Below are 72,089 nucleotides of genomic sequence, written 5' to 3' on the forward strand. Positions count from 1 at the left end.
TACATAGTGCTTTAGAGGAGCGTAGGAATCGTTGTTCTGGGTTTATAGGAACCCAAAACTCTTTCGCCTCTGTTGCCCCCGTTACATCGGTAGTGAACTCCAGAATTGTCTCAGGGATAGAGGCTTCTTCTCCGACCCCTAATAGAAAAAGGGCCCTCGCGCGGAGATCACTTCATCTCGCATGAGTCCTACGGATCTTGCCTATTTGGCGGATAACTATCCCTGGATGAAGAACTTTGAATTAATGTTGGCGGATGCCCATCAACGTCCTGTCTGTCCCCCTAAGGGATTTCTTTTTGTGTACAAAAGCCATGTGGAAAGGGGTTTTCGTCTTCCCCTTCCCCAAGTGATGGGAGAAATCCTTGATTACTTTGGAATCACCATCAGCCAATTGCATCCGAACGGCTGGTTGGATGTAGCTCTGGATGCTTTTTTGGCATCCAATCTGGGGGTAAATCTTACTCCCCGAGTTTTCCGATCCCTCCATAAGCCTTCTAAACGGAAAAGCGAATCCTTTATAACTTTCGTTAAGTTTAGGGGCTACTCACCTTTTAGCGATAAAAAGTCTAATGTTCATCTATGGGACGAAAAGTTCTTCTTCGTCAAGCTGAAACATGGCGAATCCTTGGGATTCCCAATGTATTGGAACCACAAACCCCAACACATGGCTGGCGATTTGATTTAATTGACTCCTCTGGAGGAGAATGTGGCGAATCTCATGAGGAGTATCAAGACAGATTTCTGGACCTATGTCGACGCCCTTGAATTCATGATGAGTAAGGTTCCGTTGGTCCTCCGAGTGGGCGCTCAGATCGACTATGTGAATTTTACCCAACTTGATGAAAGTACCTTTATTCTTCCTTGAACTTTGACTATTTTGTTGTCCCCTTGTCAGGGAGTTGTCTAAAGCCAGTCGCGCCCTTTCAGAGAGGCGAAAGAAGATGAAGGAGCTGGAGGCAAAGAAGAATGAGCTGATGGAGAACCCCAGCAAGAAAGACGGGAAACGCCTTTTGGAAGGTGCCCCACTTCCCGTGGGCAAGAGGACTAGGGCGGCTCCTGATGGTGGAGCTAAAATGATGGCTGCTGCTTCAAGGGCGGGAAAGCCCAAGATTGATTGGCTGGGATTTAATCAGGAACAGGTACAGTTCTTCCTTCTTACTCTGCTTTTTGCTATGGGCCTTAATTCATACTTTTTCCATTTTAGGTGACGAAACTAGACTTAGGGAAGTACTGGCTTGCCAAGTATGGAGAGAAGGGAGCCTTTGAGAACGAGTCAGTCATAAATGACTTAGATGAAGCGATTGGTCAACTGGGAAAGGTGCGGGAGAGTCGTACCAAGTACTCCGGATCCGCCCATGCTAAGATGGGAAAAAGGGATCTTCTTACGGTAAGTTTCTCCTCGTTTCATATTTTTGGATGAAAGAGTGATCCTAATTTTGTGGATCTTGTTTTCTAAGTGACCCTTTGCTTTTATCAGGCGTATGCCCATATGTGCGCAATGGAGGCGGATCTTCTCAAAGGTGTTGCCGATAAGGCTACCATCAAGAAGTTGGAGGCTGAAGTGTCGATCATCAGTGCCAATGCTACTGCAGCCATTGCTCTTAATGAGAGTAAGGATGCCAAGATCCAAGAGCTGGAGAAGAAGATAGCCGAGGATGCTAAAGACCACAAGGCCGCTCTGTTGAATATGGAGATTTTGGCTGGTAGCAGTGCCTTTTACTATAGCGAGTGGATCATGGCTTACGTTAGACTCGCCTACCCGAAGATAGATTTCGTAGATCCGGAGTATGTTGTTCCTGAGGCTGAGGATGCTATCAAATATGACAAAATGGCGAATGCTCGTGACTTTATCTATGGTCAAATCCGGAATGAGCTGAGGGGATTGAATGAAGAAGATACAAAGCATGTTGTCAACCTCGAGGCGGATGACCTTAGCGAAGCATCCAAGGAGGTGGGTGATAAGGTTGACGTTGTAGAGATTGATAGCGGAGTTCCTCGGGTGAAGATTATCGACAAGGAGAATGAGGCTCCTCTGAAGGATGCAACTTTAGAGAAAGGTGCAGAGGAGGATGCCGTTGTAAAAACTTAATTTGTCTGGATGTAATTAAGTACAATTTTTGTTTTGAATGAATCCTTTTCCCAGAATTTTACTTATGCATTATATCTTTTAGCAAGTAAGTTTCTAGGATCTGGTTTATGACTTGTTTGATTGTTCAGGGCAGGTGGCCAGCCGTACCCCGAAGTGTGGGCCTTTTTGAAGGCTAGAAGCTTTATTCCCTTTGAGGAAGTTAAGCTGCCCTAGGCGATCGATTTTTTTCCTATCTTTGAGGTAAATCGATCCGCCAGCGGGTCTTTTGATTCTCTTTTGAGGAGAAAATTGAGGGTGTAAAGATCTCATGTTTGAGACATTTTTAACCCGCTTTTGACGGTGGTCAATCATTTTCCTATCTTTGAGGTGGATTGATCCGCCATCGGAATTTTTGTTCTCCTATCTTTAAGGAGAGGGTAGATATGCCGTAACGGCGTTTTCTACGATGGGAATGCTTTTGTTGCCTCCCCTTCTTGAATCTGAAATATTTATATTTCTGCAAAAAAAATACTTAAAAAAGAGAAACTCCGAACAAAAATTTCATTTCATTGAATGGCGATTCGCCTTATTACAGCAACTTGGTCTTTTATGTGAGCCTCGTTAAAACCTTTAATAAGAAAAACCACATGGGATAAAACCTTACTAAAGGAAAAGGAGTACTCAAGACCTTTGATTACATTCTACTCTCTGGGAAAATATTTGCGGAGGTTCTGGATATTCCACGTCTGTGGTAATGTGTTCCCTTCCATGTCCTGAATTTTGAAAGTGGCGGGTCCGATCTTGGCAATTATTTTGTATGGCCCTGTCCATGTGATTCCCAACTTTCCTCTGCCTTCCATGGATTGGATTTTGTATGCTTTCTTGAGCACCAAGTCTCCTTGATTCAGATCCACGAGTTTGGCATTTCTATCGTGATAGGCTGCAACCCTTTGCTTGTAGGCTACGATCCGGACATACGCCTTCTCCCTTTTTTCTTCCAGTCGGTCGAGACTTTCTCTTAATCTTTTCTCTTTCTGGTCTTCACAATAGAGTAGAACCCTGTCACTCGAGATCTGAACTTCTATAGGAATGACAACCTCTACTCCATAGGTGAGGGCGAATGGCGTTTCACCGGTGGCGGTTCGGGGAGTGCGACCATAAGACATTCATCAACTGATCCGCCCACTTCTTGTCATGTTCGCCTAACCTCTTCTTTATGCCTTTCATGATTTTTCTGTTGGTGACTTCAGTCATCCCATTTGATTATGGGTAATATACTGAGGCGAATCTATTCTGGATGCCCTGATTCTGGCAAAATGACATGAACTCTTCACAGTTGAACTGTGTTCCATTATCCGTGATGATTGTGTGGGGGACCCCGAATCTCCCAACAATATTATCTTTCACGAACTCTACCATCCGTTCTGCGCTTATTGTGGAAACAACTCCTGCCTCTACCCATTTTGTAAAATGATCAACAACTACCATTACGTATTTTCTTTGTTTCCTTATGGAGGGAAAAGGACCGACAATGTCGATACCCCATGTGGTGAATGGTCATCCTTCTATGACTAGCTTTTGCAGATGCTTAGCTGTATGGGATTCATTTGCATGAATTTGGCAGTTGTGGCAGGATTCCACCAATTTCTGAGCATCTAGCTCCGCAGTAGGCCAATAGAATCCAGACAGCCTGGATTTCTTGAAAATGGCGGCGGATACTTCGTGGGATCCACATGTGCCCTCGTGTAATTCTCTGATAATCTCTTGTCCCTCTTCTGTTGTGACACACTTCAACCAAGGCTGGCTAAAATATTTTCGGTATAGGTGATCATTTATCATGGAGAAATATGCTGCTTTTCTCACCATCTGCCTAGCTTCTTCTTTGTCTTGAGGAAAAGATCCATCTACAAGATTCTGCTGGATCGGTGATCTCCAGTCGCCTATGGTGGCTGTAAGAAGAGCTATGATTTCTGGGGCGAATGCTGGTCTGGTTTTCACTTTGAATGGGCACTCAAGGTCCGCCATTGATCCTTGCTAGAAGCCAATTTAGCCAGGTGATCTTCTTTTGTATTTGATCCTCGAAGCACATGGATCAACTCCCATTTTGTTTCTTTGCTTTCTAATTGGGTCAATAGCCTCTTGGCCTCTTCCACATATTTGACCAGGGTTTCGTCTTTTACATCGAAGTTTTTGATTACCTGGTTGACCATCAGTTTGGAGTCACTATAGATCACAACCCATTCCGGTGTGATCTCTTTTAACAGGTGTAGCCCGAGTATCAAAGCCTCGTATTCTGTAGCGTTGTTTGTCGCGGGGAACTCTAGCTTCGCAGCATAATGTATCTTGATATACTGAGGGCCCTTGATTACTACGCCTATTCTAGCACCTTCCGCTGATGAAGCTCCATTGGTGTACATCGTCCATTCCTCCAACTTTGGCTGAGGGGGATTAATATCTTCTTCCGTGAATTTGTTCACAAAGTTTGCCAAAACTTGGCTTTTTAAGACGGATCTACCTTCATAGCGGACATCGAATTCACCCAGGCGAATGGCCCATTCCATTAACCTCCCCGATGTTTCTGGCTTCTGTAATACCTTCCTCATTGGTATGTTGGTGTGGACAATGACTGTGTGGGCTTGAAAATAAGGTTTGAGGAGGATGGAGGTGGCGACCACAGCTAGCGCCATCTTATCCAATCTTGAATACCGAGTCTCGGCATCCTTCAAGACTTTGCTAACATAGTAGATTGGATATTGTTGACCCCCTTCTTCTCTGATCATGACAGTGCAAACCTCTTTATCAGTGACAGAAACATACATGTATAAATCTTCACCTTTAAGGGGTCGGCTCATTAAAGGCGGTTCTGTGAGGAAACGCTTGATGCCTTCAAAGGCTAGCTTGCAACCTTCGTTCCATTCAAATGCTTTTTGCTTCTTGATCACTTCGTAGAATGGCTGACATCTCTGAGTAGAGCATGAGATGAATCTCCCAAGAGCTATGATCCGCCCGTTGAGGCGCAAGAGCTATGATCCGCCCGTTGAGGCGTTGCACTTTTCTAACGTTTTGTGGGGCTTTCATGTTCAATGCGGCCTTAATCTTGTCTAGTTTGGGGCCCACTCCCTTCTGACTGATCATGTATCCTAGGAACTTTCCATATGTTGCCCCAAAAGTGCATTTCTCTGGGTTCAGCTTGATATTGTGATGGCGAAGGACTCCTAGAACTTCTTTTATGTCCTCAGCGTGCTTCTCCATTGTGGTGCTTTTGATGATCATGTCATCAACATACACTGAGAAGTTATTGCCATTCCTTTCTTCAAATATCTTGTTCATCATATGCTGGTAGGTTGCCCCAGCGTTCTTAAGCCCAAAAGGCATAACCTTGAAGCAATAGGTTGCCTGATGTGTTACAAAGGAAGTTTTGATCCTGTCAGATGGTTCCATGGGGATCTGATGATAGCTCGACTTCACATCTGTAAAGGAATATATAGCATGTCTCGTTGTTCCGTCAATTAAGATGTCAATGCAAGGCAAGGGGTAGTTGTCCTTGGGACACGCCTTGTTAAGGTCTGTAAAATCGATGCACATTCAATACGATCCACCAGCTTTCTTAACCAGGACCACATTTGTTAGCCATTGTGTATAGATGACTTCCTCAATGGCGTCTGCCTTTTTCAGTTTAGATATCTCCTCCTCGATTGCCTTCTGTCTCTCTAGACCGTGATTCCTTCTTTTTTGGGCCACAAGAACCGCATCTTCGGCGATATTCAGTTTGTGGGTGATTAAATCCGGGCTGACCCCTGTAAGGGTCTCATCCTTCTATGCAAACACGTCTTTTGATTCAAGGAGGACTTTCATGACATTATCCTTGATCTCTGTTCTCAATCCTTTGGCGATCCGTACTTGCTTCCCATCCGCAATATGGAACATCTCCGTGTCTCCCAGGGCGGAAGTAACGAGTTCATCCTCTTCCTCGTCCTTAGATTGAGGGCGGATTGACAAAGATGCGGAGTATGTTTCTTGAGCTACTTTCTGATTTTCGCTGATCATCACTCCTCCCTTGGCCGTAGGGATGTACATTGCCAAGTGGTGTATTGATATTAGAGCCGCCACTTCTGAGATAAAGGGCGTCCTAGGATGATGTTGTACGCCAATTGTCCATCCATGATAGAAAACTCGAGATCACCGGTCCATGTTTGATCCTCATCTGCCAATTCATATTCCAAGGTCACTTGTCCCTTCGTTTGGATCGTATGGCCCGTTACTCCCAAGATGTCCACAATGGTGGTCTCTATCTGGATTGGGTCGACTTTAAGTTTGGCGAAAGCTCCTCTAGTTGTATAGATATTTTTAAACAAATCTCTACAATGATTTTTATTTGAAGTCTTATAAATTTCTGAACTTACTGAGAATTTTTAATTCTCAACTGAGATTTTAAAATTCTCTATAGAACTAGGGAGGACCGTTGCAAAGCATTCCTTGCCAATGGGCAAGACGTGTCGCGATCGATATTCCAATTTCTCGACCATGACACGCATAATTTTCAATAAGATATCTTTTGTTCTATGAAAATTAATTTATTTAGTTTTCATGTTTTTAATTTTTAGTTTTTCTTATCTTTCGTTCATAATTTTTATTTTTATTTTTATTTATTTTTAGTTTAATTTATTTTTATTTTTATTTTCATTTTTTTTTTAAATTTTTACTTCTGGTTTTTGTGTACAAATAAGTTTTGTAAAATAAAAATAAAATTTAGTCATGTTTTGAAATCTATTTTCATAAAGTTTTAAGTGTTTTTTTTTTTTTTGAAAAATATGTATTTAGAAATCTCTGTTGAGATTCCAGAAATCTCAGTTGAGATTGTCCATATTTTAGAACTAGGGAATTCTCAGTAGAAGATTTCGGAAATCTCAGTTGAGGTTTTTAGTATTTTAAACATTTTGATATACCTGTAAGAGATTACAGACATCTCATTTCAAAAATTCTGTAAGTTAAATCCAAAAGGTATCTGTTTGACATCTTTTATTCTTAACAGACACCACCTTTCACTTATGAAACCTATATATTCCTGTAGGTTCAGAATTATTCCATTCCATTTCATCTTTCAGATTTCTGAATTTCTTTCTTCAATTCTAAAATCCTACAGACACAATCTTATTCACAAACATGACCAAATCTCTGAAAAATGTTAGGAAAAATATTTCTGCTCATAGCAAGCATATAGATATCTCTTCACGCTAATGACCATGGTTTCCAATCTACAATCATGATGAGGGGAAACGTTATTTGCAGTTTAGATATGCACAATTCTGTGGCATGCTATATCTGGATGAGTTCCTAAACGAAGAACTCGGAATAAGCAATGACATGAATCGCTATCTGACAAATTTGGGATGGACCAAGTTTGCTTCCATGAAGTTTCCTATTATTGGAAACTGGGTACTAGAGTTTCTGTCTACCGTTCGTTTCGTCAATAAGAGGCGTGTTCGTCTCAGTTTTCGATGTGAGGGTAAGATGTTCACTTTTGGATATCCTGAACTTCATAATTGGTTTGGTTTTCCGCCACGGGACACCACTCCACATCATCCTGGCAGAGATATGACTTCTACATATATCTAGAGAATGTTGATAGGATTTTGCTCTTTGTTTTTGTCTTTTTGCTGAGTCTTCTGAATCTTTTGTGCTCAACTTGTGCAGATTTTTGTTTCTTGACTAAGTGTGAGGTGCCCACCAAATTTTGTTTATAATTATAATTTTGACTAAGTGTGAGGTGGGCACTCAAATGCATGTTCCTAAGCGTCATTGTTGTCTTTAATCCACACTTGGAATTGTTGACAAACGAAGCTAGTCTAGTACTTAGACCCGCTCGTTTTATGAAAATTCACCACCTTTGATTCGAAAAGATCCGGGATGAGTAGATAACCCATCATGCTTTGTTCAATTGTTTAATAGATTATGAAGTCTTTCAACCTGGACTTGAAGAACGTTTTGAAACCTGTACCACCATTTTTACCCCAATTTATGGAAAGTTTTTGAGCCGAATTGCATGAACAAAAACATTACGCTTTGTTCTATTTTTCTGAGTGTTGTCCAATTCTAGTTTCGAATTCTAGAACTTGCCATGTTATTCATTTCGAGACCACATTGATGGATCCAAGTACTAACCATGATAAGGGCAGTAGGTTTTCTTGTTTTCAGCCAACTTTGAACCCTTAGTCTTGCTCAAGACTAACAAAATAACAGTACCAGCCCCTAGTTAGCCACATTTGAGCCTTTTCCCCATTCTTGACACATCCCTGTTCAAGTCCCTTGGCCAGGGGTATGCTAGCCACTAGAGTCTGTACATTTTCTTCATTTGTCCTAATGTTTAGTTGTTGTTTCAAGCAATTTCTTATTCAAATTACCCACGGTTACATATGGTTGTGCTTCAAAGTGTCTTAATGGTTATCAGCTTGAAAAGTATCAGCTTTCCTATTCTAGTTTGCAGTAAAATTTCTCAAAAAAAAAACAAAAAAAATCTTTTGTTAAACTTATTCATTTCAGTATGTCTACAGTTGTTAAGTTGTCTTGAAGTTCATCCTAAAGTTTAAGGATTGTGAGTCGTTTGTAAATAGTTGTGTCTTGATTTCCATTTTGGCCACTTTCAGAATAAAATCTACATTTTATTACTCTCGGTTTCCCTTCCTTCATTTTCTATCCAAACCTTAACCCTAGCCTACATTACACCCTGTTTTAAGCCCCTTTGATTTAGTACCTTGGATTCATACTAAGTGGTGGAGATTTGATATATTGGCAAGCTTATAGTAATTCTATTCTAGGGTTGTGATTTGAGCGATTCCCAAAAATAAATCATTGCCCAAACACTTGAGCGACATGAGAGAAATCCGGCGAGGGTGGTACATTTTTCAAACTGTTTTTCGATAAGGGTTGACTACTTTATTCCTTGTCATACATGAAGCAAGCATGCTTAGGATAACAAAAGTCCCTTTCTACTTGATTTGATGGTTTGTGATCTTCATAACGCTAGGGGGGATTGGAAAGATTAGTAAGTGCGTCCCATTTGAAAAGGGGAATATTGACTTACACATAGACATGCTTAGGGACAAGCATTTGGCAAGTGTGAGGTAATTTGATAAGTGTCCAAAATGGCCAGTTTATTATGTTCTTTTTGTGAATATTCCATCCTTATTTGTGTCATTTTGGGACCTTTTTACTTGTTTTGTTGCATAAGTGCTTTCAGGGATCAAATTGGAGAAAAGAAGGCTTGGAAGGCTGTTTTGGACCTTTTTCACTCGAAGTTCAAACTTTGCGGACGCAACTGGTCTAGTCTTGCCCAAGACTAAGAGGGTCGACTTATTCAAACCGCCAAGTCAGCAGAATTAGAAACCAACTTATCTTTGCAGTTTCAACAACATATTTTGAACGAAGGAAATCCCTGAAATCAAGGGAGGAATTCAGAAGATTGGGGATTTTTGAGTTAACATTATAAAAGAAATCCACCATTGTTTTGAGGGGATACTTTTGATTTGACAATTTATTTTCCTCGTTAGGGTTTTTAGAAGTTTTTAGCACAATTTCTCATTTCTCTTACGTTCATCATTTTTACCTTTGTAAGCTATCATAGCCGATTCATGACTATGCGTAGCTAATTTCCTCATTCGATTAAGGGATTAATCAAAGGCTACCATTATTTCCAATTGTGAGATCGTTGTTCTTAATTTAAGTCATCTAATTTAGTTTGATCTGTTTACACTTTTATCAATCTATAAAATCAGACCTTCAATGGAAGTTTAGGCTGCAGTTCGGCCGGGTTTCACCCTTTTCATTCGTTGAAACAACGTTAGGTTATATGATTCGTAATCATCTAAAATCCTAACTATAATCAAGCGTATGAATGTGTAATTTGGTTTGAATCGGAATCGCTAAGAATCCGGTTAACTTAGATTGGGTCCTTCTAACCCCTAATGCTTTCGACAGATTAAATTCTAAGCGATAAGCTAGAACTGTCTGCCGAATAGGAGCTTATCTTTAGGCGCTCTAGGATTAGCTTTACAACTAAGGAAGGATTAGGTCGGGAATGAGTAAGGAACGACTATAACCAATCCAGATCACGATAATTAAGATGTTTTCTCACTTTCAGTGATCAATAGGAAATAATTGATATGCCTGCAGATATCCCTTGATCGGAGTTTTCTCATATTGCTACAAGATTTAATTTCCATTTAATTTTACAGTATTTCATTCCAAGATAACTACCAAACAATCAATTCCCCCCCCCCTGGGTAATGGGCTAAGTGCGCCCCCACCGAGATCTTCGACGACACATATTTCGAGCGGTTCTCGCCCCAATTTACATTTACTAGATTTAGTCATAATATGAAAAATAATCGGTATTAATCCTTAGGGTACGATCTTTGCTTACCATTTCTACAAATTAGTAGTCGGTTCGTAATAATAATTTATTTGCTGGATTCGACACCCATCAAATTTTGGCGCCGTTGTCGGGGATTAATCTAACTTGATTTTATTTCGTATATGACCAGGTCTGAATCTTCTAAACAACTCCTTTTCGAATCAGAAATAGAGTTATTGGTAAGAAAGATCCGTAAAGAAGTAAGGCTACAAAAATCACGAGCCATTGGAATTCATAGTTCCAGCGAGGAAGAAGAGGAATTTTCAGGCGAAGGACGTGAGATACCCGGAATTGAAACTGAAACAATGGCGACCCTCAGACAACTACATGCCCCTCAAGCTGATCAGCAGCCTCTATGTGTAACATATCCAAATCTGGACACAACATTCGAACTTAAATCGGGACTGATTCACTATTTACCCAAGTTCCACGGGATGGAGAGTGAAAATCCACACAATCATCTGAAAGAATTCCACGCTGTCTGTTCAGGTATGAGCCCACAAGGGATTACTGAGAAACAAGTTAAATTGAGAGCTTTTCCTTTCTCTTTGCAGGATGCCGCCAAAGATTGGTTTCTCAATCTACCATCCGGATCCATCACGACATGGGTGGAAATGACCCAAGTGTTTCTGGAAAAATATTTCCCAGCCTCACGAGCAGCAATGATCCGTAGAGAAATCAGTGGTATCAAACAAAAGGACATAGAAACGCTCCATGATTATTGGGAGAGATTTAAAAGACTTTGTGCAAGCTGCCCCCAACACGGTATAACTGAACATTCTCTCATTCAATATTTTTATGAGGGAATGCTGAGCATGGAAAGAAGAATGGTAGATGCTGCTAGTGGGGGAAACCTCATAGATAAAACTCCAGCGGCAGCTAAAGAACTGATCCGGAGCATGGCAGCGACATCACAACAATTCGGAAAACAATAAGAAGGCTCGAGGAAAGCATATGAGGTAAATACTTCAGCAATTGAAGAAAAACTTAATTCTCTGACCTCTCTTGTTCAAAATTTGGTTTTAGGAGCAGCCGTACAGGTAAAGGCATACGAGATCTGCGCGATGGCCGGACATGCTACGGACGAGTGCCCTAAGCTGCAAGAGGACGCTCTGGAACAGATTAATGCTGCTCTCGGGTATCAAGGACAGTCTCAGCGGAGGTATGATCCATACTCAAACACGTACAATCCCGGATTGCGTGATCACCCGAACCTGAGTTATAAATAGCAAAACAATGTCCTCCAGCCGAATCCCCCACAACAGTACCACCGGCCTCAACAATACAGACCCCCTCAGTTCGATCCTAACCCAGGTATGACATCTAATTCTAATGATCAATTTGTCATTGCTAACTTGGTTAAATTTCAGGAAGAACAAAGCAAGGTTAACGCCAGTCTTCAAGCGAACCTACAAAACTTAGAGAAACAGATGGGTCAAATTGCAACCTCGCTGAGTGCAATTCAGACACAGGGAAAGCTGCCTTCACAAACTGAAACAAACCCCAGACAGCACGCAAGTGCAGTCACATTGCGCAGTGGGAAAGACTTGGTCTTGCCCAAGACTAAACCACCCTGCGTCCAGCAGCAAGCCGCTGCGAAAGAAAACGAAGTGACTGGAAAAGAGACTGATAGCTCCATGAATGACAGACCTCCAGAAAAAGGAATTGAGGACCAGGACCCACCTCTGGTGATCAGACCACCGTTTCCTAGTCGTCTAGCCAAATCAAAGAGAGAAAAGGAAGAAAGGGACATCTTCGAAACCTTTCGAAAGGTGGAGGTAAACATCCCTTTACTTGATGCAATTAAGCAAATACCTTGATATGCAAAGTTTTTAAAATAATTAAGTGTAAATAAGACTAAGCTAGCTGGACATGAGAAGGTAGTTGTAGGAGAAAATGTCTCTGCCGTTTTACAAAGAAAAATCCCCCAAAAATGCAAAGATAAGGGTATGTTTGCTATTTCGTGTTTAATCGGTAATACCAGTATCAAGAGAGCAATGTGCAATTTAGGCGCATCAATTAATGTCATGCCTATGTCTATTTACTCTGCTTTAAATGTTGGTCCACTGACAGAAACAGGTGTAGTGATACAACTTGCAAATAGGGCTTTGGTTTATCCAAAGGGTGTTTTGGAGGATGTTTTAGTACAGGTCAATGATTTAGTTTTTCCAGCCGATTTTTATGTGTTAGATATGCAAAATGACGATAATACCTTGGAATCTTCTGAGATATTGCTTGGAAGACCGTTTCTAACCACGGTAAGAACAAAAATCGACGTCTATAAGGGCGTACTGACCATGGAATTTGACGGTAAGGTTGTCTAATTTAATGTGTATAATGCCATAAAATACCCAACTGATGTATCGTCTATGTGTGGAATTGACATAATTGAACCTGTGAACCGAAATGTGTTTAATATGAGTGGAAAAGATAAGTTGCAAGTAGCGCTAAGCGAAAGCCTGACCGCGGACAGCGAATACATGGAGGAAAGCATAAAAGAAATTGTCGAAGCCTTGGAAAAATCTGACCAGCAGGTAGGAAATGTTATTCATGTTCAGAAAATTAAAGCTAATCAGCGCCCTTTACCATCTATTGTGCAGGCACCTCAATTGGAGTTAAAAGAACTGCCCAAACACCTGAAATATGCCTATTTGGGGGCTGAAGAGACGTTGCCGTTAATAATTTCGAACGAGCTAAGTCCAGACAAACAAGGACAATTGATTGAAGTGTTACGACAACATAAAAAGGCTATAGGGTGGACAATAGCTGATATGGAAGGTCTGAGCCCGTCGACGTGCATGCATAATATTCATCTTGAAGAAGGAGCAACACCAAAACGTGATGCTCAACGGCGACTGAACCCACCCATGATGGAAGTGGTGAAGAAAGAAGTCCAAAAGATGTTAGATGCAAACGTAATATTTACAATTTCGGACAGCAAATGGGTAAGCCCGGTCCATATGGTGCCAAAGAAAACAGGGATTACAGTAGTTCAAAATGAGAAGGGAGAGATGGTCCCGACTCGTGTTCAAAACGGATGGCGTGTCTGTATCGACTACAGGAAACTAAATGCCTCTATGAGAAAAGATCACTTCCCGCTCCCCTTTATTGATCAGATGTTGGAGAGGTTGGCCGGTAAGAAATTTTATTACAACATGGATGGTTATTCGGGTTTCTACCAAATTCCGGTGGCACCCGAAGATTAGGAAAAAACGACGTTCACATGTCCCTTCGATACATTTGCCTACCGACGAATGCCGTTCGGATTATGCAACGCACCGGCAACGTTCCAACGATGTATGGTAAGTATCTTTTCTGATTATGTCGAGCAAATTATCGAGGTATTTATGGATGATTTCACTGTTTACGGTGATTCTTTTAATGAATGCTTAATTAACCTTGGTAATATACTAAAACGATGCTTAAAGTTTAATCTAGTCCTGAATTATGAGCAGTGTCATTTTATGGTGAATCAAAGTATAATTCTAGGACATGTGGTTTCAGTTAGGGGCATTGAGGTAGATAGAGCAAACATAGATGTAATTCAGTCTTTACCTTACCCCGGAAGTGTCCGGGAAGTCCATTCTTTTCTTGGCCATGTAGGTTTTTACCGGCGTTTCATTAAAGACTTCTCCAAGATAACACAGCCCATGTGCAAATTGCTGCAAAAAGAGGTCGCATTTGAGTTCGATCAGACTTGTAAGGATGCATTTGATAAATTGAAAGAAAAGCTAGTGTCAGCGCCTATCATCCAACCACCAAATTGGAATTACCCCTTCGAGATTATGTGCGACGCTAGCAACTACGCAGTCGGCGCTGTTCTCGGACAGCAGATGGATAAGCTACCTCACGTTATCTATTATGCATCAAGAACACTTGACAGTGCACAAAGCAACTATTCGACCATCGAAAGAGAACTTTTAGCTATTGTCTTTGCTTTAGAGAAATTCCGTTCCTATTTACTCGGTACTAAAGTTATTGTGTTTTCTGACCATGTATCGTTGCGGTATCTAATGAAGAAGAAAGACGCGAAACCTCGCCTAATTCGGTGGATACTTCTGCTACGGGAATTCGACCTTGAAATACGCGACAAAAAGGGATCTGAAAACTTGGTGGCAGATCATCTTAGCCGACTTCTCTCATCGGACAATGACAATGGAAAGACAGCGTACAAAACCCCAATTGGGATGTCTCCCTACCGAATGGTTTACGGGAAACCATGTCATCTCCCTGTGGAATTGGAGCATAGGGCATTTTGGGCAGTTAAAAAATGCAACATGGCCTATGATGAAGCAGGCGAAGAGAGGAAATTACAGCTACAGGAGTTGGAGGAGCTTAGAACCGAAGCCTATGAGAGTTCAAGAATCTATAAACAGAAGTCCAAAAACTACCACGACAGCCTACTCACACGAAAGCAGTTCCAAGTCGGGCAAAAAGTCCTTTTGTACCATTCTCGACTCAAGATTTTTGCGGGAAAATTACACACTAAATGGATTGGTCCTTTCGTGGTAAAACGTGTGTTTTTACATGGTGCGGTGGAAATTGAAAGCTTGAAAAATGATAAATGTTTCAAGGTAAATGGGCATCGCCTTAAGCCGTTCTACGAGGGATTCCAAGCCCAGGGGACTGAAGAAGTTTGCCTTGAATTGCCCAATGACTGAATATTGAAGTTCAGTTACGTCTAGCTCTAGACATAAAATAACAACGCTACAGGGAGGCAGCCCTAAGGCTAGTCTTGCCCAAGACTAGTCACTCTTTTCATATGTGTTTTTCTTACTGTTCTTATTCTTCAACTAATTTAACTAACTTCACCCCTCTCCTTGGATGATTTCTGGGTTTCATTTTGTTAATTGCAGGTACAGGTATTGGTTTTTATGGAGTTGGGCTAAGGAAACTAAAGAACATAAGGATAATGGGCCTAAGAAGGGTTAATTTTTAAGTGAAGGGTAAAAGGTTTTTACCTTTACTTCACTCAACCTAAACCTACCCTTTTTAATTTCAAAACCCTTTCCCCCTAAAACCTCTCCCACTTCACCGAAACGCTCAAACACTCAACCCTTTCGTCTCCCTCCCCAAACTCTTCCATGGACGGGTATTTCAGTGACGTCCCCAGGCGGAGCCGCTACCATCAACCTCCATCTCCTCCCCGCCAGTACCGCACAGACGTCGAATCACCTTCACCGCCGACGAACCTTCGCCGATACTCAAGGAAAGAAAAAGGTAAGGCCCCGATGGTAGCCCAAACTCCTCCACCAAAGGAACCCTCTGACAACCAGTCGCCGCCTCCAACAGGTTCGGTGCCACCCTCCCCATACCGGTTCCACTCTCCTTCCGCCTCCGAGATAGCCGCAATGTTAGTGCGGATTCAAGAAACCGGTTCCGCCGATGGCACACCAGAGGCGGACCACCAATCACCACCTCTTGTAAGTTCGTCGCCCTCTCCACCACCAGCGGCCCGCCAATCGCCGCTCTCTACTGGCCCAAGCTCACCCCCACCTACGGCGAGCATCCACTCGCCAATCCCAGCAGGTTCACCGCCCCTCTCACCTATAGCGGAACCCAATTCACCACCATCCTCACCTACGGCGGAACCCCATTCGCCACTCCCTACAGGGCCGGCACTCTCACCTCAGGTATCTGACCACCGCCCTCCACCACCAAAAATTCAGAGGAAGAGAAAACCCCCGCCGTCCAGGAAACCGGCCTTGTCTCGGAAGTCCCAGCGACTTGCCCCTCCTCCAAAGAGGACTATCTCCATTGAACTCTCCGAGTCCAGTTCCACCGACTCTATGGAAACCGATTCCAGCTCGCACAACAACTCTTTCGAGTAAACAGAATTGAAGACCTCCGACACTCACAGTGATCAACCCGAGCAGGCCGCAGCTCCAACTTGCTCCACACGACCAAGGAAAATGATCCGAGCTCGCCTAGAGAAAGGACCACAACGATCCAAACCCGTAGTCGTCGACACCGAGATGACCTTCAACTTGCCAGCGCATCAACAGAGGTACAATTCTTTGAAACTTAAAACTTTTGTTCTGGGTCGTTGGTTGCATGAGCCCACTTTAGTTGCTCTAAATATCAGGTCTGATGTGCATGATTTGATGGATAACATTGGCTGGAAGCCATTTTTACTGTTAAATTATCCTGTTTATAACTGTTTGATGCATGAGTTCTTTAGCACATTCACTGTGGATAAGAAGAAAATGAAGAAATCACAAGCCTCATGCATTCAATTTCAATTGTGTGATAAAATGCATAACCTATCTGTAGCTGAGTTTAATGTAGCTCTGGGCCTATTTGATAAAGAATTTTGCTCCACTGATGCATATTCTAACATGCTTTGTGATTATCCTGCTGAGTTTAATGCCGTGAGCGTCTACTCTGAGTTAACTGGTTTAGCTAACACTGTTTCTAGCCCCTCAAAGTCTAAAGCCAATTTAATTTTGAGTGAACCTTTACGTTTCATGCATCGATTTTTGGTTATTAACTACTCAGCTAGGAATGAGGACCCAACTGTCGTGTCAAAGCAGGAATTATTTTTCCTATGGTGCATGGTAAAATTTTCTGAAATGATGAAAAAGGTAGCTAAATTTCACTTAGGGCATATCATCACTTGCTTAGCTGTTAACCTATGTGAACTAGATGTGGATGAATGCCCTTTGCATGTTGCTTGTCGTATGCTACCTTTTGATTTGAAATTGTTAAAAGCCATAAAGCTAATCCGGACCGAGGAAGGAGGTTCTGTTTCTTTTATCCCTATAGGAGACTTACCCCCCCCCCCCACGAAGGACAGATTCCCAGAAAATTTGCGTCTTCAGCCGCACCTCCTCCAGAACAGGGACAGACTTCAGCTCCCAACCAGCAACCTGATGACCCAGCCGAGCAACTAGCCTCCTTGGCCGCCATTATTGGCACTATGGCAGAGACCATTCAAAAAATTTACCAGAACCAGGCGGCCTACTTCAAGGAGGTTGGATTCACTCCTCCGCATCCCTTCGCTCCTTGATTCAGTTGATTCACTCCTCCACAGGGCAGTTATTCTTACACTTTCTCCTTTCCATTTTCATTACCGCCTTTGGTTCTTTATAATTCCATTCTATACATCGAGACGATGCATGATAATAGTGGGGGAGGGACAATTGAGTCTTACAGGACGGGTTTGCTAATTGTTAGGATTTTGCTCTTTGTTTTTGTCTTTTGCTGAGTCTTGTGAATCTTTTGTGCTCAACTTGTGCAGATTTTTGTTTCTTGACTAAGTGTGAGGTGCCCACCAAATTTTGTTTATAATTATAATTTTGACTAAGTGTGAGGTGGGCACTCAAATGCATGTTCCCAAGCGTCATTGTTGTCTTTAATCCACACTTGGAATTGTTGACAAACGAAGCTAGTCTAGTACTTAGACCCGCTCGTTTTATGAAAATTCACCACCTTTGATTCGAAAAGATCTGGGATGAGTAGATAACCCATCATGCTTTGTTCAATTGTTTAATAGATTATGAAGTCTTTCAACCCGGACTTGAAGAACGTTTTGAAACCTCTACCACCATTTTTACCCCAATTTATGGAAAGTTTTTGAGCTGAATTGCATGAACAATTGAGCCGAATTGCATAAACAAAAACATTACGCTTTGTTCTATTTTTCTGAATGTTGTCCAATTCTAGTTTCGAATTCTAGAACTTGCCATGTTATGCATTTCGAGACCACATTGATGGATCCAAGTACTAACCATGATAAGGGCAGTAGGTTTTCTTGTTTTCAGCCGCCTCAAATAAACTTTGAACCCTTAGTCTTGCTCAAGACTAACAAAATAACAGTACCAGCCCCTAGTTAGCCACATTTGAGCCTTTTCCCCGTTTTTGACACATCCCTGTTCAAGTCCCTTGGCCAAGGGCATGCTAGCCACTAGAGTCTGTACATTTTCTTCATTTGTCCTAATGTTTAGTTGTAGTTTCAAGCAATTTCTTATTCAAATTACCCACGGTTACATATGGTTGTGCTTCAAAGTGTCTTAATGGTTATCAGCTTGAAAAGTATCAGCTTTCCTATTCTAGTTTGCAGTACAATTTCTCAAAAAAGAAAAAAACAAAAAAAAAAATCTTTTGTTAAACTTATTAATTTCAGTATGTCTACAGTTGTTAAGTTGTCTTGAAGTTCATCCTAAAGTTTAAGGATTGTGAGTCGTTTGTAAAATAGTTGTGTCTTGATTTCCATTTTGGCCACTTTCAGAATAAAATCTACATTTTATTACTCTCGGTTTCCCTTCCTTCATTTTCTATCCAAACCTTAACCCTAGCCTACATTACACCCTGTTTTAAGCCCCTTTGATTTAGTACCTTGGATTCATACTAAGTGGTGGAGATTTGATATATTGGCAAGCTTATGGTAATTCTATTCTAGGGTTGTGATTTGAGCGATTCCCAAAAATAAATCATTGCCCAAACACTTGAGCGACATGAGAGAAATCCGGCGAGGGTGGTACATTTTTCAAACTATTTTTCGATAAGGGTTGACTACTTTATTCCTTGTCATACATGAAGCAAGCATGCTTAGGATAACAAAAGTCCCTTTCTACTTGATTTGATGGTTTGTGATCTTCATAACGCTAGGGGGGATTGGAAAGATTAGTAAGTGCGTCTCATTTGAAAAGGGGAATATTGACTTACACATAGACATGCTTAGGGACAAGCATTTGGCAAGTGTGAGGTAATTTGATAAGTGTCCAAAATGGCCAGTTTATTATGTTCTTTTTGTGAATATTCCATCCTTATTTGTGTCATTTTGGGACCTTTTTACTTGTTTTGTTGCATAAGTGCTTTCAGGGATCAAATTGGAGAAAAGAAGGCTTGGAAGGCTGTTTTGGACCTTTTTCACTCGAAGTTCAAACTTTGCGGACGCAACTGGTCTAGTCTTGCCCAAGACTAAGAGGGTCGACTTATTCAAACCGCCAAGTCAGCAGAATCAGAAACCAACTTATCTCTGCAGTTTCAACAGCATATTTTGAACGAAGGAAATCCCTGAAATCAAGGGAGGAATTCAGAAGATTGGGGATTTTTGAGTTAACATTATAAAAGAAATCCACCATTGTTTTGAGGGGATACTTTTGATTTGACAATTTATTTTCCTCGTTAGGGTTTTTAGAAGTTTTTAGCACAATTTCTCATTTCTCTTACGTTCATCATTTTTACCTTTGTAAGCTATCATAGTCGATTCATGACTATGCGTAGCTAATTTCCTCATTCGATTAAGGGATTAATCAAAGGCTACCATTATTTCCAATTGTGAGATCGTTGTTCTTAATTTCAGTCATCTAATTTAGTTTGATCTGTTTACACTTTTATCAATCTATAAAATCAGACCTTCAATGGAAGTTTAGGCTGCAGTTCGGCCGGGTTTCACCCTTTTCATTCGTTGAAACAACGTTAGGTTATAAGATTCGTAATCATCTGAAATCCTAACTATAATCAAGCGTATGAATGTGTAATTTGGTTTGAATCGGAATCGCTAAGAATTCGGTTAACTTAGATTGGGTCCTTCTAACCCCTAATGCTTTCGATAGATTAAATTCTAAGCGCTAAGATAGAACTGTCTGCCGAATAGGAGCTTATCTTTAGGCGCTCTAGGATTAGCTTTACAACTAAGGAAGGATTAGGTCGGGAATGAGTAAGGAACGACTATAACCAATCCAGATCACGATAATTAAGATGTTTTCTCACTTTCAGTGATCAATAGGAAATAATTGATATGCCTACAGATATCCCTTGATTGGAGTTTTCTCATATTGCTACAAGATTTAATTTCCATTTAATTTTACAGTATTTCATTCCAAGATAACTACCAAACAATTAATTCCCCCCCCCAATTTACATTTACTAGATTTAGTCATAATACGAAAAATAATCGGTATTAATCCTTAGGGTACGATCTTTGCTTACCATTTCTACAAATTAGTAGTCGGTTCGTAATAATAATTTATTTGCTGGATTCGACACCCATCAATATGTTGACGAGATTTTAGAATCCTTAAATTTTAATTTTTTTCTAGGATCTTTCTGTGATATCTAATATTCCACCTATGTTTCTAATAATTGTTTCTGGTTTGGTTTAATTTAGTGTTCCTTATTAAGCAAAAATAGTAAAAATAAAAACGAAAGGAGTTATGATATTTAATTTTAATCACTATAGTTTTTTTTTGTGTGCAAGAGATCAGATGGATCATGAGTTATTTGCTTCAACTAAGTGATTTGTATTGGTCGGTCCGAATGACGTTATAAATAAATAATATATATAATTAATTTATAGAGATAAGGTGCAAACATACTTCTTATTTGATTAAGGATTGACTGTGAAGAACAGTCAAGATAGGGGGAGGAAGTCGGACGGTGAGAGAAAGAGAGAGAGAGTTTAATTAGGTTAAGAATAATTGCAGTATTAATTTCCCTTGATTAGGGTTTCTATTGATAGGTGGTATTTATATTACAGATGTATAATCCTATCACACTACTGCAGAGAGTAAGTATAAACCTAATACACTACTAAGAGTAGTAGTACAAGCATAATTTTATAGGTATTTAATTCTAATTATCCAGAAGATAATAGTAGAGATAATACCGAATATTATCTCTAACACCCCCCCGCAAGCCGATGCCTATCTTGAACTAGCAGCCATGAGCGAAGCAAGGCAAACCGTGAGCTAGGTAGCGGCTTAGTTAGAATGTCAGCAACTTGATCAGCTGTGGGAATGAAGCGAACACTGAGAAAGCCATTTGTGACCTGTTCACGCACAAAGTGATAATCCAGTTCAATGTGTTTCGTTTGAGCATGAAACACATGATTTGATGTGAGATAAATAGCACCCACATTGTCACACCAAAGTTGAACCGGTGTAGGAATTTTAAATCCAAGCTCAGTCAGAAGGGATCGAATCCATAGTAACTCGGCAGTGGCATTTGCAACAGCTTTGTATTCACTTTCAGTTGAGGAGCGGGCAATCGTCGGTTGTTTGCGTGTTTTCCAGGAGACAATGCTTTTTCCTATGTAGATGCAAAATGCACCTGTGGACCTTCGATCATCCGGGCACCCACCCCAGTCACTATCGGAGTAACAATGAACGTTCTGAATTGGTTTGGATGACATAGTGATGCCGAATGTTACTGTTCCATGAAGGTATCTGAGAACACGCTTCACACTCTTCCAATGCTCATCCGTAGGGCAATGAAGAAATTGACATAAGCGATTAACAGTGAAGGCAATGTCAGGTCAGGTTAGCAAGAGGTATTGTAGTGCACCGACGATGCTTTGGTATTCATCACCGGAAGGAAGACTTGTGCCAAGAGCTTTAGAGAGAGTCGGTGTAATGGCCATCGGGGTGGAAATGGGCTTGGAATCTACCATTTTGACTCTGTCAAGTATATCTGATGTGTATTTGGCTTGGCATAGGTGAATTCCTTCTTTGGAATACTGGATTTCAATGCCTAAGAAGTATTCTGCTCTTCCCAGGTTGCGAATAGGGAATTCCTTCTCAATCGAGGCAATGATGCTGACAATGTGTTCCGGTGCATTTCTCGTAATGAGAATGTCATCCACATAGCACAGAATGTATGTTTGTTGCCTTCCATTTTTGTGAATAAACAGAGAGTTATCAGCTAGGGACATCTGAAACCCTAAAGAGATAAGGAATGTTCACAGTCTGGTGAACCATTCACGCGGTGCTTGTTTTAAACCATAGAGACTCTTACGAAGAAGACAGACATGCTCAGGTTTATCAGGATCACGAAAGCCTTGAGGTTGTTCCATATATATTGTTTCAGATAAGTTTCCATGAAGAAAGGCATTGGAAACATCAAGCTGATTAATGAACCAGTTTTGAGCTGCTGCAATGGCAAACACAATCCGGATGGTAGTTGCTTTGACAACCGGGCTAAAGGTCTCCTTGTAATCAATACCGGAGTTTTGCGTAAAGCCCCGTGCCACAAGGCGAGCTTTGTAACGATCCACCGAGCCATATGATTTCTTCTTGGTTCGGAACAGCCACCGCGAAGTGATGACATTTCTACCTGGTGGTCGTGGAACTAGTTGCCATGTTCCATTGTTTAGCAAGGCTTGAATTTCTTCAGACATGGCTTGTCGCCATTCACTCATTTTTTGTGCCTTATTGAAGCATGTAGGATCAATGGTGCCAGACGGATGGGAAACGTGTAACGCCTCAAATCTGCCTCGAGAATGCAAGGTGGAATGTCGAAGTGTCATTCCATGCCGTCGATGCGGTCTATGCAGAACACGATTGGGTGGTTCAGTTGCTTGAAACCGAAACACATGATGCTCCTGACTTCGATCAGGTACTGTCGATGCCTGTGGAAGTTGTGATTGTTGCATGCATATGGTGAAAGGATTTCTGATGTGCAGAGATTCAGCAGGTGGTGGGAATTGATTATTGCACGCGGATAAGATGGGAATTGACTCCATATTCTGCATATCAGGCAACATCTGGGCTGCTGCAGCGGGCATCGTTGTCCGAGTTGTTGGTACTTCCGCAGCTTGACCAACGGTGGCACTTGCTGTGCCTATAGACGCGGACGGTATGTCCACACGGGGATGATGCCGCGATGACGACGAGGCCTGCGAGTCGTTCGCAGTAGGGATTCGCTTCTGCGCAGGTGCAGCAGTAGGCGATAATAGAGGCAGGACATCAGCAGGGGGATTCATCGGATCTGTGTGGATTTGATTAGGAGCAGACCGCGGCGTAGCAGTTACCGTAGCTTCTGTCATGATGGGAATGCAATTAGCAGCTCTATCCGAGACTGATGTCGCAGAATGATCAGGAGAATTTGAACCTGATGTGATGTTTTGAGGACAAGGAAACAAAGATGTAGACGGGTTATGCGAGTGAAGGGTGTTACCTGGATACGGACCGAGCAATGAAGGTAGCTCAGTCATTGTGACGTCCAACCCGGTGCTAGAAGTACGAGGCAAGGTGTCTTTTTGCGTCGCCGGAAAAACTTCTTCATCATGACGAACAAATTTGCATATGTAGATTCCGTTGGAGGAGAGGTCTAGACAGATATCTCCAGCATGATTTGGAGAGGGTCCCAAATAAACACAGAGTTTAGACCGAAAATCAAATTTGTTCTTATTGTAGGGGTGAAGCAATGGATAAATGCCACTACCAAAAATACGAAGAGATGAATATGAGGGATGTTTTTTGTAAAATAGAAAAAACGGTGATTTATTTCTAAGAGTTGGAGTGGGAAGGTTATTGATCATACGAACACTATGAATCATAGCAAAATTCCAGAAGGCTAATGGTAATGAAGCATGGGCAAGCAGAGTTAAACAAGTATCCACAACATGTCTTATTTTTCTTTCTGCAATACCGTTTTGGGCATGGGTATGAGGACAAGCAATTTTATGCACAATACCATGAGTTTGCAAAAATGATTGAAGTTTCTGGAATTCTCCTCCAAAGTCGGAGTAGAAATTTTTAACTTTGGCATTGTATTGGTTTCTAATCATTGCATAAAAGTTCTGAAATGTAGTTGCAACATCACTTTTATTTTTCAAACAGAAAAGCCAACTAAAGCGAGTAAATTCATCAATTATTATAAAAAAATAACGATGCCCATAAAACGATAAAACAGGAGCAGGGCCCCAAACATCCAAATGAAGATTCTCAAAACAAGAAGTACTAGAGCGAACAATGGAAGATAAATGAGTTTTGGCTAATTTTCCTAAGGGACAAAAAGAACAATTACTAATTGGTGCTGATGTTGATAAATTGTTATCCTTCAGAATCTTGCTCACTGTTTGATTTTGACAGTGCCCGAGTCGTGCATGCCACCGTTCAAAAGACACCTTCTCTCCTACTAGCGCCTCTTTCAGATTGGGTGGAAGCACATAGAGCCCATCCTTACTCGGACCGCGTAACAGGATTTCCCCAGTTGCTTGATCCTTCACAAGAAAATAATTAGGCCAAAATTCAAAAAAACAAGAATTATCACGAGTGAATTTTTGAACAGATAACAAAGATTTGGTAAGTTTTGGAACAAGCAAAACATCAGAAATATCAAGGTTATTGATTTTAGATTGTCCAAAGTGAGAAATTTTCAAACCTTAACCATTACCAAACTGAACGGAATCATAACCCGGATATGGAGACATGTGTTGTAGTTGAAGAGGATTTGCCGTCATGTGATTGGTGGCTCCGGTGTCTGGATACCAAGGCTGAGGCGGGCCACTAAAGGGGTCCGAATTAGCTTGCCAGGCTATGTGTGCCTGTTCCCCAACGCGATTCTGATGTGTTGCATATCCCTTCAGACGTTTGCACTTGTCCGCCCAATGATCAAGATCACCACAGTTAAAGCACTTTCCACTTCTCCATTTCTTATTTTTTGTCTTTTGCGCACCAGAATTCGAAACAGTAGACATGTTGGCTTCATGAGTGATAAGAGGTGGTGTCTGGACTATGAATTCCGATTTCTTTGTAGATTAAACCATCCCTTCAACGGTGTTCAGAGTGCTTAACATTTCATAGTAATCAATGTCTATGCCCTTTTGAGTTATGAGATTCTGAATAGAGGATTTGAAAGCCTCACCAACATTCTTATATAGCAAGGCAGGTAAGAGGTGCATAGGATACGGATTTCCAGACGCGGCTAGATCATCCAAAATAGTTTTAAGTTTTTGCATGTAAGCACCAATGGATAAATCATTCTGTTCAAACTCATACAGTTCACGACTTAATTGAAATTGTCTAGAATCAATGATGATTCCATATGCTTTTTCAAGTGCAACCCATATATCATAAGAATAATGAAAGCATGTGATGATAGAGTAAACTTTTTCAGTTATAGAATGCAACAACAGTGACATAACAACATTTTCCAAATCATCCCACATAGTATAAGCTGGATTAATCATCACATTATTAGCATCAGACATAAAATTTCCCTGAGATAAAAATTTTGGAGGAGGCGGAACATTGTTAGTGATATGCTCAAAGTAACGATGGTGTTTTAGGGTGGATACTATCGCCATCCTCCAGGCTTTGTAATTATTTGGGGTGAGTTTGATGTGAGTGGATGTATGAGTGGGAGGATTGCGAGGGATTGTAGTATGAGTGGTGATTGGTGGTGAAAATAGGGGATGACTTGAGGAAGATGGTTGTGCATGGGGCTGGTGAGAGTGAAAATCCGGGGCCTGATTAGTGAGGAACGAATCAGAATGGTGAGGAAGGAAGGATGAAGGCAATTGGGAGTTGTGGTATGAGGGAGGAGGACCAAACCCAGGTCTGATGATAGGGTAAAAAAAGTTACCTGGCTCCGATGCCGAAAAAGGCCGCACCTACTAAACAGAAAAGGGTGCGTGATTTTGCTGCCGCGGACGAGGAAAAATACCACCGTCATGATTGTCGAACAAGTAAGAGGAAGTGACTGTGGATTGTTCGGCGGTAGTGAATGGAGACTCAAATCTCCACCCTGAGGATGGCTGCAGCGATGAAGCAGATGCCGTCGCGATCGTATATTCAGTTCCGTTGAGGGAACCACCAGCCGGCAGGGACGACGCAGCAGACACAGCGCTGACCGGAAAAGTTTCTACCGCACCAATTGGTGCAGAAAAAATTGACACCGCCTCTTGATCAGTGTTGGCGGTCGTCTGAGTTGTAGGAAGATTGGCGGAGACCGTTGCGGAAACAGAACCAGATAAGTTCAAACCGTTACCTGCTCTTGATACCATGTTTGATTAAGGATTGACTGTGAAGCACAGTCGAGATAGGGGGAGGAAGTCGGACGGTGAGAGAAAGAGAGAGAGAGAGTTTAATTAGGTTAAGAATAATTGCAGTATTAATTTCCCTTGATTAAGGTTTCTATTGATAGGTGGTATTTATATTACAGATGTATAATCCTATCACACTACTGCAGAGAGTAAGTATAAAACTAATACACTACTAAGAGTAGTAGTACAAGTATAATTGTATAGGTATTTAATTCTAATTATACAGAAGATAATAGTAGAGATAATACCGAATATTATCTCTAACACTTCTAACGTTGATAGTTAGGAGTAAGTTTATTCTTAGTGTCTAAAATATTGTAATTTTTAACTTTAATGTTCACAATTAAGAATAATTTTACCTCTAATAAATTGGATAAATTTGACAAAGAATTCATTAAATTCATTTTTTTCAATAAATTTTGAATATGTTGGATTACAATTTTTTTGCTCGGTTTTTAACATAATCAATGTGTATAACAATTTTAAGAGTTGCAAGTAAAAAAAATATATTTCATGATATAAAATGAATCTTTATTATAATTAATTACATTAATATAATAGAAATATCAAATAGTATTTGATTACGTTTTAAATTATATATTCATTAGTAATTTGTATATTCATTACAAACCCCATCATTCAACCTGAGCAGAATTTACCATATATTCATTAAGTTATTTTTGCAATTTGGAAAAATGAGAAAAATAACTACAAATATGAAATACTTTCAATTTTCATTCTGATTTTTAATTATTTATATTTTAGATATGTATGACAAATTGGTATTGCCGTTTGTGGATTGCAAATTTTAATTGATAAACTTTATCAACTAAATTTGAAATTCACTCTTTGCAATAATTTTTAATAAATCATTTGTTTATTTATTTCATTAAAATTATGACGCATTTCCAGTCCCGTGCACGGGAGTTCGTGCTAGTTTTATAACTAAAGTTGTTCATTGCAATAGGCATATACTGATCAAGAGATATCGCACCCTCCACCTTCGGGGATAAGGACCATAATACTGGAGTACAGGCCAGGATGTATCATGCCACTCATAAAGAAGCTTTTGACAATAGCAAACACATCAGCACCAACAATATCCTAGAAAGACTGAAAAAAGACCCTAGAAAACCCATCAGATCCAGGATAACTACTGCTATCAATTGCAAAGACTGCCATACGAACTTCATTCATATCCGGGCAACGAGTAAGCAAATCATTATCCAAGTCAGAGACAAGATGTGGAACGACCTCATAAACTAGATCATAATTCTGCGGCAAGATCTCATCATTTTAAAAAAGACTTGAATAAAATTCAGCAATATGTGTCCCAATTTGATTCGGATTAAAAACCATCTCATCCTCAATTTGAAGCACCGAAATTCCAGAGGCAGCAGCTTGAATAGATGCCATACGATGGAAGAAACTGGTATTTCGATCTCCTTCCTTAAAGTTATCTAACTCTGCTATTGTCACGCAAAAAAAGCCTCATTTCTATGCAAAATATTATCCAAGTGTGCATGAGCATTCATCTCCTTATGATGTAGTTTAGGAGTAAACCCATTCTCAGAGATTTCTGCCTACACACGGGCCAGATCCGTCTCAGCATCAGCGAGACACATATCAATATTATATCAGTAGTAGTCAACTTTCACTACTAATTAAAATGATACGTGACTGCCATTTAGCTAGTTGAAACGACATGGTCAGTTAATTGGCAAAAACGTGTCTTTTCGGTTAGGTTGGTGGTAGCAAGTTAATTAGTTCTGACGTGGAGTTCATATTATATTTTCAGTGTCATTTTGTTCTTGAAGTCCTCAGAATGACTTATTGCTATACAATTTAAAGTTAGAATAATTTTAGGCATAACATCCATTTGGCTCCCTAAACTTAAATTTCAAAGTCAATTAGGACCTTAAACTATTAAAATAATCAATTAGGTCTCTAAACTAAGCAAAAATCATAAATTAACTCCTTATACTAGACAAAAATCATCAATTGAGTCCCAATCGAAAACCATTCGGTTGAGCAGGTGCATACCATCTTCCACAAACCCATTTTGAGCCAACATAGAGATAGTTACTGTCATTATGGTCAACGTCAAATAGTCACAGTTTCTAATTTTAGGATAGGACGATGACTCAATTGATAATTTTTGCTTAGTTCAAGGGTCTAATTAATGAATTTGATAATTTAAAGTCCTAATTGACTTTGAAATTTTAGGTCCTGTTTGACAATTAGCTGTTAACTATTAGCTGATTACATTTTTTGTTAGTGAATTTGACTAGCGGATTGTGTGAACTTGTTTGGTAAAACTTAGCTGATTGCTAATAACTGTTTGTGTAAAATGACAAATAAGGACATGACAAAACATTTATTTAGGATTAAAAAATATTAATTAAGGATAAAAATGTCCATAAAAAGAGATGGAGCAATAAACTAATTGAAAAAGTTCATAAAAAGAGTTTTTTTAAAAGTAGTTTTTTAGACCCAATAAACTCTTTCAAATCTCTCCTTACCAAATACAAGTTTGACTAGTCAAAATCTCTTAAACTCAAACTTCTAATTTTATTCCAAAAAACTTTTTACCAAACGAAGCCATTATCAAGACAAATCGAATTGAGTAAAAAAGTCAAGGGACAAATTTTACATTTAGAATAATTTTATCGAGACAAATCGAATTGAGTCAAAAAGTCAAAGGGTCAAATATTGCATTTAACCCCAAGAATAGCCTAAAGATAAGTTGGGATTGGACCAACGGAATTTGTAATGTCGATATCAGCTGAGAAATGTTTACTTTATTTGAATGGCGAGCTTTAAATTTAGTGAAATGACATCGATGACCCTGTATCTATACGAAGAAAGTATAAGTTGTCGCCCGAGTTCCAAAAATCTGTGTGAAGAAAAGACCAACTTGAATTGAAGCATACAAACAAATTAACCGCCTATGACTTGACTTGGAGCAATTAGCAAGCAATCTACAAATGCTATTTTATTTGTGCGATTATTGGACGAAGTTGTGTTCTCGGTGGCGTCCATTCTAGTTTCTAGCAGCTCCTCCTTCCATTTCTTCTGTATGTATTACTTCTGTATTCGTTTTCTGTTTTGCGTTTTTTTTTCTGATTTTATGGGGTTTTGGTTCGCCCATTTCTGTTTTGCTTGTTCTTTTTGCTAATTGATGGTATAGGCTATTTTGGAATTGGTTTTTACCTGATGACCTCTGTTATTTTCTGATGAACAATTGCAATTCTTATTTACTAGTGAAAGGAGCTAGAATAGCAGTGCAATTGAAGGTAATTTGTTGGGTTTTGTTTAACCTATTCATTTAAAAGGAGCTAGAATAGCAGTGCAATAGTATTGAAATGTTGCTTATTTGAATTGAGGATTATGTGTTCCGGAGGATTTTTAGTTTAGGAGTTAGACAAAATCTTTCACTGTTTTGTTTGGGAGGGAGTTAATGGAGGTAAATGAGAGTAAATGGAGTTTAATGGAGAGTAAACGAAGGTTAATAGAAGTTAAATGTTTACTTCCTTTTAACATCCAAACTCTAACCTCCAATGGAAGTAACGGAAATTCATTAAATGCTTTTATATTTGTGCGATTGTTGGACGAAGTTGGGTTCTCGGTGGCGTCCATTCTAGTTTCTTCACGGTAATTGGAGACTTTTGTCCAGGTTTAGCAGCTCATCGTTCCATTTCTTCTGTGTGTATTACTTCTGTATTCGTTTTCTGTTTTGCGTTTTTTTTTTTTCTGATTTTATGGGGTTTTGGTTCGCCCATTTCTGTTTTGCTTGTTCTTTTTGCTAATTGATGGTATAGGCTATTTTGGAATTGGTTGTTACCTGATGACCTCTGTTATTCTCTGATGAACAATTGCAATTCTTATTTAGTAGTGAGTGGGTAATTTATTGGGTTTTATTTAACCTATTCCTTTGAAAGGAGCTAGAATAGACTAGTGAAAACTTAAGTTCAGACTGAATGTTCTACATTTGCATTTTGTTTTGCCCATTGCAAACTTAGCAGGTATTGTAGTGTATGCTCAAGCCCCCTGTCTCCCCTGGATCTGTCCCTGATTAGAGATTGAACATTAGAATTTACTGTTCAGATAGTAAATGTAAGGTCTGTCTGAATGTTGTATGTTTGCATTTTGTTTTGCCCATTGCAAACTTGGCAGGTATTGTAGTGTATGCTCAAGCCCCCCTGTCTCCCCTGGATCTGTCCCTGATTAGAGATTGAACATTAGAATTTACTGTTCAGATAGTAAGTGTAAGGTCTAGGGTTTGTTAGCCGACCCCGAATCATTTCGGGACTAAGGCTTTGTTGTTGTTGTTGTTGTATAGTAAGTGTAAGGTCTAGGGCGAGCCTTTGCGCAACATTAAATGTTGTTGTCGTGTGACCAAGATGTCATGGGTTCGAGTCTTAGGAGCGGCCTCTTGCCCCCAATGCATCCTTGTGGTGGGACCCCTTCCCGGCCTTAGCAGAGGGACGCGTAGTTGAAGTAATGCTTTTTTATTTGGGCGATTATTGGACGAAGTTGGGTTCTCGGCGGCATCCATTCTAGTTTCTAGCAGCTCCTCGTTCCATTTCTTCTGTATGTATTACTTCTGTATTCGTTTTCTGTTTTGCGTTTTTTTCCTGATCTTATGGGGTTTTGGTTCGCCCATTTCCGTTTTGCTTGTTCTTTGCTAATTGATGGTATATGCTATTTTGTAATTGGTTTTTACCTGACCTCTGTTCTTTTCTGATGAACAATTGCAATTCTTATTTAGTAGTGAGTGGGTAATTTGTTGGGTTTTGTTTGACCTATGTCTTTAGAAGGAGCTAGAATAGCAGTGCAATAGTATTGAAATGTTGCTTATTTGAATTGAGGATTACGTGTTCCGGAGGATTTTTAGTTTAGGAGTTAGACAAAATCTTTCACTGTTTTGTTTGGGAGGGAGGTTAACGAGAGTAAATGGAGGTTAATGGAGACTAAACGAAGGTTAATGGAAGTTAAACGTTCACTTCCTTTAACATCTAAACTGTAACCTTCAAATTGGGGTTAATGCAAGTAACCGAATTATGTGTTCCAGAGGGAGTTAACGTAGGTAAATGAGAGTAAATGAAGGTTAATGGAGAGTAAACGAAGGTTAATGGATTCCTTTAACATCCAAACTCTAACCTCCAAATTGGGGGCTAATGGAACTAACTGAAATAAGACCAATTTTACCCCTACCTAACATAAAATTTAAATATACTGTTTTATTGTTATTCAACTCGTTATTTAATTATGACATCATATCTTTCAAACATCAATTATCCTTAAAATATTGATTCTGGTACTAATATAGTTACAAACAACCTGTCGAAATAACAATATTTAAATCTGTCAGATATAAATTAATCGCAAAAAACTTCATAAAATGCTTACATATTATGAAAATAAACTTACCACACACACCCGACAAAACTTACCTGTTTTGCTAATTGATGGTATATGCTATTTTGGAATTGGTGGTTACCTGACCTCTGTTATTTTCTGATGAACAATTGGAATTCTTACTTACTAGTGAGTGGGTAATTTGTTGGGTTTTGTTTAACCTATTCCTTTGACAGGAGCTAGAATAGCAGTGCAATAGTATTGAAATGTTGCTTATTTGAATTGAGGATTATGTGTTCCGGAGGATTTTTAGTTTAGGAGTTAGACAAAATCTTTCACTGTTTTGTTTGGGAGGGAGTTAACAGAGGTAAATGAAGGTTAATGGAGAGTAAACGAAGGTTAACTTCCTTTTTTTAATATCCAAACTCTAACCTCCAATGGAAGTAACGAAAATTCATTAAATTTTTTTTATATATGTAAAGTAAATTTGACTTTCATTCCCTGCCTATTTAGCCTTTGTTTGGGAGTTTGAAGGTTAATGAGGATGAGAGTTAAAGGAGGTAATGGAAAGGAAAGGGAAGTGATGGAAATGGAAGTTAAAAATTAACCTTGTTTGGGAGTTTATAGAATGTAAATGAGGTTAAAAGTTTAACTTCGTTTGAGAGTTTAAATATAGAGGGAAAGGAAAATTAAAATTACACTGCTCAGATAATTTTTTTTTAATGAAGTATACGTTACTCCCATTAACCTCTAATTTGGAGGTTAGAGTTTGGAGGTTAAAGGAAGTAAATGATATTTAACTTTCTATTACTCCCATTTACCTCCATTAACTCCCTCTCAAACTCTCAAACGAAGTTAAACATTTAACCCTATATGGAGGTTAATGGAAGTAACGGAAATTCATTAGTTTTTTTTTTTTATCTATGCAGATTAAATTTAACTTTCATTCCCTGCCTATTTAAACTCTCAAACGAAGTTAAACTTTTAACCTTGTTTACATTCTATAAACTCTCAAACAAAGTTAGTTTTTAAACATAACTTAATCTTGTGTTGATACTATATCTTTTTTAAAGAAGTGTCCCTTAGAAATATATTGTTTTCCTTGCACTAATTTAATTCATTTGCTGCCCGCATATTCAAAGTTACATTTTTGGGCAACCTTTAAGGAGGTTAAAGATACTTCTAGGACAAATGGGCAGTGATATTGAAGAGGATAGTTCATATCCCATGCCTGTGGGAAGACGGTCTGTTTTTTATTATGGTGTGGGCCATATGCTAAATGACATCACTGCTGCCTGCTGGTTCACCTATCTCTTATTGTTCTTAACAGATATTGGACTTTCCCCAAGGTATATCTTTGCTGATCAGTTTTCATAGAGTTTGTGATCTTTCTTAAAGTTTAGCTGGATGTTCTTGCGTCAGTGATTGTGTCTGTGTCTTTGTTCCTTTATACTGTGAGTATATCATACAAAAGGATTTATCCTGACTCCTATTATTATACTAACATATGCTTGTCATATGCCTATGCAATGTCTGCTCAGTGAGAATCTTATGTTTTGTTCAATTTTTACAGAGATGCTGCTGTTGTAATGCTTGCTGGTCAGGTCGCTGATGGATTTGCTACAGTATTAACAGGCGAACTGGTATTTAAAAGCAACACATAATCCGTCATTAGAAAATGCTGACACATGATTTTCCTGTGGTCTATTTTTCGTTTCCCAGTTCACTTAGAATTTTTTATTTGGTAGTAATTTTTTCGATATGTAATTGTCTAATGAATTTTCGCTTACCATGTGGACTTGTGGTTGTTTTAATTAACTTCTATGGAAAATTACATAGCTGTTTAAGTTGGTAGTCTTGTGTATGAACGTGAAGAGTCATGTCTCTCATGATTGTAAAAATGACAAATTGGAAGAGACAATTTTGTTTTATATAACATGAGAATACAAAGTTAAAAAATGCTAATTACGAACTATGGAGTTCTGTCGTTGTATTGTGTAATTCAAATGTTATGGGTGATTTGAGGAAATCGTTAATGCAGAAAAGATGAGAGATTATTGTAATGCTAAAGAATTTGCTATATACTATATAGTACGTGATTTAGTAAATTTCTCTGTTGCATTTGGAATTGCTGTAAGATTTGTGCAATTGCATCTCACGGCCCTTGAAGCTTTACTGTAGTCATGGAATTCAACTATGGGCTAAAAAATGTTATGTTGGTAAAAGTTTTCTTATGCTGACTAAACTAGGAATAACTTGCTTTCTTCATACCTTTCATCTTTCTTGACTATGCACTGTTAGGCAGATGTAAGCATAAATGCAGAATGAGGCATTGTCAATGTAGTTGCTTTTTATTTGAAATCGATAATGAAAATTGAATGGTGCAAACATCTTATATTGATTTGGACCTTGCAATTTCCTAATTCTTGTAATATTTGGAGTTTGTTAATTGTGAATAATTTTAAATGGTCCGAGTTATTGGATAAGCATTTTTTTATTTATCTTTTCCAATGCTTTTACTTGATAGATAGACAGGTTTGGACATTTCAAAATATGGCATGGTGCAGGATCTGTTTTAGTTGCCATTTCATTCTCTTCTGTTTTCGGTGGTTGCTTCCCTTGCAAAATCTGGGGTTCCTATTCATTGATAGTAGAAACAGTTTCTTATAGCGTGTTTGCTGCAATCTTCAATATTGGTTGGGCTTCTACTCAGGTTTCACACATGTAATTTCTTCTAACAGTTCAATATACATATGTGAGTGTGTGTGTGTTTTCTGTGAGTTGTGCACTACTTGCATAGTAATCCCTTATTGTTTTATTGAAGGTCTGTGGTGAACTGCATTTCTTTGAATTCCTCAAGCAGGGTCGTAATGGCAAGCTGTCGAAATGCTTTTACAATGGTCAAGTTTCTCACTGAACATAAATTTAATTTACACTTATGTTGAAGGTAATGCTCATTTATAAATGCTTTTTATAGGTTGCGAATCTGAGCCTCTATGCAATAGCTTTTGTAGTTTTCAATGCCACTGGTGCAGAAACATATGCTGATATAGAAAATCAGGTAACAGTTCACTTTCTCTATGATTCTCAACCCGAATATCAAAGAGCTTCTTTTACTCCTAAATGCATTGGTCATGATTGAACAGTACCGATGGATTGCATACTTGTCAATTTTCGTTGGATGCATCTTTGTAGGAATCTTTCTTCTTGGAATCAAGGAACCAAGGTATTGCTAAATTTCTAACCTCTTCCTCATTTCTTATTTGTTCTGATCAATACTTATGACCGATCATTGCTGAAGACCATTATTATTCTTTATTTGCTGATTTTATAAGTATCCTGTCATGAATGAGCTGTTGTGTTTAGAGTCCTAATTCGTATTATGTTTTAGAGTCCTAATTAGGAGTCATGCATTAATTAGTTTCCATCTAGGATTTGTTTCAGCTATAGTAGTTTGTCTATTTAGGATTCATGCATTAATTTGATTTCTGAGATAGTTAGTTACCATATAGGATAGGTCTTTTTTTTTGGAAGAGATAAAGGATAGGTCTTGATTTCTGCAATTAGTGGTTATTCTCTTTTCCTAATTAGGTGTTGTTTCCTATTCCTAATCAATTGCTGCTATTGCAGCCCTTGCTAGCATTATTCCTATTTTATAAATCTGTCTCTTCTATTTAAAGGGGAGATTATTAATAAAATAGCATCAGTTGAAAATCCAATTAAAATCTAAAGAGATTGCAGAGTTCTCTCTTAAGGAGCTCCTAAGAATTCTGAGATTGTGGGGTTCTCTCTTAATGAGCCCTTAACCGTTTCAACAAGATAGGTAAGGGAAGGAAGACTTTTAAGCAGTCTTTCCTAGTGGATTTTAGGGCGCAAGGTCCCATAACAAGATCCCAAACCTGTGTTCATAACATATCCTTGTATTCATTCTGTTTTCTATAGCATGAGGGATCATGTTGAACGTTCATGCTTTGGTGGTTTCTGTAGTTACTGCTACTTAATTGGACTAATGGACTTCCCTTTTAATGTAGATTAAAGAAAACTCCCCATGGAATTGGAAATAGTTGTACAAGGATATCATGGACTTACTGGTTCAAAAAGCTTCTATACTATCAAGTTGGAGTTGTATATATGCTTACCAGACTTGTAACAAATGTTTCACAGGTCAGCTTGCATTTCTTTTATCAACATAGCTCATACTAAACATTTTATCCTTCTTAAATTTCACCTGAGTTGCAAGCTACTCCATTTCCAATATTTGAAACTTGGGTAAAACTGAATTCTGTGAGGATATCCTGGATTGATATTTTGCAAACTGGCCTTCTTTTCAAGTTGCTCATATATCAAGATGACTTTTTTTCCTCAGGCGTATCTTGCATTCTATGTGATTAATGACTTACAAATGGCCCAATCTGCTAAAGCCTTGGTATGTACAAAGACATTACCTGCATTGACTAGACAAATATGTGTGCATATATGCATGATTTTGATTTAGAATACAATTTAGTTGATGTGCGTTTGATCGATGGAATTGCAGGTGCCTGCGATCATATACATCAGCAGCTTTGTTGTATCTATTGCCATGCAGGTGGTCCTCATATGTTGACTTTATCTAAAATCTCAAGTGATTTATATCTGTTGATAGCTTTTATGTCAATAAAATATCCATATTGCAGGAAATCTCTTGGACTGGAGAGCGCCTGAAAGCCTACTATGCTGCTGGATGCATTATGTGGCTGTTTTGTGGTTCATGCGTCGTAATATTACCTCAAAGCATGAGTGGGTACATGTACGTGATATCCATATTTATTGGGATAGCAAATGCTCTAATGACGGTATGATATGAGACTCTGCTTTCATTTCTGCTTCATGATGCATATTATCGGTGAATTGATTTTTTAAATTATTTTTAGTGTTTAATGGTCACTATTAACTGATATTTCTATCGTGCAAGTGAATGTCTACTAATTGAACTCTAGTGGCATTTTGGACATGATTTGTAACTGAAGATGACATCTTTTATACAAATGTGAGTAACAGGTGACTGGAGTAAGCATGCAGAGTGTTCTAGTTGGTTCAGATCTCAATGGCTGTGCATTTGTCTACGGATCTCTAAGCTTCTTAGACAAGATGTCATGTGGCATTGCACTATATGTTCTCCAGTCATTTCAAAGTAAGTTTTGCTGTATATACTTTTAAGTTATTTCAAAGTAAAGTTTGTACAAGTTTTTGTGTAGGAGCCTTTTATCCCATAACTGAGGGAAAATGTAAAATAAGACTATGTAATTCATGTCTTCTATTTGATCAAGATCAAATACGACCCTAGTTGTTTCACTAAATTCAGCTATCTTGGTTACTTCAACTAACGTCAATGAAGAATCATAATATTATGATGAGATTGCAGATTTTCTTTTGACCTTTTTGTTGCATCTGCACATGAGATCCTCAGGCTTGCTTTTCTGCATTTCAGGCACATCGCCCATAGTCGAAGATGAGCTCTTAATGGGGCGTTTTTCAGTCACAAGATTTGGCTTGGGGCTAGTTCCAGCTTTCTGTTCACTAATCGGGGTTGCTGTTACATCCACTATGAAACTAAATTCGTCATATTCCAAACCCATGATGGAACCACTTTTGGAATGACAATGAAAAGCCAATTTTTTGTTAACAACTGCAGTGTGTTAATTTAACTTCTGCGCCTCAAGCGTCTAGACTCGAATAGGTTGAAGTTCTATAATTATAGGTCAGTCTGCAGGGCATATATCTCTTAGAATTGATGATCCATATTTGTTCTATTGTTGTAGAACATTTGGTCATTTGATAGTTGTCTACAATGTAACGTAATAGAAAAAAATGACAGTTATTTCTTGTAATTTTTTGTGCTATGAAAGAAATAGAAATTCACTTATATATTCAACATCATTTTTTAAGTTCAACGAGGTTACTCACTGAAGGACGTGTTTATGGTGAAACTGATCTGAATACATTGAAGTACATGATTCTGTGATTTCTGAACTCTAGTTTGAGTAGCAATTCGGAAGACTAGAAACTCATTCTGTTACAGTATCTATTGCCTATTACATGAATTCTCAAATAAAATGTGGAAAAAAGCGACAGCATAATTGGAAATCGAATTCACCTTTATTGTTGACGAAGCTTGGAGAGGAGAAGATCATTCAGTGAGCTGTCTCTCTTCATGGCAGCTTTGAACTCATCGAAGGTGACTTTTCCATCATTATTCGCATCCATCTGATCAAATATTTCATCCAGTTTCCCAGGGTCTGTTATATCTGCTGGAAGGCAGTCCTCTGGCAAAGCCTGCATCCAGGTAAAAAAAAAAAAATATTGCTGTCTTACTTTTGAAGCATACTGAACAAGCAAACAGAAAAAGCAAGAGAGGTAACTTTACCCTTAAAAGAGATGCTACTTCCTCCTTTGTTATGCATCCAGATCTATCTGTATCATACATCTACATATGTGAATGAGAAAATTAGCTATATTATTTTAATTGCTCTGAACTCGTTTCTGGTCTGAAATTCATATTAAAGATTCATGTTGTTTTATGCTCGACTTTTGGTAGTTTTTGCAATTTTAGTTGCAGACTATATGGATGTAATAATGGTCTTGAAAGTGGTAAAATTCACATTTATTCTTTGATTTTCTGGTTGCAGAATTTGTGAATAGAATGGTCATGGAAGTTGCAGACTATATTATTGTAATTGCTCTGAACTCTTTTCTGGTCTGAAGTTCATACTTTTGGTAGATTTGCCAATTTTAGTTGCAGATTATATGGACATATTAATGGTCTTGAAAGTCGTTTGTGCTTTGATTTTCTGATTGCAGAATTTGTGAATAGAATGGTCATGGAAGTTGCATAATTTTGCAGAATTCATGTTGGTTTCAGTGATTTATTATTTCTGCAATTTGTGAAAATGATAAGAAAGGGCGAACCTGGAAGCACAAAAGCAGAGCATCATCTCCTTTAGAATTCCGAAGGCTTGAGAAACCACAAAGTATCTCTCTCATGTCAATTGTTCCATCCCTATTGTCATCGAATAGATCAAAGATGCGAGGTGCTAGAGGGATTAACGAGGACATTTTCATTGCTTTCAGCAGCTCCTCGAATTCGGATAGAGTGGCATTATCGCCTTTTGCACATCTGCACTTAGCAAAAGTACATACTACAATGAGCTTGACAAATTCTGGCACTCGCAAAAACCAGTAATTAGCTTTAACTACTCTACTCACAGGTTTTTAAATTGAATTCTGAGATTGTCTAGTTCTTCTTCCTTCAGGTCATGTGAGCCTAGTAAAGACTTCAGCTTCTTTGTTCGTAGGAAAACTCTGCTACTCCACACACTAGCTATCGCTGCAGCGCGGAGTTTTCGACGGGCATTGAATCTCTGCAATCTGGTAACAATCTCAGGGTCCATCTGTTCTACTTTTGCAGAATCACCTATAACCCATGGGTGGGTGAGGACCTGTAATCGCAAGTTGAAAATCGAAGGAATTGGAGATAGATAGTTGGAAAGAAACTAATAAAAGTAAAGGTAAATAATTTATTAGTACCTACATTTTTGCTTTTGCTTAACATACTGTTTGATCCTCGTATTTTAATAATATATTATATAAGTCATTCTAGGGTATTTCACACAAATTAAGAATAGAGTTAAATTAATGAATTTATATTGGTTAAATAAAAAATATTCTCTCTTATGTAATAGTTGGAGAATAAACGTTGGAATGTTCAAAAACACATGGACCAAGACAAATTTAATGCTTAAATTCGTGGAAATCTAGAATGACTCATTTGGGGAAAAAAAACTAACTTGCTAGAATGACTTATAAAGTGGAATGGAGGGAGTACTATCTAGTTCTTAACTTTTTTTTTCTATTCAACAGTTTAGTCCCTCAAATATTTGAATTATGACCTAATACATTCTTAGTCCCCCAAGTTGTCCAAGAACTGCAACTAACCCATGAACTTCAAAACGTTACAACTAACCCCCTCAACTTTCTTATTTGGAACAAATAACCCTTCAAATAGGTTAATATATGTGATTTTGAGAGTTTTTTCTGCCCTTTTGTTAGTGTATCAGCAGATTAGTTATACGTAGCAGCAAATATTTTGGACATCTTTTATTTTAATGTTGTGTTGAATGTTGTTTTTGGGTTTAGAAGTTATTTGTTCCAAATAAGCAAGTTGAGGGGTTATTTATTCCAAATAAGCAAGATGAGGGCTTATTTGTTCCAAATAAGCAAGTTGAGGGGGTTAGTTGTAACGTGAGGAGGTTAGTTGTAACTTTTTGAAGTTCAGGATCAGTTGCAGTTTTTGTATAACTTGAGTGGGCTAAGGATGTATTGGACCTTGAATTATTAAGCAGTGTAGTTCCTCTATAAGAATAAAACTAAAGTTAAGGACTAAACAATGTATTATTAATACAAGAACTAAACAGTGTTAGGGATCATGTAGAGACTAATAAATTATTTATCCTAAAAGCAATGAACAATCAGTGTTCTTACATCTTGAGCACTAGGTCTCCTATCAGGATCCACTTGTAGCAGATCCGAGATCAATTGCTTTGCAGATGAAGTAATGTTCTTCCAAGTCTTCTCATAGAAACTGAATTCACCCTGCGCAGGTAAAGCATAAAATAATTGAGAAAGTGCTGTTGAAATTGGAAAACTTGAAGAATGAGTTGAACATACAGCCATTATCATCTGCTGCTTCTGCTGGTTTGATTGCGCGATGAATGGCGGATAACTGAAAATGTGGCAGAAAAAAAAATCCGGTAATGTTACTGCCAGATATTAATATATGAAGTGGACTTTTAACCATAAGTTTGAGTTGTTGGTTCAATCGATTCCCTGACCAATTGGTTAAGGGCAACCCCATTTGTTGATTAAATTGCAGAACATGGTAATATGAGCATGTGTTGTGCACACTTCAAGCGCAGTGGACATTCGCGTGTGGAGGTTTGTCAGATGTTAATATGAAGTAGAGTTTAACTACCATGTTGAGTTTTTAGTTCAATTGGTTCCATGACAGTTAGAGAATATGGAAATTGTGGGTTAAAACAAAAACAAACTTACCCGGAGAGAAGAATATATAAAATTACTCCCAAAGACCACATGTCACTTTTGGAAGTTATTCGGCCCTGAAGAAGAGCCTCCGGCGAAACATAATCAATGGAACCGAACAATCCAACAACCGGATCAGTGAATTCCTCAACAGAACTCAGTCCAAAATCCATGATCTTCAAAGTAGAGTCATCCTTTTCATTCAAGAAAAGACAATTCTCCGGCTTCAAGTCCCTATGGACGATATTAGCTCGGTGAATAGCATCTAGTCCTTTTGCAATCTGCCTAACAACAGCTGCAGCTTCACGTTCAGAGTAGCTTCTATCTCGAGCTACAATCCGATCAAAAAGCTCCCCACCGGAACAGTGCTCTAGAACAAGATGCACTCCATTTTGATCCTCATAAACGTCGTAAAGGTCAATTACATTAGGATGAGGCGACACGTTTTCAACTATCTTTCTCATAACCAGGATCTCATTAGTAAGCAAGGCATCAGATATTGAAACTTGCTTCCATGATTGAAAATTAGTCCGAGAAAGTCCGGGTTGAGGAGGAGGACCTGTTATTCTTTTGAGTGTCTTGATTGCTACAATGCTTGTTTTATCTCCAGTAGAGTACTTGTTGATTCCTCTTCTGACAACGGAGAATCCGCCTCTTCCGAGAATGTCGGAGATCTCATATTCGTCTGAAATTTTTCTTGATTCCTGTCTCATGGATAATAATGGCTTCTTAAAGTTTTTTTTTTGTTTTGCAGAGAGATGAATAATGGAGGAAGTGGAAGATGAGTTTGTTTATTCAATGAAAACGCGGATTTACATCAGCTTAGAAGAGATTCTGCATTTGTTTAATGCCATTTTTAATATAATAATTGCCAGAAGGAAACAAGAAGAATAATCTCCAAGAATAGCTGCTAAGCACCAAGAGACAGACAGAGTCAACTAAACCTTTTATATTAATTAGGACTTGATTTCTCACGTTTGTTTGTAGTTATTAGGGCTCTAGCCGAGCAGATGATGACCGACTCGGCATTTGGCTTGGTAAAAGTATATTTGGATCGATTTGTAAATGAGTCGAGTTTGAGCACGATTAGGGCTATAAATGAGCCGAACTGCTTATGAACGTCGAGCGGCATTCGGCTCGATTTATAAATGAGCGAGTTTGAGCATGATGAAATTAGGCTAGAAAGCTCATGAGTAGACTGGTTATAGGTTCATGAGCACTTTTGATTATAATGTTCATGAACATGGCCGTGAGCAAACTAAGTTTGATTATTTTTTTAATAATAGTATTTTTATGAAGGAGGAAATGTAAAACTATATAGTTTTATGTTAAAGAAATTTCAACTGAATTATAATAATTAATGCGTTGTTTATGAGAAAAGTTTGTGAATAAAATTAACGAGTTGCTCGGAAGTAGCTTGTAAATATGATGCTGAAGGGCTAGTAGGATATTTTGAAAGTTCGGAGACAATCAAGTTTTTTTTTTTTTTTTTTTACAAGATGTATTAAGCTTTTTTGGGCTTATATTTTTTATAATTCAAAATTCCTCCCTAAATCCCTAACTAGAGTTAAAATTGTCCAAAATCAATAGAGAAATTCATAAGTAATATTATATATTTCATAGTCCAAATTTTGATAGGGATAAATTAAAAAATAAAATAAAATATATCCCTAATACATAGGAGATGTATCCTTAAACCCCTAACTATAGTTAAAATCGTCCAAAATCAATAGAGAAATTCATAAGTAAGATTACATATCTCAAGTCTAAATTTTGATAGGGATAAATTACAAAAAAAACCCCTAATAGATAGGAGATGTATCCCTCAATCTCTAACTAGAGTTAAAATGGTCCAAAATCAATAGAGAAATTTATAAGTAATATTACATATCTCGAGTCTAAATTTTGATAGGGATAAAATAAAAAAAAAAAAATCCCTAATATACAGGAGATGTATCCCTAAATCTAGTAATCCCTAACTAGAGTTAAAATTGTCCAAAAAAGTGGTATCCATCGCCATTCGACACAACTTTTAAGGGGCTTTGGGGAGACTGTGGATGCGTGCAGTTTTTCGGAAGTATGTATGCTGGGGTATCCGTATACGTGGGGGAGAGGCAGTGGTACGACCCACTTTGTGGAGGAAAAATTAGACCATGGTCTAGCATCAACAACTTGGCAATTCCTTTTCCCTTCGACTTCGATCCTGAACATTAAGGCCCTATCTTCGGATCACTCGACACTGGTATTAAAACTGACAGCATTAGTAAATTCTGGAGGAAGGAGGTTTCGGTTTGAAAATTGCTAGAGTAAGGAGGCGGAGTGTAAAGGAAAAATTCTGCAGGGATGGAACTCTGCTCCTACGAGTTTACTACTGGGCCGTTTGAAGAGCTGCGGAGAATCATTGCTCAACTGGGGTGATGGACTCTGAAATGAATCCAAAGAGAATCTCCATTTGTGCAGAAGATGAATCCGACAGTTGTGCTATGACAGATTGTTGGGCTTATGGAGACTAATATATATAGGTCCAACTGAAGCGAAGGGCCCAACTGCAGCGATCCAACTGGTTAGGGTTTCGGGAATATAAATGTAACCTCTTTCTCTGTAATCTGTATCTCATTCATTATAGTGAAATATCCTGGCTTGGTAGTGCCCCCAGACGTAGTCATTCTAATCGAGTGGCGAACTGGGTAAATAATTCTTGTGTGCTTGGTTGTTTTTCGTTTTTTCGTAATTGCATTTATTCCTAACAACTGGTATCAGAGCAAGGGTAATTACGATGGGAGACAGAAAAACCCCTGTGGAGAAATTCGATGGTTCGGATTTCGGTTTCTGGAAGATGCAGATCGAGGATTACCTGTACGGTAAAGATCTGTACCAGCCTCTAGGTGAGCAGCCGGAGGATATATATGATGAAGAGTGGAAGTTGTTGGACAGAAAAACGATGAGCGTGATTCGCCTGTCGCTGTCTAGAAACGTGGCGCATCATGCGGTGAAGGCAAAGACCACGAAGGAGATGTTGGAGATCTTGAGTTCGTTGTACGAGAAGCCTTGCGCGGCAAACAAAGTTCATCTGATGCGGCGACTGTTTAATCTGCAGATGACGAAGAATATATCAGTGGCGACGCACCTGAATGATTTTAATATGACAATCACTCAATTAAGTTCTGTAGATATTGATTTTGACGAAGAGGTATTAGCCCTAATTCTGTTATCTTCTTTACCAGAAAGTTGGAGCGGCACGGTTACTGTCCTAAGTGCTTCAGCAGGGAAAGAAAAACTTAGGTTTGATGATGTCAGAGACTTGATTATAAGCGAGGAGATTCGCAGGAAAGAGTCAGGTTCCACATCTGGATCAACCTTGAATGCAGAGAATCAGGGCAGGTTAGATCGCAGGTCAAAGCAGAATCATGGCAGGTCTAAGTCCAAAAGGAGAGGGAAATTTGTGAAGGACAAGAGCCACATTAAGTTCTGGAATTGTAATGAGAATGGTCATTACAAGAGTGAATGTAAGGCACCGCAGAAGGAGAAGTCAGTGAATTCAGCCAGCGAGGATTTTGGTGATGCGTTGATTCTGAGTAATTCAACTGCAGAAACAGCAGCAGAAGCCCTGGTATTGAGTGTAAGAATTCCTCTGGAGTCTTGGGTATTAGACTTAGGAGCTTCGTTTCATTCATGTAGTAGTGCAGATTTGATGGAAAACTATACCCCTGGGAAATTCGGAAAGGTTTATCTTGCTGATGATGAGCCTTTGGAGATTGTAGGGAAGGGAGATGTTTCGATCAAATCCCCGAATGGATCTATGATAAAGTTGTCTGGAGTAAAGCATGTTCCTGGCCTAAAGAGAAAGCTGTTGTCAATTGGGCAAATGGATGATGAAGGTTATTGTATAATCTTTGCAGGTGGTGCTTGGAAAATGACCAAAGGAGCCATGGTGGTTGCCCGTGGTGAGAAGGTTGGATCGTTGTACTTAACAGACAACATTTTCAATAGCATTGATGTCGTGAGGGAGAATGTCGATGCAGATTTGTGGCACTGTCGTCTTGGTCACATGAGTGAAAAGGGGATGAAAGTGCTATGTTCAAAGGGTTTGTTGCCGGGTCTAAAATCTGTTGATCTTGGGCTGTGTGAGGATTGCATCTTTGGGAAGCAGAAAAGGGTCAGTTTCTCTAAGGGTGGCAAAACTTTGAAGAAAGAGAAGTTGGAGTTAGTTCACAGCGATCTATGGGGTCCTGCACCTGTGAAATCTTTTGGTGGAGCTTTATATTACATGACCCTCATTGACGACTCCACGAGGAAAGTGTGGATCTATTTTCTGAGAAAGAAATCTGATGCTTTTGATTCCTTTCGAAAATGGAAGGCCCTGGTTGAGAATGAGACATGTTTGAAGGTAAAGTGCTTGAGGTCTGACAATGGTAGGGAGTATGAGCTTAGGGAATTCAAGGAATTCTGTGCTGAGAATGGAATTCGCATGGAGAAGACTCTGAAAGGAACTCCTCAGGAGAATGGAGTTGCAGAAAGAATGAACAGAACTCTGTGTGAGCGCGCTAGAAGCATGAGGTTGAAGTGCGAACTTCCGAAGACGTTCTGGGCAGAAGCTGTTAACACTGCAGCATTCTTGATCAACAGAGGGCCATCGAGTCCCTTGCAGAGTGGCATTCCTGAAGAGTCTTGGAGTGGCAAGCAGGTAAATCTGTCATTTCTACGAGTATTTGGATGTGATTCATATGTTCATATTGCTCCCCTTGAGAGAAGTAAGTTAGATGCGAAGTCTATTAAGTGCAAGTTTATTGGATACGGTGGTGATGATTTCAGATATCGGTTCTAGGATAGTCAGAACAGGAAGATTATTCGCAGTCGGGATGTTGTTTTCAACGAGCAGATGATGTACAAGGATATTTTGGGCGCATCTGATACTGCTGATGCAGAACCAGAGGTCGTGGACCTAGACATCACAAATTCTGGTGGGAACAAGGAGGCAATTATGGAGGAGACAGTTGTGGAGGAGGTAGAAGAACCCCAAACTCCACCGGTTACACTACGCAGATCCACTAGAGTGCGTAGAGCACCTGACAGGTACACGCCTACTGTTGGGGTTTAGTGTCCTATAAACAATTGTTCTAGGATACGAACTTAATGTAAATGAAGTGTTCTTTATATCATTTGTTTTAATGAGATATATGTTTTATAACTATATAAAGGCAATCCCTTTTAAGCACTAAATAAAGTCTAATAAAAGGAAATCCGTAAGTTTGTTTTAAAGTGATTATAAAGTGTTCATACAAGCATGAAGTGAGACAAAACTTTATAATAAACTAATAAACTTAAAACCACCCCAAGTCAAGTAATATGTTTAGGATTGACATATCACTGCTGAGACTTGCATGTAACAATGTCTTCTGTCCGACAGAAAGCTGATCTCACAAGCTTCATATATATAGATATTTGGACAGTTATATGGATCCGATGAAAAGTAGTACATTAGGATTGGGGACCCGACTTGAGATAACAGGATGGGTAGATTCATCATTGTCACCTGTTCATCTCATTAGTATTAATAGGTATAAATTATCCTCAGACTCAAAGGAATATTAATTGGTATTATGGATTACGGAATGTGACGCTTTGATCCTGTTGTAACACGATCCTTAACAGAGATGACTCTGGGGTGTGAACAGCAGAGGTTGGGTATCATAGGAAGTAATTGCGGGATAGTTATATATTGGATTGAGCATTTATCACTCCCGATAAATGGGAGATATGTTCATGGATCGCTTGTGGAAGTCTTGACTCTAAATCCTTGCAAGGTGATAGCTTAAGAATGAAATTAGATTTCTCTTAACCTATCTAATTGGAGTTGACTCGGCCAAGAACAAGTAAAACGAACGTCTCGCTATATGTGACTTGACATTACCCATAGTCATAAGATTCAGTTCAAGGACGTAGTTGATAAAGGATCGAATTATACCGTACCTAATACTGAAAGGTCAACGACAGAATCAACCTGTCTTCTTATAGCTCTAGGGGAATGATTACGGACTTGCTAATCACATACTCTGTATATCATTCCGTTATGCAAAGATTAAAATATAATTCTTTGAAAATTAATTTTAATAAGTTGCATACGGCTAGAAGCAATAAGAACCTAATGGGTCACACATAAGACTTGGAACCCAAAAGAAAGACAGATGTTAATTAATTGACGGAAGCCCAACTGAGCCCAATAAGGCCCAGTGACTGTAGGGGTCGAAATTTATGTATAATAAATACATAAATAACTAATTTGATTTTATCTATTCTAATTGGATTAGGGTTATGAATTAAATTAATTAAAGGATAACTAAGTTAGGATTTTTAATTAGATTAAATTACTCCCATTATTATCGAATAAGGTTGTTGTTATTATCTTTTATATTTAGATATATTAATAGATAATAATTAAGAGTTCTATTCCGAATTGAATTCTTATTCAATAATCTAATTCTATCTAACTAAGGATTAGATACAAGGAAGATTATAAATACCCCTAAGGGATTTTCGAAATCCCAAGGCTTGAGAATTTCGAATTCCACACTAAGAGAGAGAGAGAGAGAATTTCGAACCCCCTAGCCCGAGGACGAGATTTTCTACCGCTTTCTTCCGTTCAATTGATTTTCATCTTTCTTTCTTTATCCTTGATCTTGTGTTGATTAATTAGAGGCAATCTATTTTGGTTGCTACTCAACGGTTGATTCTAACTTGATCTTATATTTGTTTTGTTCTGTGCTCGGGAACTCGAAGTAAGAGTTGTGGGCACTTCGTTTGCAACGGTAGATAGAACATCTAAAAAGTATTTCTTCTTATCCCTCTTTATATGAAATAACGGTTAACAGATCTTGTGGTTTATGGAAATAGGTTAAAATTTTTATATTTCCGCTGCTATACGTTAGCCTATTTATCCAACATTGGTATCAGAGCCATCGTTAAATCCGTTATTTCATATATGAAAATTTAGAAGTTTTTCAATCAGATTGAATAAATATTTATAGTTAGGTTAATTAACAAAACTGTTTTGATTAATTAGTTCTAAAAGATAAATAAGTTTTAATTAATTGTTAATTAAAATAAATTGTGCACATGTTCCTAATAATTTCGGTTGATAATCATTATAACAAAATCTATTAGTTTTATGGTTAGATGAATAAAATCAGTTTTATTTATTCTAAAAGATAAAACGGAAAATCTATGATAGTTTTTCCTATTTTCTGAAAATCGTTTTAAAACCGTTTTAAAACTGATATATATATATATATATGTATATGTATATTTTATAAATATATATAAAAAATAAACAGTAGTTCGGGTCGCGCCATACGGCGCGACCCGACTACTGTTACACGGTTGCTGCCGCGCAGCAGCAACCGCGCGCAGTGTCTGGCTGCCGCTGCCGCAAGGCAGCGGCATGTCCGACGCCTAGGGCTGCTGCCAAACGGCAGCAGCCCGACCTCGGGCCCGGCCCGACTCCCACCTAGTTTTAAATTGTTTAAAACTATTTTTTAATATATATGTGTATATTTCAGAAATTAATAGTTTTCTGTTTTGATTATCGAATGAAAATTTATTTAAAAGTTTGTTTTACCTATTCGTGAATCAAAGTTTTAAATGAATTAAAATCAAAATTATTGGGACATGCATAATTAAAGTTTTGTGTAGTTAAGATAACATAAAAGACACGAAACTGTTAGAAGTAAAATTGGATGAAAGTTAAATGATGCATTAATGTGATTAACCCAAATATTACATAAAATAGTTATGTAATCAACCAATTAAATTTATTTAATTGAGTCTATGCATGTTTGGAGTTATGGACATATTTGGACCCTCTTTAGTCTTTTGGTATTTTTGAAATAGGGTCTGCGAGTCCTGTCTTTCTACTATCTATTGTAATTTCTCCTCTCATCTAATTCCCTTCAATTTAATTGAAGTTTTCTTTAGTAGTATAGAAATTAATTTGTAATTTCAAGGCGTCATGGAGAAGACGGAGGACCTAAAGAGAAATATATAATAGTTAGTATTTCCCTAGGTTTGGCCTTTTTATTCCGTCTTTGGCTCGACAGAATAATTTAGATGATATGTCCATAACACCAATGTATGTGTCTGATGTATGCTAAAGCAAATCAAGACTAAGTTAGATTATGAGACCTAAAATAAAATCCCTCATTAAAAAGTTAAGTAAATAAGCAAGTTATTAAAATCGGTTGTCCCTCCTTAATATTATAATTCAGCCGGCAGTACTGAGGGCCTTTGGGTTGTTGGGTAAACTCAAGCTCGGGGTCTTACGGTAACACCTAAATTATCGAAAATCACTTTTCATAAATATGGGGTAATACTTAAATTAGATTATGATAATTGGATGGGTAAACTCATGTTTTCATAAACTAATGGACAACACGATTGGGATTAATATGAATAGCATATTAGTTACTAATGTGGTTAGTAACCCAATAACCTAGGAATCACATTTAAGATGTGATTGATTACATGAATCTACCTAACGAATGAGACTAGCTTGTTGGGTAAACTCAAGGCGAAATCTCAGGAGTTAGGATCCTAGCTCACTAAAGGATTTGTGAAATTCTTCGAATTAATATGGAGGGCTATTAATTTGACAAAATAGTGGGAGCAATCTAAAATAAACAAAAGGCCTATAATTTTAGATTGATATACTTTAAAACAAATGAATAACATACGTTTACTCTTTCTCACTCTCAGGTTTATATAATCACTCTTAAAATCATGACTAACACCGATCTGCAAAACATAATTACCGATAACAAATTGAACGGTTCAAACTTCACCGACTGGTTCCGTAACCTCAAAATTGTTTTGAAGTTCAAGAAGAAAGGGTATGTACTTGATACACCGATACCCCCTTACCCAGTGGATGATGCTCCCTACCAATAATATTATGCTTACTTGAAGCATAAGGCTGATGATGATCAAGCGGGAGACATCATACTTGCATCGATGACACCGGAATTACAAAGGCAACTGCATGCAGATATGGATGCCTATTCCATGGTCAAGCACCTAAAAGAGTTATTTGTGAATCAAACTCGGTGCGAACACTTCGAAATAACAAAACAGTTATACAGATGCAAGATGCAGGTGGGCATATCTGTTGTGGCGCATTGCGCCAAGATGATTAGCCTTATCACCAAGTTTTCTAGTATTGGAGATGCGATGGACCGTGAACTAAGTGAGAACTTACTGCTTCAGTCCCTCCCCGAGAGTTACTCGCAGTTCATCATGAACTACCAAGCGAGTGGCTTGCAAACCTCTCTTGAAGAGCTTGCAAATATGCTCGAGACAGTCGAGCCCAATACAAAAGAAAACAAGGAGATATCAGGCCTTACTATTGAAGGATCAAAGAAGAGGAAAGGGATCTCTCCCGATCCAAACCATCCTAAGAAAGGCAAGAAGGCCATGCTCACCGAAACGATGGGAAAGGAAGTTAAGAAGCCCAAAGGTAAGTGCCACTATTGTGGTGAAGTAGGGCATTGGAGGAGAAATTGTTTGCTGTACCTAGCTACCCTCAAGAAGGGAGAAGCCGGGACTTCAACATCTGGTATGTTTTATATTGAAATAAATACAATTTCACAGTCTGAACCTTGGGTACTTGATATCGGATGCGGATCTCATATTTGTACAAATATGCAGGAACTAAATCAGACTAAGGAATTGAAGAAAGGAAGCATAAACTTGCGAGTGGGAAATGGAGCAAGAGTTGCCGCCCTCGCAATCAGAGATTATGTTTTAAATTTGCCCTCTGGGCTTGTAATAGAATTAAGGAATTGTTTATACGTTCCGCAAATGTCTCGTAACATTATTTCTATTAGCCGTCTTGTTGACGACGGTTTTCATATTTCAATAAAAGACAAACGTTGCGATTTTTATAGAGATTCGATTTTCTATTTTTCAGGAATATCACAAAATGGGATTTATGTGTTAGATGACCAAATTTCTGTTTTCGCAATTGATACCAAAAGGCATAAGCTAGATAATTCAACTTACTTGTGGCATTGTCGTTTAGGCCATATAAACAAAAGACGCATGCTTAAGCTACATCAAGATGGGCTTATAAATTCAATTGATCCTGAATCATTGGAATCGTGCGAAGCATGTTTAAAAGGCAAAATGACAAAGACACCCTTTAGCAATAAAGGTGAACGTGTATCAGACACTCTAGGACTCATTCATTCAGATGTATGTGGTCCTATGTCAGTCCAAGCAAGAGGAGGATTCAGATACTTCATTAGCTTCATAGACGACCATACCAGATATGGTCATATCTACTTGATGAAGCACAAATCTGAAGCTTTTGAGAAATTCAAATGCTTCAAGAATGAAGTGGAAAATCAACTAGAAAAGAAAATAAAGACACTTCGATCCGATTGAGGTGGCGAATATCTTTCAGATGATTTTCTGAATTATCTAACTGAATGTGGGATTTGCTCACAATGGACACCTCCCTATACACCACAACACAATGGTGTATCCGAGAGGAGGAACTGTACCCTACTAGATATGGTACGATCCATGATGAGCATAGCATTACTTCCAAAGACATTCTAGGGCTATGCCTTGGAAACCGCCCTCTTCACCCTAAATCGAGTGCCAACTAAATCCGCTAGTTCCACACCATATGAATTGTTCATTGGTAGGAAACCCGTATTCTCATTCATGAGAGTATGGGGTTGTTCAGCATTTGTCAAACGCATTGCGTTTGACAAACTAGATTCTAAATCTGATAAATGTTTCTTCATTGGATACTCTAAGGAAACTATGGGATATTACTTCTATCATCCAGATGATCAGAAAGTGATAGTATCCAAGTACGCAACCTTCTTAGAGAAAGAGTTTCTCGAAGACACAGAAAAGGGAAACATGATTGAACTTGATGAAGTTCATGAACAAGAAACACCAACTGAAACAACAGAAGCGATTGAGGAACCCGATGCAGTCCCATTAGATGAGACTCAAGTGTCACCCCTTCGTAGATCACAAAGAGTTCGTGAACTCCCTATTAGATATGGTTTTCTAGTGGGAGATGATGAGGTTCCCGTTTTAGACGACGAACCCGAAAACTACGAAGAGGCTCTTACTAGTCCAGATTCTAAAGCGTGGCTCGAGGCCAAGGATTCTGAAATGGATTCCATGTACACCAACCAAGTGTGGACTTTGGTTGATCCACCCGAAGGGATAAAACCTATTGGGTGCAGATGGATCTTCAAAAAGAAGACAGACAAGGATGGAAAGGTTAGCACCTACAATGCTAGGTTAGTAGCGAAAGGATATCGTTCGAAGCAAGGAATTGATTATGACGAAACTTTCTCTCCTGTGGCTATGTCCAAATCAATCAGAATAATGCTTGATATTGCCGCTCACTATAATTACAGGATTTGGCAAATGGATGTGAAAACAGCTTTCCTAAACGGAAACTTGCTTGAGGATGTATATATGATGCAACCTGAAGGTTTCATATCAAAGGATGCAAACAAGGTTTGCAAACTTCAGAGATCCATTTATGGACTCAAGCAAGCATCTAGAAGCTGGAACAAGCGTTTTGACGAAACCATAAAACAATTTGGTTTCGAACAAAATTGCGAAGAAGCTTGCATTTACAAGAAAGCAAGTGGGAGCTCTGTAGCATTTCTAATAAATATTATATATGGACGATATATTACTAATGGGAAATGACATAGCTCTGCTACAGTCGGTAAAAGTATGGTTATCTGGTAACTTCTCAATGAAAGACCTTGGTGAAGCAGCTTATATACTTGGTATAAAGATCTACAGAGATAGATCAAGAAGACTGCTCGGTCTTTCACAGGCTACACACATCGAAAAGGTGCTAAAGCGGTTTAACATGCTTGAATCGAAACGAGGTAACTTACCCATGCTACATGTAGTAAAGTTAAACAATCATCAATGTCCTAAAACCGATGATGATAAGAAGCGCATGGCTATAGTCCTGTACGCCAGCGCAATCGGTTCGATTATGTATGCTATGCTATGCACTAGACCTGACGTAACGTTCGTGTTATCTATAACGAGTCGTTACCAAGGAAATCCGGGAGACGAGCACTGGATTGCCGTCAAAAACATTCTTAAGTACTTGAGAAGAACTAAAGACATGTTTCTAGTGTACGGAAAGGAGATCTGAAAATGGAAGGATTTTCAAACGCAAGTCATCTCACAGATGAGAACGATTTTAAATCCCAATCAGGATACCTGTTTATCTTGAATGGGGGCGCGGTCAGCTGGAAGAGTTCCAAGCAAGGAAGCGTAGCTTTCTGTACGATCAAGTCAGAGTATATCGCTGCTACGGAAGCAGCATAGGAAGCAGTTTGGATTAGGAAGTTCATTACTGAACTTGGTGTGGTGCCTGACATTGTAAATCCCATTACACTGTATTGTGATAACAATGGAGCCATTGTGCAAGCAAAGGAACCACGGTCTCATAATGCGTCCAAGCATTACCTTAAGCGATACCACATTATAAGAGAAATTGTGGCAAGAGGAGATGTGAGAATAGAAAGAGTACCTATAGAGGACAACGTTGCAGATCCGTTGACAAAGCCCTTAACCCAGAAAGTACATGATCGTCATCTAACTTCTACTGGGATAAGTTATACAAACAATTGGCTTTAGTGTCCTATAGACAATTGTTCTAGGATACGAACTTAATGTAAATGAAGTGTTCTTTATATCATTTGTTTTAATGAGATATATGTTTTATAACTATATAAAGGCAATCCCTTTTAAGCACTAAATAAAGTCTAATAAAAGGAAATCCGTAAGTTTGTTTTAAAGTGATTATAAAGTGTTCATACAAGCATGAAGTGAGACAAAACTTTATAATAAACTAATAAACTTAAAACCACCCCAAGTCAAGTAATATGTTTAGGATTGACATATCACTGCTGAGACTTGCATGTAACAATGTCTTCTGTCCGACAGAAAGCTGATCTCACAAGCTTCATATATATAGATATTTGGACAGTTATATGGATCCGATGAAAAGTAGTTCATTAGGATTGGGGACCCGACTTGAGATAACAGGATGGGTAGATTCATCCTTGTCACCTGTTCATCTCATTAGTATTAATAGGTATAAATTATCCTCAGACTCAAAGGAATATTAATTGGTATTCTGGATTATGGAATGTGACGCTTTGATCCTGTTGTAACACGATCCTTAACAGAGATGACTATGGGGTGTGAACAGCAGAGGTTGGGTATCACAGAAAGTGATTGTGGGATCGTTATATATTGGATTGAGCATTTATCACTCCCGATAAATGGGAGATATGTCTATGGATCGCTTGTGGAAGTCTTGACTCTAAATCCTTGCAAGGTGATAGCTTAAGAATGAAATTAGATTTCTCTTAACCTATCTAATTGGAGTTGACTCGGCCAAGAACAAGTAAAACGAACGTCTCGCTATATGTGACTTGACATTACCCATAGTCATAAGATTCAGTTCAAGGACGTAGTTGATAAAGGATCGAATTATACCGTAACTAATACTGAAAGGTCAATGACAGAATCAACCTGTCTTCTTATAGCTCTAGGGGAATGATTACGGACTTGCTAATCACATACTCTGTACATCATTCCGTTATGCAAAAATTAAAATATAATTCTTTGAAAATTAATTTTAATAAGTTGCATACGGCTAGAAGCAATAAGAACCTAATGGGTCACACATAAGACTTGGAACCCAAAAGAGAGACAGATGTTAATTAATTGACTGAAGCCCAACTGAGCCCAATAAGGCCCAGTGACTGTAGGGGTCGAAATTTATGTATAATTAATACATAAATAATTAATTTGATTTTATCTATTCTAATTGGATTATGATTATGAATTAAATTAATTAAAGGATAACTAAGTTAGGAGTTTTAATTAGATTAAATTACTCCCATTATTATCCAATAAGGTTGTTGTTATTATCTTTTATATTTAGATATATTAATAGATAATAATTAAGAGTTCTATTCCGAATTGAATTCTTATTCAATAACCTAATTCTATCTAACTAAGGATTAGATACAAGGAAGATTATAAATACCCCTAAGGGATTTTCGAAATCCCAAGGCTTGAGAATTTCGAATTCCACACTAAGAGAGAGAGAGAGAGAGAGAGAGAGACTTTCGAACCCCTCTGGCCCGAGGATGAGATTTTCTACCGCTTTCTTCCGTTCAATTGATTTTCATCTTTCTTTCTTTATCCTTGATCTTGTGTTGATTAATTAGAGGCAATCTATTTTGGTTGCTACTCAACGGTTGATTCTAACTTGATATTATATTTGTTTTGTTCTGTGCTCGGGAACTCGAAGTAAGAGTTGTGGGCACTTCGTTTGCAACGGTAGATAGAACATCTAAAAGGTATTTCTTCTTATCCCTCTTTATATGAAATAACGGTTAACGAATCTTGTGGTTTATGGAAATAGGTTAAAATTTTTATATTTCCGCTGATATACGTTAGCCTATTTATCCAACACCTACAAGCAACTACATGCTGCTGACAGATAGTGGTGAACCAGAAAGCTACTTGGAGGCATCTCGTGGAGAGGATGCGAGCAAGTGGAGGCTTGCAATAGATGATGAGATGGATTCCTTGATGACCAATGGCACCTGGGAACTTATTGAGCTTCCAAAGGGTAAGAAGGCTCTACAAAACAGGTGGATTTTCAGAATCAAAGAAGAGGCTGATGGTAGCAAGCGCTACAAGGCAAGGTTGGTCATGAAAGGCTTTCAGCAGAGGTACGACATAGATTATACTGACTTTTTTACTCCAGTGGTGAAGCTGACTACTATTCGTTTAGTGTTGAGTATGGTAGCTACAGAAGATTTGGAGCTGCAGCAAATGGATGTAAAAACGACATTTCTTCATGGGGACTTAGATGAAGACATCTATATGAAGTAACCTCAGGGCTATGAGTCTGATAACGCTGAGCTTGTGTGCAAGTTGAACAAGAGCTTGTATGGTTTAAAACAAGCTCCAAGACAGTGGTACAAGAAATTTGACGGATTCATGCATGAAATTGAGTTTGTGAGGAGTGAAGCTGATCATTGTTGTTACTTCAGGAAATTGAATGAAGGCTACATAATTTTACTATTATATATTGATGATATGCTGATTGTAGGGTCGAGTGCTCGAGAAGTGAGAAAACTGAAGAAGCAGTTATCTGAGCGGTTTGCTATGAAAGATCTCGGAGAAGCTAAGCAGATTCTGGGCATGAGGATTGAAAGAGATAGGAAGGCTGGAAAGTTGTATCTCTCACAAGCCGAGTATATCAAGAAGGTCTTGATTAGATTCGGCATGCAAGATGCCAAGCCAGCTACAATTCCTTTGGATAGCCATTTCAAGCTATCTAAACATGACTCACCCAAGAGCAGAGAAGACCGAGTCCAGATGGAGAGAACTCCGTATGCCTCAGCAATTGGCAGCTTGATGTATGCAATGGTGTGCACAAGGCAGGATATTGCACATGCTGTGGGAGTTGTTAGTCGTTTTATGGGAGACCCTGGTAAGAAGCATTGGGAAGCAGTAAAGTGGATTTTGAGATACCTGAAGGGAACCACTAAACATGCCTTATGTTTTGAGGGCAAGGAAGTTATGTTGACAGGATATGTGGATGCAGATTTGGCATCTAGTGACCTTGATAAGAGAAGAAGTACAACCGGATATGTCTTCATATTGGGTGGTACTGCTGTCTCTTGGGCTTCAAAGCTGCAGAAGGTGGTGGCTTTGTCTACTGCAGAAGCTGAGTATATTGCAGTGACTGAGGCTAGTAAGGAGATGGTATGGTTGCAGAATTTTTTGCGTGAGTTGGGAAAGGAGCAGAAGGATCTTATTTTGTACAGCGACAATCAAAGTGCCATTCATTTGGCGAAGAATCCCGCCTTTCACTCAAGGACAAAGCACATAGAGTTGAAGTATCACTACATACGGCATCTCTTGGATAGGAAGATATTGCAGTTGATGAAGATTCCAGGCATAGAGAATCCTGCAAACATGTTGACTAAGGTTGTAACCTTAGAGAAGCTGAAGCTTTGTATGGCTTCAGTTGGCCTTGGTAATTAAGTTGAAGGCATGGCACTACCATCGAAAGTCAGATTTAGTCTCCAAGTGGGAGATTATTGGGCTTATGGAGACTAATATATATAGGCCCAACTGAAGCGATGGGCCCAACTGCAGCGATCCAACTGCCCCTAGACGGTTAGGGTTTCGGGAATATAAATGTAACCTCTTTCTCTGTAATCTGTATCTCATTCATTATAGTGAAATATCCTGGCTTGGTAGTGCCCCCAGACATAGTCATTCTAATCGAGTGGCGAGCTGGTTAAACAATTCTTGTGTGCTTGGTTGTTTTTCGTTTTTTCGTAATTGCATTTATTCCTAACACAAATCCCCTAGTGATCAGCAGCTTTACTTGTCAAAAAGGCAGAATCTGGAGGAGCTTCTACATCAGCAAGAACAGTATTGGAAGCAGCACTGGCTACAGGCGGGAGATCTGAATACCCGTTACTTCCACACTACATCGTCAATCGAAAGAAGAAGAATGCTCTTCGACGGTTGCGCAATTTGGAGGGGTTTGGGTCGACTGGTAGAACGATATGGATATGATGCTCATGGAGTATTTTCAAACTATTTTTGCAACATCAAGTTGCGAGACTGAGGATATAATAATTCCAAGAAGGAAACAAGAAGAATAATCTCCAAGAATAACTGCTGAGCACCAAGAGAGAAAAACAGAGTCAACTAACCCTTTTTTATATTAATTAGGACTTGATTTCTCACATTTGTTTGTAGTTATTAGGGCTCTAGCCTAGCAGATCGATTTGTAAATGGATCGAGTTTGAGCATGACTAGGGCTATAAATGAGCCAAACTACTTATGAACGTCGAGCGACGTTCGACTCAAAATATAAATGAGCAAGCTTGGCATGACGAAACTAGGCTAGAAAGCTCACGATGGTTATAGGTTCATGAACAAGTTTGATTATTTTTTTAATAATAGTATTTTTTTTATGAAGGAGGAAATGTAAAACTATGTAGTTTTATATTAAAGAAATTTCAAATGAATTATAATTATTAATGAGTTATTTATGAGCAAAGTTCATGGACAGAATTAACAGGTTGCTCGCAAGTAGCTTGCAAACAGGATGTTGAATGGGCTAGTAGGACATTTCGAAAATTTAGGAGGCCATCAAGTTTTTTTTTTTTTTTTTGTACAAGATGTATTAAGCTTTTTTGGGTTTATATTTTTTATAATTCAAAATTCAAAGGTAAGGTATACATGAGATGTATCCCTAAATCCCTAACTAGAGTTAAAATTATCCAAAATTAATAGAGAAATTCATAAGTGATATTACATGTCTTAGAGTCCAAATTTTGATAGGGATAAATTAAAAAATAAAATAAAATAATTCCATAATATATAGGAGATGTATCCTTAAACCCCTAACTAGAGTTAAAATTGTCCAAAATCAATACGAAAATTCATAAGTGATATTACATATCTAAAGTCCAAATTTTAATAGGGATAAATTACAAAAAAAAAACCCTAATAGATAGGAGATGTATCCCTCAATCCCTAACTAGAGTTAAAATTGTCCAAAATCAATAGAGAAATTCATAAGTGATATTACATATCTCGAGTCCAAATTTTGGTAGGGATAAAATACAAAAAAAATCCCTAATATACAAGAGATGTATCCCTAAATCTAGTAATCCCTAACTAGAGTTAAAATTGTCCAAAAAAGTGATATCCATCGCCATTCGACACAACTTTTAAGGGGCTTTGGGGAGATTGTGGATGCGTGCGGTTTGTCAGAAGTATGTATGCTAGGGTATCCGTATACGTGGGGGAGAGCTAGGGGTACGACCCACTTTGTGGAGGAAAAATTAGACCGTGGTCTAGCATCAACAACTTAGCAATCCCTTTTCCCTTTGGCTTCGGTCCTGAACATTGAGCCCCCATCTTCGGAGACACTGGTATTAAAACTGACAACATTAGTAAATTCTAGAGGAAGGAGGTTTCGGTTTGAAAATTGCTAGAGTAAGGAGGCGGAGTGTAAAGGAAAAATTATGCAGGGATGGAACTCTGCTCATACGAGTTTACTACTGGGCCGTTTGAAGAGATGCAAAGAATCATTGCTCGAATGGGGTGATGGACCCTGAAATCAATTCAAAGAGAATCTCCATTTGTGCAGAAAATGAATCCGACAACTGCGCTACGATAGATCCCCTAGTGATCAGCAACTTTACTTGTCAGAAAGACAGAATTTGGAGGAGCTTCTATATCAGGAAGAACGCTATTGGAAGCAGCGCTCGAATTAGCACTGGCTACAGCCGGGAGATCTGAATACCCGTTACTTCCACATTGTAGCGTCAACCAAAAGAAGAAGAATGCTCTTCAACGGTTGCGTAATTCGGAGGGGTTTGGGTTAACTGGTAGAACGATATGGATACGATGCTCATGGAGTGTTTTCAAACTATTTTTGCAACGTCAAGTTGTGAGACTAAAGAATATAATTGCAGTTGTCCAAAATCGACTATCTGAAAAAAAAGGAAAAATATTGAGTGAATCTTTTACCCCGACTGAAATTAAGAAGACCATTTTCTATATGCACCCGAAGAGCCCAGGATCAGACAGTTTCAATCCATTTTTCTATCAAGGGTACCGGTAGATTGTAGGGGAGCAGGTCATAGATTCTTGCCTGAGCTAGCTTCAAACGGGCGTATTTCCTGAGGAGATCCACGACACAACCTTGGTACTCATTCTGGAAAAAGCCACGGGTCTCTGCAGCTGATTTCAGACCAATAGCCCTTTGTAATGTCATATACAAAATCCTCTCCAAGGTCATTGTGAATAGACTGAAACTAGTAATGACTGATATAATCTCTGAGCAGCAAAGTGCATTCATACTAGGCAGGCTAATCTTTGACTCGGTAATGGTGGTCTTTGAGGTTAACCACTATCTGAATAGGAAGACGCAAGGGAAGGATGAGGTGGCATCGCTGAAGCTCATATCCAAAGCATATGACCGGGTTGAATGGCACTTCCTAGAGCTGAAGATGCTAAAACTGGGGTTTAGCAGACAGTGGGTCAGACTCATTATGCAGTATGTAACAAAATCCAGGTACAATATTAGCAGCGACATACATCAGGTGGGTCCCATTATCCCTCAGCGCGGCCTCAGACAGGGAGATCCCATTTCCTCGTACCCGTTTCTTATTTGCGCAGAAGGCTTGTCCTCATATCTAAAGTAGCGTGAAAATCAAGGATTGATCCATGGCTGTAAAGTGGCAATGTCAGGACCTTCTATTTCCCATCTATTTTTTTACCGACGATAGTTATTTTTTCTTTAAGGCTACCCATCCAGAATGTGAGATAATAAAGGAATGCTTGTCAAAATATGAGAAGGTCTCGAGTCAGAAAATCAACTTTGAAAGTCTTTTATCTCCTTCAGCAAAAACGTCCATGCAGAAATAAGAAATTCTTTGAGCAGGAGCTTGGGTGTTTCTCATAATACTACGATTAGGAAGTATCGAGCTGACCTCGGTCAAATTCGTTCGTTCTCAAATCAATATTAAGTTTTTCATTTAAGACGTTCATATTAACGATCGTTCAAGACGTTCTCATACATCCGTACTCAAATCCACACGTAACACGGTTGAAATTAATAATATTTAGTATTACGAAAATATCATTAACAAAATTTTCTATAAATCATTATTGTCATTAACAAATAGCTATATTTAAGGATAATTCTAAACTTTATATTTACAAAACTAATGACTTTTAGATTTATATTACAAAACTAAGGGATGATGATATCAAAATAGTACAATAAAGTCTCTATATAGGAATAACATCTATTTTGTTATAAAAAAAACTTGGTTCCAACTTGGGCCAGTTATAAATAGGAATAACTTCCCAAACGTTATTTGTTATACACTTTTCAAGTCCCACATTTAGAAACTATGCCTTTATATATATATATATATATATATATATATATATATATATATATTAAGAATTCAAACTAAATTATAAAATATAAAAAAAACTATTGAAATTATCTATGAGTTGGAAACACAAACTACAACTTGAAATTTTAAATATTTAATATTTTCATTGATGCTTACATTTTTCTTATAGAACTCTTCCAATTATCTATATATTGAAAACCTAAATTCTAAATTGAAATTCTAAATATTTAATTTGTTCCATTAATGTCTATTGTTATACATTATATATAAACCATATATGCCTATGATAATGTTAACCAATTTCAAGTGGTATTATTTCATATTTCTTAATCATGTCTCTAAAAGAAAAAAAAACGAGTGTTGAGAAATTTCATTATACCATACTCTATTTAGTAATAATCTCTCAATTGTTATACAAATGGTCTGGTCCCAAGTATATTCCTATATAGAGGTTTTACTATATCTATTTTAAGATTATCAACGGTCAAATTACCAGTATAAACTTAAAGGTTATTGATTTTACAAATATACAACGATCTGCATCTTCTTTTAAAAAAATAAAAATACAGATACTCATTTATAAATTAACGAAAGAAAATTAATCAAAGCACAACAATTATTTTTAAAGTTATCCCTACTTTTTATTTAAAAGTAGTTATACCTACTTTTAAACAAAAAATAAGTTCAAAAATACTTTTATTGCGAGTACATATCTAATTACATTTATAACACCGTAATAAATCATGTTTATCGTTTATTTGCTGGTTCGGGCAGTTTAAGCCCACCTTCTTTTTTCTTTTATAGTAGGATAATTAATTTATTAGTCTTTATATTTTAATAAAACATATTGTTTAGTTTCTATATTTTAAAAAACACATGGTAAGACCTCTAACCTTTTTCTCAGTGAACTTTTTAGTCATTCCGTCTGTTTGTTAGATTTTTTACCGTTTATGAATATGGAAATGACTAAATTACCCTTTACTATTAATCAGTCAAAAACAATTCACACTTCTATGTCTTTCTCTCACAACTCGCACTCACAAAAAAATGGAGAAATGATTGAATCTCTAATCCATAATCGAATCACTCATACTCACTCTTTCTGTTTGAATTGAAGGTAGAAATCGACTCAAATCTCTCTCGCTCACTCTTCCTGTTAGGATTGCATCCCTAACCCATAATCGAATCACTCATGCTTACTCTCAATTGTGAGTTTAATCTGACTCAAATCTAAATTGACTAACAGAATCTTCATAAGAGTCTAATGTAGGGACTAAAAAATTCACCGAGCTAAAAAATTCACCGAGAAAAACATTAGAGACTAAACAGTTCATAGAGAAAAAAGTTAGGGACCTTACCGTGTGTTTTTAAAAATACAGAGACTAAACAGTGCATTTTATCAAAATATATGGACTAATAAATTAATTACCCTTCATAAAGAGAGACTCTGCCCGTCCGGCCCGGAAACCTGCAGAGAAATTACGGGCAGTCCCCAAACCAGTTCTCTCTCCATCTTGCTATCTCCGTGTCTCTACGATCACGATCCAACGGTCCAGAATAAACGGAGCTTCTCTCAATTGTTTCTCCAGGTTTTAGAGTCCGAAACCTTCGGATCGGCCGTCTCTGCTCACCTCTCTGTTTCCGGTATGTTTTTTCTACATGTTTATATTTCTTTTGCTGCGAGTGGGTTAGTTCTTAGCTTAATACCAGTCCCTTTTGTTATTTTCACTTTCGGTCTTTGAATTTCATGTTTATTTTGGGTGAAATTTTGCTTGTTTTGCTTCAATTTTCGCTTTTCTTCAAGTGTTCATGTTTTCTTCTGCGAAAGTTGCATTTACTGTTGGAGAATTCTAGATAATTTAAGAAAAAGGAAATTGTTTCGGCTATGAACTTGAGTTTTTCTGTTTAGGGTTTACTTCTTAACTTTTCATGTTCTGCTTCAAATTTTGAACAGAAGGAAGTAATTAGAGACAATTTTTTCTGTTTAGGGTTTTTCTGTTAGTGTGCTTCTGGTGTTTGTGCGCATCATTTTCTTGTTTTTGTTATTGATAACTAGTTTGCTCATTGAAATCTTCCTCTGCAGCTAGTAGATTTGTCATAATGTCTTGGTGCACGATTGAATCCGATCCAGGTAATGTTGTTGATCTACAACTTGTGGGTGTATTCATTGAGGCTTTGCTTTTCTCTTTAATACATATGCTCGAAGTAAACCTTAACTTGATTGGCTAGTTTCCCCTTTTTCCCTAATCTACATTCTAATTTAGTGCCCAGAAAAGTTAATCGCCTTTCTGTTTCTGTTTCTGTTTCTATTTTTCTGGATGCTCATACCGATGCCATAAATTTGATGAGTTGAGATTTAAAAGTTCAATTATCTTGAAGGGATTTACTAAGATCCTTTGATTGTGTTTCAGGCGTGTTTACAGAACTTATACAACAAATGCAAGTGAAAGGTGTGCAGGTAATATGATCTTCTATGATGCCATTTCTGTTGAATTTTGTTATCCTGTCAAGATTATCTATGATTGGCATCACATTATACCATTTTGCTACTTCATTTTCATGAGAAATAACTGACAAAATGCTGATTTTTGTTTGAATTTACTTCTTTTTAGCTTTAATTTTTAGACAATTCTAGTGATTTTGATTTTGATTTTGTGTTTAGTGTGGATTTCCAGTTAACATTCCTTCTGTCATAGAACCGATTGAACTAAGAGTTTAAGCTCATAGTTAAGGCCCAAATTCATATTAATATCTGACACACTCTCGCATGCCAATGCCCACTGGGCTTGAAGCGTGTACAACACAAACCCTAATCAACAAATAGGGTTGCTAGTATTCGAAACCTTGATCACTTAGTATTCAAACCCTTGTATTTTCCAAATAGTTAATGCTCAATGCATATTAATATCTGACACCTTCAAATGTGTCTATAGTTACACAAATAGAACGAAGACTACAACTTCATATGTGTCTATAATTACACAAATAGAACAAAAACAATCATTGTTGCGGACACATGTATCTATTGACAGGTTTGAATGTGATAAAAAGTGTTAAATTATTGATGATGTGAATAGTCTGTCATAGCTGGCCTGTGAACAGCTAAAAAATGTGAAAAAGAAACTGGATTCTTCAGACAAGGAATAGTCGTGGATTTGGTAAAATGGTGAAGATCTAATTCCATAACTTGACTTGGCCATTACTTATTATTACCATTTCTGGCACCACAATGCTTGTATCAGATCTGTGCAGCCAATTGACCATTAACATACTCATGAACATTGTTATTATTTCTCTTCTGATATAAGCCCCATCACAAACACAATAAAATAGAGAAATATTCACTGATTTTTCTTTCTTTAGTAACAGTAAAGTAGTAAGCTTGCAAACTGCAAGTGACAGTAATAGAAAAGTGAAGATAGACGAATTGTGACCTGCTCTATCCCCATTGGAACCTCAGATTTCTCCTCTATCTTAGAGGATAGCCATTCCTCAACGCTGAGAATAATAGCAGAATCCTTGATACCCTTCTCTTCTCAATCTTGTAAAAATACCCTTTATTCCTAAATTACCCTTACTACATGTCATGGAACCAATTAAAATGAAAGCTTAAGCTGATAGTTGAAGGCCAAATTCATATTAATATCGGACACACACGACTTGATTCCACGGTTTTATATGATGGTTCATGTTAGCCGACCCCGAATCATTTCGGGACTAAGGCTTTGTTGTTGTTGTTGTTGTATCGGACACACACTTGCACGCGAATGCCAACCTGGCTTGAAGCGTGAACACAGGCCCATCTTACCATGTGTTGAAATTAAATCAACAAATGGGTTGCTAAGAATCGAACCCTTGATCACTGATACCATGTCATGGAACCAATTGAACTGAAAGCTTCAATTGATAAAAAAAAATGGCCCAATTCATATTAATATCTGACACTACACTACCCTATTGCTAGCAAGGCATTATTAACTCCATGTTGGTCTCACCTTTAGCTCATTCTCGATTATTACTCCCCTCATCAAGCAATTTTGTCCTCAAGACTAGAGTTAGTTAGGCATATTTCCTCAAAAAGCTCAAGGTTCCTTGATGAAGCTCTAGGTAAAAGAGATTGGATTTTAGACAATTCCAAAAATGAGCTGCTCATTGAAATGTTTGTTGAAAGAGTTAATGTGAAGCCTAAAGTGATCTAAAGAGAAAGTATGTTATGTCCATTAAGAATAAAATGAGAGAAAACCGACTAAGGTGGTTTGGCCATGTGAGACGTAGAGCGCTTGATGCGCCGGTTAGGAGAACCGAAGAGTGGCAAAGGGATGTAGTGGTGAGGGGTAGGGGAAGACCTAAGCAAACTTGGAGGAGGGTGATCGAGAGTGATATGAGTTTATTGGGAATTGAGGAAAATATGGTAGTGGATAGGACGGAGTGGAGGGAGCGAATCTGTGTCGCTGACACGACTTGATTTTCACGGTTTTATATGATGGTTCATGTTAGCCGACCCCGAATCATTTCGGGACTAAGGCTTTGTTGTTGTTGTTGTTGTTGTAGTAGGTTTCCATATTTATTTATTCCTATATTAGTAGTTTTTCCATATTTGTTTATTCCTGTATTAGTAGTTTTATTCATTGGATAATTTGATGCCATTTTATGTCTTGGCAGGTTGAGGAGTTGTATTCATTGGATATAGATTCCCTTGACAGCCTTAGGTTGGTGTCTGAATTTTATTGCTCTATATGTATTTTTGTGTTTCATATGGACGATTAAATTGCTCCTTTTTTTTGGTTTAATTTTTTTCAGGCCTATATATGGATTGATTTTCCTGTTCAAATGGCATCCGGGGGAAAAGGATGAACGCCCTGTAATCGATGATTCAAACTCAAACCTCTTCTTTGCTAGTCAGGTCCGTTTCCACGAGATTCATGACTTTTGCTATCATAAGTTGGTATTGCTCATCTTATAGGTTATCTATATTAACAAATTTAAAGTCATTTATTTTCTATGGTTTCTTTCTGTTGTAGGTTATTAACAATGCTTGTGCAACCCAAGCAATTCTTTCTATCCTAATGAACAGCCCAGATATTGACGTTGGTCCAGAATTATCAAAATTGAAAGAATTCACTAAGAATTTTCCACCTGAACTCAAAGGTTTGGCCATTAACAACAGCGAAGTTATACGTGCAGCTCATAACAGTTTCGCGAGACCAGAGCCTTTTATTCCCGAGGAACAGAAGGCAGCTGGGAAAGATGATGAAGTTTACCATTTCATAAGTTATTTGCCTGTTGATGGAGTACTGTATGAGCTTGATGGCTTGAAAGAGGGCCCCATTAGCCTTGGCCCGTGCACTGGTGCGAACAACGATCTTGACTGGCTGCGTATGGTGCAACCAGTGATCCAAGAACGCATTGAGAAGTATTCGAAAAGTGAAATAAGGTTCAATCTGATGGCAGTGATCAAGAATAGGAGAGAAATTTATACTGCTGAACTGAAGGAGCTCCAGAGGAGACGGGAACGTATATTGCAGCAGCTGGCTGCATCTCAATCCGACAATAATAGCAGCAATTATGATGCATTGAACAAATCATTGTCGGAGGTAAATACCGGAATTGAAACTGCAACTGAAAAGATTCTGATGGAGGAGGAAAAATTTAAGAAGTGGAGAACAGAAAACATTCGCAGGAAGCACAATTATATACCCTTTTTATTTAATTTCCTCAAGATTCTTGCAGAAAAGAAGCAGTTGAAGCCCCTTATTGAGAAGGCTAAGCAAAAGACAGCAAGGTCTCAAGGAAATGTGTTTTCTGGTTAGCTTTATTTATTTTCTCAATATACTACTTATTGAATGATTGGGATTCCTATGTTTAAGTTGATATGGAACGTTACTTGCTTATCTTATATAATGTCAATTTGTCAACCCCGAGTTAATTTAGCCTCCACATACAAAACGGCATAATTTCAGTTTCAATGTTTGTCAAATTGCTCAGTTAAACCATCACTAACAGAAATGGACGGACTCATTAGATGATACACCATTTGTAATGTTGAAATGATGAAAGTGATTTTGGAGTTGAAATATGTGGTATCTAGGTGTAGAGTGGCTAACGATACAGTAATTTGATGCGTCTATTTTTATTAGTTAGAGATTTAATTGTATCATTTGACAAACGGGTGATATTATAGCCATTAAAACGGCATAATTTCTGTTTCAATGTTTGTCAAATTGCACAGTTAAAACCATCACTAACAGATATGCACGGACTCATTAGATGATACACCATTTGATTGTAATGTTGAAATGATGAAAGTGATTTTGGAGTTGAAATATGTGGTATCTAGGTTTAGAGGGGCTGATGATACAGTAATTTGATGCGTTTATTTTTGTTAGTTAGAGATTAAATTGTATCATTTGACAAACGGGTGATATTATAGCCATTAAAACGGCATAATTTCAGTTTCAATGTTTGTCAAATTGCACAGTTAAAACCGTCACTAACAGAAATGGACGGACTCATTAGATGATACACCATTTGTAATGTTGAAATGATGAAAGTGATTTTGGAGTTGAAATATGTGGTATCTAGGTGTAGAGTGGCTAATGATACAGTAATTTGATGCGTCTATTCTTGTTAGTTAGAGATTTAATTGTATCATTTGACAAATAAATGATATTATAGCCATTAAAATGGCATTATTTCAGTTTCAATGTTTGTCAAATTGCACAGTTAAAACCATCACTAACAGATGCACGGACTCATTAGATGATACACCATTTGATTGTAATGTTGAAATGACGAAAGTGATTTTGGAGTTGAAATATGTGGTATCTAGGTGTAGAGGGGCTGACGATACAGTAATTTGATGCGTCTATTCTTGTTAGTTAGAGATTTAATTGTATCATTTGACAAATAGATGATATTATAGCCATTAAAATGGCATAATTTCTGTTTCAATGTTTGTCAAATTGCACAGTTAAAACCATCACTAACAGATATGCACGGACTCATTAGATGATACACCATTTGATTGTAATGTTGAAATGACGAAAGTGATTTTGGAGTTGAAATATGTGGTATCTAGGTGTAGAGGGGCTGACGATACAGTAATTTGATGCGTCTATTTTTGTTAGTTAGAGATTTAATTGTATCATTTGACAAACGGGTGATATTATAGCCATTAAAACGGCATAATTTCAGTTTCAATGTTTGTCAAATTGCACAGTTAAAACCGTCACTAACAGAAATGGATGGACTCATTAGATGATACACCATTTGTAATGTTGAAATGATGAAAGTGATTTTGGAGTTGAAATATGTGGTATCTAGGTGTAGAGGGGCTGACGATACAGTAATTTGATACACCATTTGTAATGTTGAAATGATGAAAGTGATTTTGGAGTTGAAATATGTGGTATCTAGGTGTAGAGGGGCTGACGATACAGTAATTTGATGCGTCTATTCTTGTTAGTTAGAGATTTAATTGTATCATTTGACAAATAGATGATATTATAGCCATTAAAATGGTATAATTTCTGTTTCAATGTTTGTCAAATTGCACAGTTAAAACCATCACTAACAGATATGCACGGACTCATTAGATGATACACCATTTGATTGTAATGTTGAAATGACGAAAGTGATTTTGGAGTTGAAATATGTGGTATCTAGGTGTAGAGGGGCTGACGATACAGTAATTTGATGCGTCTATTTTTGTTAGTTAGAGATTTAATTGTATCATTTGACAAACGGGTGATATTATAGCCATTAAAACGGCATAATTTCAGTTTCAATGTTTGTCAAATTGCACAGTTAAAACCGTCACTAACAGAAATGGATGGACTCATTAGATGATACACCATTTGTAATGTTGAAATGATGAAAGTGATTTTGGAGTTGAAATATGTGGTATCTAGGTGTAGAGTGGCTAACGATACAGTAATTTGATGCGTCTATTTTTGTTAGTTAGAGATTTAATTGTATCATTTGACGAACGGGTGATATTATAGCCATTAAAGTTCAATTACCGTCTCAAAATGACTGTTAACGGTCTCAAAATGAAATTTTTTGAGATTACCGTCTCAAAATGACTGTTAACGGTCTCAACATGAAAACATCTGAGAATTAATGTTGTTTAGAACAACATTTATTATGAAATTGGATTTTTTTATGTACTAGATCTATGCGGTCCAATGAGCACTAGTTCTAGATCTAGTTTTATGTACTTTGTTAGTATGTGATGAAGCATAAGTTTAAAACTCTTTAGAAATTCAAAGACTTAAAAAATGAAGTAGAAAACCAGCTTGACAAGAAAATAAGAACACTCCGGCATGACAGAAGGGGTGAATATTTGAGCCAAGCTTTTGACTTATTCTCGAGAGAGTACGAGATTGTATCCTAACTCACTACTCCATGTACACTCTAATGGAATGGAGTGTCAGAAATGAGGAACATGACATTGCTTGACATGGTTCGTTCAATGATTAGTCATGCTACTCTCCATATCTCTTTTTTGCGGATATGCTTTGGAAACTGCTGCTCACATAATTAATAATGCATTGAGCAAGACAGTTGAAGGTAGTGTTGAGTGTGGATCTTGGAGAATAGAAAGATCAATGATACGTCAACCATGAATCTTTCTAGAGCGGATCGATCCATTTCCATATTGACTTCATCAACACGTACCTATATTCATATTTTACTATACAAGTATTGCAGTCGCATGTTCAATACTATTGCATAAATATTGAATGGACGAGTCTTTGGTTTTATTCATGCTCATGAATTGAACAGACCTCAGATAAATTTATGATTAACAATCAATGGATACTCCATTCAGGTTTATAGCACAAGATGTAAATAGAATGAATTAATGCTTTTATTCACATAACACTTAACAATGTATTCCAACAATATACATAATGTTCAATACAAAGTATAAAACCAATGCTTAACAACTAGGACATACCAACAAATTGAATGTTACTCTTGACATTTCTAAAATTAAAATACCATCGATAATATACTATAAATAAAAGTTATCAACTTGATTAAATTATAAATATTAGATCATTTATGATTTGTATGTAAAAGACCCCGATTTTTATAGAACGAAATAATGGACTTTATTTGTTAGTTGTGCCTTATAGATGGGCTTTATTTGATTGATAGATTTTCCCGATTTTTATAGAACATAAATGGGTTTTATTTGTTAGTTGTTTGATATATCGACCCAAATTTTTATTGGGGTCTATGTTGGAGTAGTCTATAGTCCTCAGCCGTTATATCTAACATAACTATTAACTATAAGGCAATGATATGTTAAGTTAACTTACTTATGCAAACTGATTAATAAAGTATATGAGATCATTGATCCGCTCACATTCAATGGGTTGATAGCCTAGTCAAGTGAAGCCGTGAGGCAACATGACACTAATTTGAACATCCCTAGTCTGTTATTATCGTGCGAATGATAATTGACTAAAGACTAGTATATGCCTTGATTGTGATGGCTTTTCACTAGCTGCAGACATTGAATGTCAAATCAAAGGCATTCAGATTTATGAAATAGTAAACTCTGGATTGATCCACTACCTGAACACCACATGGTTAGAAAAATCATTAGTGGTTCTCATATAATACTCTAAGTTGAATCCTTAGACCAAGTTCACTATAGGACCTAAATCGCTTGTAGTGTACTTTGTTTGATCACGTAACGGGCCTATAAGTATGGGTTCAGTCAAGTGCACTATGTGTCATGTAGCAATAAGATACTATACTAAAATGTCCATTGGCTATTGTTTGTCATGTGAGTGATATTCAACTATAGAGTAGTATGTGCTTGGGTTGTGATGGTGTTTCATCGGTCACAAACATTGGATCTCAAACCAGAGGCATATGAGCTTATGAAACAGTAAGCACTCGAAAGATCCACCAAATGAGAACACCACATGGAACCTAGTCATAAGTGTGTGTCATCATAACACTTACTGTGGAATCCTTAGAACGACGTTCACTATGGGGCCTAGATGGCTTGCAATTCAATTTGATTAATCGCCTAACAAGCTTATGACAAGGCGCCAATTATGGGCTTAATCAGGTATGATGCATGTCATGCTTAGAAGCCACAAGTGAAATAAGGGATTGCTTCTCCTCCATTGGAGAGAGGATATCATCGGCTACTCGATTGGTAAGACTGAGAAGTGTACGGTCGTACCTAGGTGAGGTTGTAGTGTTGTAGCTCATTTGATTCTTATCAATTCACTAGGCAATTGAAAATCAATGTTTTAGATGCACTGTTTAATATGATCCTCACAAATTGAGCAAGCCTTTTTTCCCTTCATAATGTACCCTAAGAAATTTCCATAAGTTGGAAAGTCAGTGATCGTACAAAAAAATTATAGCATGTAAAGTGAAATCCATTTTACTATATGCATCAAATACAAACACACTTTCAAACGAGTTTTTTTATTTAAAACGCTAATAAATAATTTAAAAAGATCTGAATACGTGAGAAGAAGAAATAAAAATAAATAAATTGGGTCCAGTTCCTCAGATGAATACCTGTTTGAGGAATAATCGATCAAATCAGTCAATAAATCCAAGTTTCAGTGCATTTTTAGTGTGTTTCGGGCCTCGATATATTTCAACAGAGGTTTGGCTCGATCCAAAAATCCCCCCATTCGTCTCAGGATCTATGCCTATTTATAAGCGCGAATCCCGAGGGGGGGGGGGGCGCCCAAAATATGGGCGTCCGATCCTAGAACAAGCGCAACGTCCAATCCCCGAAGCCTATAAATTAGACCTAGGGACCAGGAGCTCATTCTAGGAGCTTTGAGGACTGTTCGCGCGGGTCCGTGAGCGGGCAGCGGTCCAACTATCGTGGGCTTGACGTCAGATTTTCTTTTCTCGTTTTTTCTTCACGGAAATTTTTCGTTTAATTAATTCAGTAATAAAACAATTAATCTAAAAACAATTTTGGTTTGATTAATTAACTATCCGTTTTAATTAGCCCCCCCACCCCCTCATATTATAACTTAGTCCTGTTATTGTTTATTTCACCTCTAATTTTCATTAGTCTATTTTGCTTTGTAAATAAATGAAAATCAAGTAATTAACTATTTAGTGATCGATCGATTAATCGAAATGATCAGTCTGTTACTTTAATAAAATAAAATCCAATTGTTAAGATAAGTAAGAATTATTAAGTTAATTGAATAATCCGCGAATAATTTGAATGGCTAATCGACCAACCAATAATTTAATTAAGCATGACAATAGTTTAGTATAATTAGTCGACTTTCAATTGAGTACTCTATTTGTTCATTACATTCACATAAAACTCATCGCATATTCTTCGTG

At 38.0% G+C, this 72,089-nt stretch overlaps 3 protein-coding genes and 1 long non-coding RNA gene across 10 annotated transcripts; 3 read left to right on the forward strand and 1 right to left on the reverse strand.

Annotated features, from left to right (window-relative positions):
- Window positions 1-29,137: 29,137 nt before the first annotated feature.
- On the forward strand, window positions 29,138-37,530 carry LOC136203576 (uncharacterized). 6 transcript variants are annotated; one of them, XM_065994770.1, is made up of 14 exons: window positions 29,138-29,327; window positions 29,515-29,546; window positions 32,754-32,960; window positions 33,185-33,254; window positions 34,139-34,335; window positions 34,436-34,511; window positions 34,589-34,672; window positions 34,758-34,837; window positions 35,643-35,775; window positions 35,978-36,037; window positions 36,149-36,199; window positions 36,288-36,446; window positions 36,652-36,784; window positions 37,082-37,530. In XM_065994770.1, exons 3-14 carry the CDS (start codon window positions 32,803-32,805, stop codon window positions 37,249-37,251), a joined length of 1,371 nt encoding a protein of 456 aa, XP_065850842.1. In that variant the 5' UTR covers window positions 29,138-29,327; window positions 29,515-29,546; window positions 32,754-32,802; the 3' UTR covers window positions 37,252-37,530. The 6 variants fall into 6 exon arrangements, with proteins under 6 accessions (XP_065850842.1, XP_065850841.1, XP_065850844.1 ...); XM_065994769.1 differs by lacking the exon at window positions 29,515-29,546; XM_065994773.1 differs by lacking the exon at window positions 29,515-29,546 and having other exon boundaries at window positions 29,213-29,327; window positions 32,942-32,960.
- Window positions 37,531-37,749: 219 nt separating this feature from the next.
- Window positions 37,750-41,402, reverse strand: LOC136203575 (calcium and calcium/calmodulin-dependent serine/threonine-protein kinase-like). Its single transcript, XM_065994766.1, has 7 exons — window positions 40,702-41,402; window positions 40,318-40,372; window positions 40,132-40,242; window positions 38,857-39,089; window positions 38,560-38,767; window positions 38,018-38,077; window positions 37,750-37,926 (listed from the first exon to the last, which is right to left on the reverse strand). Exons 1-7 carry the CDS (start codon window positions 41,400-41,402, stop codon window positions 37,750-37,752), a joined length of 1,545 nt encoding a protein of 514 aa, XP_065850838.1.
- Window positions 38,077-42,012, forward strand: LOC136203578 (uncharacterized). 2 transcript variants are annotated; one of them, XR_010674896.1, is made up of 5 exons: window positions 38,077-38,323; window positions 38,452-38,829; window positions 38,904-39,158; window positions 40,251-40,400; window positions 40,523-42,012. It is a non-coding gene; the product is annotated as an uncharacterized lncRNA (long non-coding RNA). The 2 variants fall into 2 exon arrangements; XR_010674895.1 differs by having other exon boundaries at window positions 40,251-42,012.
- A 20,185-nt stretch (window positions 42,013-62,197) lies between these two features.
- On the forward strand, window positions 62,198-66,649 carry LOC136203080 (ubiquitin carboxyl-terminal hydrolase 2-like). Its single transcript, XM_065994132.1, has 6 exons — window positions 62,198-62,378; window positions 62,818-62,865; window positions 63,146-63,192; window positions 65,397-65,443; window positions 65,535-65,637; window positions 65,756-66,649. Exons 2-6 carry the CDS (start codon window positions 62,835-62,837, stop codon window positions 66,542-66,544), a joined length of 1,017 nt encoding a protein of 338 aa, XP_065850204.1. The 5' UTR covers window positions 62,198-62,378; window positions 62,818-62,834; the 3' UTR covers window positions 66,545-66,649.
- Window positions 66,650-72,089: the final 5,440 nt, after the last annotated feature.

Source organism: Euphorbia lathyris, chromosome 8 (genome assembly GCF_963576675.1).
Source record: "Euphorbia lathyris chromosome 8, ddEupLath1.1, whole genome shotgun sequence".
Taxonomy (NCBI): domain Eukaryota; kingdom Viridiplantae; phylum Streptophyta; class Magnoliopsida; order Malpighiales; family Euphorbiaceae; genus Euphorbia; species Euphorbia lathyris.

Coding starts and splice junctions, on each gene's coding strand:
- LOC136203576 (XM_065994770.1), top strand. CDS start 32,803: ATGGGCAGTGATATTGAAGAGGATAGTTCATATCCCATGCCTGTGGGA. Junction 32,961..33,184: donor GATATTGGACTTTCCCCAAG/GTATATCTTTGC, acceptor CAATTTTTACAG/AGATGCTGCTGTTGTAATGC. Junction 34,838..35,642: donor CTTGGAATCAAGGAACCAAG/GTATTGCTAAAT, acceptor CTTTTAATGTAG/ATTAAAGAAAACTCCCCATG.
- LOC136203575 (XM_065994766.1), bottom strand. CDS start 41,402: ATGAGACAGGAATCAAGAAAAATTTCAGACGAATATGAGATCTCCGAC. Junction 39,090..40,131: donor GGAGACCTAGTGCTCAAGAT/GTAAGAACACTG, acceptor TTGCGATTACAG/GTCCTCACCCACCCATGGGT. Junction 38,078..38,559: donor CTCTGCTTTTGTGCTTCCAG/GTTCGCCCTTTC, acceptor TCACATATGTAG/ATGTATGATACAGATAGATC.
- LOC136203080 (XM_065994132.1), top strand. CDS start 62,835: ATGTCTTGGTGCACGATTGAATCCGATCCAG. Junction 63,193..65,396: donor TGCAAGTGAAAGGTGTGCAG/GTAATATGATCT, acceptor ATGTCTTGGCAG/GTTGAGGAGTTGTATTCATT. Junction 65,638..65,755: donor ACCTCTTCTTTGCTAGTCAG/GTCCGTTTCCAC, acceptor TTTCTGTTGTAG/GTTATTAACAATGCTTGTGC.